Raw genomic sequence first — 72,089 nt, 5'->3', positions numbered from 1 at the left:
AAGTATAATTACATAACTCTGAAACCATTTATATTGATTATGCTGGTTGCAGAGACATTGTTTTGCCAACAAAGGTCCGTCTAGTCAAGGCTATGGTTTTTCCTGTGGTCATGTATGGATGTGAGAGTTGGACTGTAGAGAAGGCTGAGCACCAAAGAATTGATGCTTTTGAACTGTGGTGTTGGAGAAGAATCTTGAGAGTGCCTTGGACTGCAAGGAGATCCAACCAGTCCATTCTGAAGGAGATCAGCCCTGGGATTTCTTTGGAAGGAATGATGCTGAAGCTGAAACTCCAGTACTTTGGCCACCTCATGAGAAGAGTTGACTCATTGGAAATGAGTCTTATGCTGGGAGGGACTGGGGGCAGGAGGAGAAGAGGACAACAGAGGATGAGATGGCTGGATGGCATCACCGACTCGATGGATGTGAGTCTGAGTGAACTCCGGGAGTTGGTGATGGACAGGGAGGCCTGGTGTGCTGCAATCCATGGGGTCGCAAAGAGTCGGACACGACTGAGCAACTGAACTGAACTGGACTGATGCAGGTCCATTATTACTCAACCAATTGCTGTTTATTGGCACCTTATATCTTTGAGAGAGAAAATCTCTGCAACATTAATGAGTTTAAGAAGTTGAATTTTTGGCATTTTGCCTACAGTTGACTAAGTATCAGTGGTTGTGATCATGATCATTTTACACATTTAAGAAAAGTTAATGCAGAACAAATTTTCACATTTTTTTTTTTTTTGCTCAGGGAAATATTTGGCAGACGATGAGAAGAATGTATAAATGAGAAATCAAGTATAAAGCTGAATACTTCCAAAGACTAGGTCATTAGAGCCAAAATAAAATTAAAAGAAGAAAGATGCAGTAACTTAATGTCCTTGGAGAAAATAGCCACCTTCTGCTGTTACTGTGTTCGTGCTTCTAAATATATGTATTAGTTGCACAAACTCATTGAGTGATATTATCCAGGGATTATCTACTTTTCAAGACTGTGGCAAAAATTGGTAATGTGTGTTCATGTGTATCTGTATACTCTTGATGTGAGGGTATCAAAGATATCTTGATATGTATTTGAACTCACTGCACTTATATGAGTTAGATGCTTTTCTACCATTGCAAATGGTAGAAACCATAAATTGCAAATAGAGTCTCACAACCTCGAGTGTCTGTTTGCCTCAAGACTCCCTGAAGAGCCAGCTCCTGTGTCTACTGAGGAAGGCGTCAGGTGGATGCACCAGGTGGGGCCCTCAGAGGGACACTCGGCTTTGGGGAGGCGGCTCTGGAAGCCTAGGTGTGTAGCTCTCGGCCAGGAAGCCTTGAACTTGGGCCTGCTTTATCAAGACACATGCTCTCTCCCCAGGAGAACCTCCTCCTGCAATGCTCTCCAGGTCTGCCCATGGGAGCCATCAGGCTGGTCCCCCGCAGAGCAGGGATTGAGTGCCTGCTCCTGGGTGGCCTTGGAGCCATGTGCAGAGCTGGCTGGCCCAGGTATGTGTCTGCTTCTGTAGCCAAGAGTGTCATGAGCAGGAGTCTGCTTAGGAAAGAGCTCTGTGGTTTCAGAGGACTTCCCAAATGGTGATAGTGGTAAAGAGTCCACCTGCCAATGCAGGAGACATGAGCAACATGCGTTTGATCCCTGGGTCAGGAAGATCCCCTGGAGAAGGAAATGGGGACTTCCCTAGTGGCTGAGATGGTAAAGAATCTGCCTGCAATGCAGGAGACGTGGGTTCAACCCCTGAGTCAGGAAGATCCCCTGGAAAAGAAAATGGCAACCTACTCCAGTATTCTTGCCTGGGAAATCCCATGGAAGAGGAACCTGGTGGGGTATAGTTCATGGGGTCGTAAAGAATTGGACATGACTAAGCAACGAACATACACACACACCCCAAGTGATGTTTTTCTGTTGGTTGTTATACCACCATGTTTGTAAAAACCTGTCAGGGCTCTCCAGAGAAATAGAGACAAGGAGAACTGTGGGAATGTGTGTATGTTTATATGTATGTGTATATACACATGTATGCAGTTGGCTTATATGTTGCGGGGGTTGGCAAGTCCAGAATTTTCAGAGCCAGCTGGTGGGCTAGAGATCCAGGGGAGAGTTGATATTGTAGCTCAGTCTCAAAGGCAGAATTCTTTCTTTCTCAGACAGGTCAGTCTTTTTGTTCTGTTAAAGTCATCAACTGATTGAAGGAGGTCCACCCATATGGAAGATGATCTGCTTTACTCAAAGTACTGATTTAAATGTTAATATCATCTAAAAAGTATCTTCAGAGTGACATTTAGACTGGCCAAGTTGGCACACAGACACACTCACAGGTGCTGAGCAATCTCCTAACTTCTGGTTTTCAAATGCAAAGGCAGGAATGAAAAACCATTTTGATGAAGTGATTTTATTCATCCCATAAATTTTCTTTGACACCGCATTGAATACATTTGCTAGGAGAGAGAATGAGTCACAAGTTTCTTTAGTTAGAATATTTGTAGGAAAATATTTGCAATAATGAAACAAACACAAAAATACACAGTTCATTTTTTCTTCATGGATTTATTACCAACCATTCAGCATTTACTCATAACCCAGAAAGATGCTAGTCAAAATTCCCATTTATAGAATTTCCCAGTCTATTCTGGAAGATGTATTTCCCAGTCTATTCTGGAAAATGCCACATAACCAGGCATAACTTACATGGCTTTGCCTAATTATTAATACTAAAATATCCATTGGGCCTAGAATTGTGTGGCAAATGGTAAGAACTTTTACTTTAAGAACCAAAGTAGGAATTAATCAAAGAATAAGGAAATGAATGCAGCACTGTTCAAGCCTGCATTCTTGTCCTGAGTTCTAACAATGCTATATAATTATGGAAATTCAGTCTGCTGTCCATCACTTTATATTTTCGAGTTTTATATTCATTGCTGTACCATTTCTGTCTACTTAAAGTATATCCTACTTGATTAATTTTCTCCAAATCCTTGTTCCTTTTATTCTATTTTCCCAGGTAAGAAAAATGAACCTTTCCTGATGCTTTTCAAGTAAAACCTACTGCCTCCATTGATTCTAAAATGCACTTTATACAAATGGCAAGTAGAGTAGTTAAGCAAAAACATGGGACTCTTCTTTAAGTATATGGTAGATATTTTAGGAGCTTTCAAATACTCAATTACTGCGTTGTTAACTGTGAATTGTGGCCAGAGAAAACAGGAATGTGAACAAACATCTAGTCTGATGAAAGCTATTTCTATTCATTAAGAAATCCTCTGAAATGTTTTTCCCCAAGACCAGGTACTCCTGACAGTACGGCTAACAAATTGCATATTCCTCACCATTTACTTTCATGAACTTAATTGACCATTTTAGGAAAGAAATGGCCCTTTATGATAACAACAAGATAAAAGCTGGTAATTGACTGAAATACTGGAGAACAGCTAGCTAAAACCACTTTCCACTAATGGAGACCTGAATGAAAGCCCTGAAAGTTTCAGCCAATTGCAGAGAAGGTCACAAGATTTTTTTAATTCTTCTTTTTGAAACTTACAAGAAAAAAAAAAAGTTTTGATGATGCATCAACTTGAAAAAGGTATGAGAGGGAAAAGATTACATCAAAAATTGTTTTGTAGAGCAACTGATTATCTTGCACCATGCATGATGTATTATGGAAAATTGATATTATTTTAAAAGCTTTTTTTCCCAGTATTATTAGGCTGTCAACACAAGGTTATTTCATGTGAATAAGACTAAGAGGGTCTATTAGTATTTTCAGAAATCGGTAACAAAAATAATCCATGAAATACACAGCACTGATAATCTAAGTCAAGTAATCATGGATTTTTTTTTAAACAGAAGGTCTTATAAATTATTAAAGATTATATATTTTTGTCCAAAAATAATTTAAGGTAAATTTTAAAATTATCTATATAAACTAATTTTAAAATACAAAAATTACCATGCATGTCATTACTTTACATTATTTAATTTATATTAATATATTTATATCTAAACATATTATGGCTAACATAGTCCCTCACTAAGCATAATATATATTTAATAATTTATAGCTATTGTTTTATTATCTGTTAGTCATTTAGCAAAGATCTGTTACTATTTTCATAAATTGAGAGAGTATCCAAATAATTAGAGTCCTTCTACAAAATCACTCAAAGTTACACATTAATTCATACTTTTGCTAATTATTTTAAGTGGAATGGATAATAAGAAATTATAACATTTGTTTTGCTATCTTTTATTTTTAACAATTTTTGAATAAGGATATGTTGCTTTATTAACAACAAAACATTTTTTAAATGTATGTAACTGTGGAGAAAATTCTAGAAAAAGGTGCAGCTTTTTAATATGCCTGGTGATTTTATGAATGCTTAAAATTGTAGACAAAACACTGTATTTTGTAGCTAATTGGATGTTCCTTCTCTAAACCCTGAGGGTATAATTCATATCCCAAGAAAAGCAGAAAACTGAATATTTTATCATCTATGAACTTATTTTCCTTTCTACTTTGGCAAATTAGACTAAAAAATCTACATCCAATAAAACATGCCCTTTGCTTTATTCTTTTAAGAATAGATCACTACAATGACACAGACTTTCTGCTTCCTTGAGCTTTGTCATTTTCCTGTTAACTGTACAATCCATTGGAAATTTTACCACCCTAAGACAATTTTACAGCACATTATACTACCGATCATACAATTTTGGTAGTTTATCCTCTTCTGGAAGTTGGAAATAATCATATTGTTACCCAGTTTCAGTGGGCTTTTCTTTATTGTAAACACAATAAAGAATCACAGAAGGTATAGGCTACGCTTTCACTTCTTCCCTGATAGTCACTAATGAATTGATGTTGTTCAGTCACACAGTTGTGTCAGGCCCCTTGTGACCCTATCGACTGCAGCACACCATACTTCCCTGTCCTTCACTATCTCCCGGAGTTTGCTCAAATTCATGTCCATTGAGTTGGTGATGCTATCTAACCATCTCATCCTCTACTGTCCCCTACTCCTTTTGCCTTCAATCTTTCCTAGCATCGGAGTCTTTTCCGATGAGTTGGCTTTTCTCATCAGGTGGCCAAAGTATTGTAGCTTCGACCTCAGCATCAGTACTTCCAATGAATATTCAGGGCTGCTTTCTTTTAAGATGGACTAGTTGGATCTCCTTGCAGTACAAGGGACTCTCAGGAGTCTTCTCCAACACCACAGTTCAAAAGGATCAATTCTTTGACACACAGCCTTCTTTATTGTCCAATTCTCACATCTGTACATGACTACTGAAAAAACCATAACTTTGACACTCTGGACTTTTGTAGGCAAAGTGATGTCTCTGCTTTTTAATACACTGTCTAGGTTGGTCATAGTTTTTCTTCCAAGGAGCAAGTGTATTTTAACTTCATGGCTGCAATTACATCTGCACTGAGTTTGGAGCCCAAGAGAATAAAATCTGTCACTAATGCATGTGTGCCTTTAAGTCCAGATAGTTTTTTGTTTTTTTTTTTTTTTTGTCTTTCCTTTTGGGGAGCTTATTGGCTTTGTGTTTCAACTATTACCTTAAAGCAATGAGTCTCCTTTTACACCACAGGCCTCCTGAGTTCTATTTCAATTGCCTACTGAAAAACCCTAGAAAAAACTCCACAGCATTTTTATTTTCACAAGTAGTCTACAAAAATAACTTCCTATTTTCCCTTTCAAAACAAATCCATGATTCTATTAATCATCCGTGAAATATGATTTATCTCAATTTCTGAGCCCCAATATGTTTTAGTCACTTAAAATAAATCTCATCAGTAAAATGTCACATACCCCCTTTCGAATATTAGTCCTATTTGACAAGTATTAGTTCCACCTCACACCTTCTAGTCTTTTCTTCCACATTTTCTCCAGTGAGGAAACTGAGCTTAAGAAAGATAAAGCTCATTTAAAATTACTATATTTAGTTTCTAATATATTATATATATTATCAGTGATAAATGTCAAATTTGATAAGGTAAGTATTAAGGTGTCTTAAATACATCTGTGTAAATATTATAAAATTATGGGACTATGGAAATAGTAAGATTATGATATAAAAGCATGAACTAGGTGAATAACAACATAAGAAAGAAGAAACGCATTTAAAGAACATTAAGAAGACTGCATTAGGAGAGTTATTTAACTGAATTTATCTAAGTGCCTCATAAGTTAAGTATCTGCAGTTTTCTTACTTTCTGACTAGAATGACCTGATCTTTTGAAATATTTGACTTTTGTGCTCTCATTTACACACTCTCCCCATCAGCTGCCAAAATAATTTTAAAGTTTGATGAGATATATAAAATCCCTGTGGCAAATTCCACAGGAAGATAATTCTTTTTGAGTATTCACTAGAAGACTTACATAGAGAGCTTGTCCAATTACATGACTCACAGGGTGAGGGAAGAGGAAATACTTTCCTCTAACGAAAAACTTATTCTAAGGAAACTTAGAAATTCTATGCTGTGTGAGTAAATGGGTAATGCATTCCTTTTTAACATCTTTGTACACTTCTCAAGCGATGCTTTATTAAGACAGCATTGTTTTCCTCAGCAATGCCCGTCTCACAGGTTAGGGGTATACTGCAGTTAAGCCAATGCCTCTACAATAATGTCCTACACTCTCCCACAGTGAATGCTACTACTCAAGGCTATGACTTTATTTAGCTTGCAATCATTTGTGTAAATGGATGCTTTCTTACATTACTTCAAATTCCTAGAGAGTATAAGCTAATTTTAGAATTTTCTGATTTAAGTATATGAGCATGGTCAGAGATTCAACCAGAAGAATTTTAGTATAATCATGTGTGTAGTTTTAAGTCTTTCTCATTGACTGTTTTCAGCAAGTAAATCCTGATATCAAGACATTTTTGAAAGTTATTAAGTTTATATTGACCATCAGATAATGTTATGGTGATTATTTTAGCTTTCTAGGGTTGCTATCCCAAAACATAACAGACTGGTAGTTTAAAAGACATTATGTACTGTTTCAATGCCTAGAAAAGTCCAAGATTAAGGAGCTGGCAGATCTGGCTTCTGCTAAGGTTCCCCTCCCTGCTCAGCTTGCAGATGACTATGTCCTTGTGGAGTCCTCACACGATCTTTCCTCTTTGGGTTCATATCCCTGGTGCCTCTGTTTATGTATGTCAAAATTTCCTCTTAGAAGAACACCAGATTGAAATAGAGCTCATGTTAGTAGCCTTATTTATTAACCGTTTCTTTAAAGGACAATTCTCCAAAACGGTTACATTCTGAGGTACTGGGGATTAAGGTATCAACTTAATACCTTTGGAGGGGGGTTGTTAGTACTTGGATCTGGGAGGGATATATTTAGCCCACAGTACTCTGGAGTCTTGACCCCCAGAATTTGTAGCCTCCTCACATGCCAGTTATATCTACCCCTACTCTAACAACTCAAAAGTCTTAATTCAGCATCAGCTCCAAGTTCTAAATCTCATCTAAATCAAAGTGTAGTTGAGATTTGAGATGTGATTCACTCTGAGGCTTCCCTCGTAGCTCAGCGGGTAGAGTCTGCCTGCAATACAGGAGACCCTGGTCCAATTCCTGGGTCAGGAAGATCCCCTGGAAAAGTGAACAGCTACCCACTCCCACTGGCCTGGAGATTTCCATGGACGCTATAGTCCATGGGGTCGCAAAGAGTCGGACATGACTGAGCATTCACTGCTTTCACCCTGAGGAAAATGTCTCTCTCATTGTTGTTCCGTCACCTAGTGATGTCCAACCCTTCACAACCCCATGGACTGCAGCACGCCAGGCATCCCCATCCCCCACCATCTCCTGGAGTTTGCCCATGTTCATGTCCATTGCATCGGTAATACCATTGCACCGTCTCGCCCTCTGTCATCCCCATCTTCTGCCTTCAATCTTTTCCAGCATCAGTGTCTTTTCTAGTGAATCGACTCTTCACATCAGGTGGCCAAAGTATTGGAGCTTAGCCTCAGTCCTTCCAAAGAGGATTCAGGGTTGATTTCCTTTAGGATGGACTGGTGTGATCTCTTCACTGTCCAAGGGACTGTAAAGAGTCTTCTCAGCACCACTGTTTGAAAGCATTGATTCTGCACTAATTCCTCTCTCAGTTGTGAACCTGTAAAACCAGGCAAGTTACCTGCTTCCAAAATAAGTGGTAGAAAGGCCTTAAGACAGACATTCCCTTTCCAAAAAGGATAAACTGGAAGGAGTAAAAGGGTCATGGGAACCAAACAAGCGTAAACCCTAGTAAGGCGAGTTCCATACAGTTTTGATGATGGAGAATTATCGGCCACCAGAATGGTGCGCCCACTTCTAGGCCCACTGGAGCAGCAGCCTGCTGAAACAAAGGAGGTGGCCCTGCCCTCAGGAACTCGGGGATTCAGCCTTGAGTTGGGCCTACGCCTTCCGGTTCTGTGGTGGCAACAGCAGGCTTGCTAATGCAAATCACTTTAAGGGTCATTCTTCATTTTCTTGGATAGCTCTATGGTCTCATAACGTAGAATCTCAGAAGTCCAGCAGCCTCCCTTCGTTTTGCCTTATCTTTGTCCCCTTTCATCCGAGCTGGCAGTGTTTCCTCTAGTTCTGGTATAACCCCATATCTGTTCTTGATTTCTGCTAAGATAACTAATTAAATCCATGATTTCTGTATTAAATGATTGTGCAGCCACCCCCTTGGTATTCTTGCCAGAACACAGTTTCTCTTTTTTTTGCAATATGGATAGGTTGAGAATTTCCCAAAGTTTTCAGTTCTGATTCCTTTTCATTTAAGTTTATTTTTTTCCCTTGAATTTATAATTCTCCTCTCACATTTTACTATTAATATAAGTGGTAAGGAGAAATCAGACAGAACTTTCAACACATTCTAAATTCTTCTCATTGTTAAAGTTTCACATTGCTAACTATCCAAGTTCATCTCTTACAAATTCTGCCTTTCACAAAACACTAGAACACGATTCAGTTTTTTGTCAGTTTATAACAAAGCTCACCTTTCATCCAGTGTGAAATAACATATTCCTCCTTTCCATCTGAGACCTTACTACAAGAACTTTTAATATCCACATTTCTACTAACAACTTTTCCAAGTCTAGGCTTTTTTTTTTTCTAATATGCACCTCAAAACATTTCCCGCCTCCTACCCATTCTCCAGTTCGACATATTTTGGTATTCATTATAACAGCGCCCTTCCTTCTCCTCTGTATTAGTCCTAATCTGTCCAGACCTGTATCAGTCAAACAAAATCATTATTATTCTTCCAGAAAACAGAACCAATAGGGTGTGTGTGTGTGTGAAAGACATTTGTTTTGAGGAATTGGCTCATAAGATTGTGTAAGTTTAAGAAATCCAAAATCTGTGGGGTAGGTTGGCAAGCTGGAGACCAAAGGAATAGTCGCAGCTTAAGTCTAAAGATAGTCTCCTGGCAGAATTCCTTCTTTCTCAAGGTAAGTCAGTCTTTGTTCTATTAAGGCCTTCAATTGGTTGGATGAGGCCCACCTACAACATGGAGGGTAATCTACTTTACCTATTTAAAAGGTACTCTCATCCCCCTAAATCACCCTTATAGAAATATCCATCTCCAATGATGTTTGACCACATATTTGGGCAACATTACTCAGTCATGTTGACATATAAAATTATCTATCTCAGTTACGCTGCTTTTTTATCTTGTAATACTCATTTGATGATACCTAGAAATTAATTAACATTTGCTTCAGAAATATATTGAATTGATGTCTTTAAATTTTCTTAATTATTAAAAGCTTGCACATAGAATTGGCTTCCAATATATATGTAGAGCCATAGTTATAAACCATATATTGTGAAATCCAACTGAATTTGTCCCAATTTGATTAGTTAATAGATTCTGCTTTCATTTCATTATTCTCCAGCTTGTGCTATATCAAACCCTGCATGGAGAGATCATTATGTATTGCTATTTTTATGATTAGTCGCTTACTACTTTTATGATTAGTCTGGAATTTTACTTAACTAATTTGGCTGTAGTCCATCTAAATAATAAAATGAACTGGCCACCACAGTTCTGACCAATTCTGATTTCTTCTTTTTGCATTATTAAACATTATATTTATATAGTTTGCATCTACAGGTAGATCATATATAGTTGTTTTTGTTTTTTAATTTCAGCAATTATCTACTACTCTTAAGTATCTAAAAGCACATGCCAACAATGGGAGGTCTCATTTGTATCCAGATGATGCTATGTAGCGTTTATTGATTAGTGTGGAAACAAGCAGTTATTGTATTTGATTGTGTAAAACACCAACAAAAAGCGGATTCAAGTCCAACAGGCCTAACAAAGAGGTCTAAAATTATTCATGGGCTATATAGATAGTGCTATTTCACATAATTCGAATTCTTGCTTACAAGGAAATAAGACAACAAAACAATATCTTGATGATTTCAGATTCCTAAAGTGTCACACCAACAAGATCTGCATGTGTGTGTACTGAATATAAATAGCAGGCCTGTACTTTGTATTGCTTCATAATGTTAAACTGTCAAATGATGCTGATGTACCTCTAGATAAAGCCTGTCAGAATATGTGAGCATATGTAATCAAATCATTCCAGGTAAAAGTGATGCCAATCTCATCTAAACCTTTTCTTTCATTTGTTTTCCCCCTAAAAGACCTCAATTTTGCTTGATTGAGGAAATCATACTTAAATGGAGGACTTTCAAGTTTTCAGGTGTAATGTTTGCAAATAGACAGCAGTCTTTGACATGATGCAGAATTTTTCATGATGTACCCACATCTACATAAAGTTCGACTAATCTGTTGAATTATCTTTTATTGTCTCTGGAACATACTGTCTTTTGTTGCCTGAGATCGTTCATGAATAGATACTAACAAAGGAAAGCAAGCTAAAAGCTTGAAAAATTATATTTGGCATATTTCTCTGATTTTCTGCATTGATAATAGCCTCACATCAGAGATAATGAACATCAAAACATACTATAAGTATTTCTATGTAAATTTCAATAGAAGAGACACATCATTTATTTTCCTATTAGACAAACTAAATATTCCCATAAAGTAGTAAAGGAAACAAGTCCTTAGGGGACAAGATTTGAAGTAAAATTTACACTCATTGAAAAAGCCACTTGTTTAAATGATTGAAAATCATTTTCAAGGCAATATTGTGGGGGGATTGCTGACACTTAGTAAATTTGATGGGTTTAGGAGAAAAAGGAAATAGTGAAGGATATAGAGACCAATGATTCAAAAGGAAGGGGGGATTGCTGTAGTATTTTTTTTTTTTTTGCAAAATGACACAGAAATTATATGGCCCTATCTCTGCTTGTCTTTTATATTGTCTAGAGATAGAAATATTTTAGCCTCAAAGTTTGGATCTTATAACCACGGCTGATAATTTGACAAAGGGAAAATTGAACCCATTGATATCTGTAAAATTGATGTACGACTATGATATTCCTGATCTGCCTATTATGCAACAACCAGGAAATTTACATTGCTTTAATGTAAGCAATTCTTAAGTTTCTCAAGTAATCTGAGTGTGTGTTTTGTGCATGTGTTAATTGCATACATTTAGTATGCTGCTAGCCGTGTGCAAATTAATCAGTATATATCTGCTTATGGATTAACATTTGAATAGATAATCCTAAATCAATGGAGTTTCTGTTTTAAACAAAGGAAAATCACAAATAATATAAAAAGAAATGCAAGTCTGATATTTAACATTTGAAAGGATTTCATTAAATAGTGCTTTCAATAGTGTATTACTGAAGGAGATTAGTTAGCATATTTATTTATGTATAGTTTTATGTCCAATTTATAATAATTATATCATCATGACTAATGAGATGATGATTTTAAATTTTTCTACCCAAAGTGGAAATCTATGCTTTTTTCCTAAAGTAGTAAAACAAAATTCTAGTCAAAAAGAAACATCAGCACTGGTCTTAAATTCTGTTTTACCAAAACATTACATCAACATCACAAATAAGACATCTGTGAGGTACACTTTAATCATTAAAGGCATAGCCACAATGAAAAATGAAACAAATACAAAATCAGCAGAAACAGGGAGGAAATCAGGGACTGAACAAAGGAACTATAAGGTTCCAAGATGATAAGTCATAGGCCTCAGGGAGTTTGGGCTTTCCTGGTGGCTCAAATGGTAAAGAATCTGCCTGCAATGCAGGAGACCCTGGTTCAGTCTCTGGGTCAGGAAGATCCCCTGGAGGAGGGCACAGCAACCCACTCCAGTATTCTTGACTGGAGAATCCCAAGGACAGAGGAGCCTGGTAGACTACAGTCCATGGGATTGAAAAGAGCTGGACACAAGTGAGTGACTTTCACTTTAAGGGAGTTTGAGTCATATCAGTTAATGGAAGCTACATTGGCGTAGACTATGGCATATATGGAGAAGGAAATGGCAACCCACTCCAGTGTTCTTGCCTGGAGAATCCCATGGACGGAGAAGCCTGGTAGGCTGCAGTCCATGGGGTTGCACAGAGTCGGACAGGACTGAAACAACTCAGCAACGCAGCAATGGCATATACTACGGTCGTTGACCATAGTATATATCAGTCAATAAAAGCTAGGAGCTAGAGGATACCTGGATAACAAAAGGTATACTAACAAAGGTGATCCCATTTATAAAGTTGAATACTTAAAATGGTAGAAATCAACAGAGAAATCCATAGGTCTGAGACTGGATTTCCAACATACTAAAGATTGTTAGAGTAGAAACTCCCATTAGCAAAAAACAAACAATGAAAAAACTGATTTTAATTAAATAAAAAGAGAAAACTCATTTTGTGCTTTGGTCCCAATAGTTTAGCCATAGAAATTTGATGAAAAAAGAATAAAAATACAGTAATAATATAATCTTGCACCACAGATACCATTCAGTGGCACTGACTGCCCTTTACTCCAGATAAACCTTTACAGTATGTCTATTTTTAATTTCCTTGGAAGATAATATATGCAGTATGTCATTCTAGAGCAAAGGGCAAGCATGCAAATTGTCTGGATCCGTAAGCTTATGCTTCCTTTTCTGTAATGCTAACTGCTGCAGGTACAAGCATCCATCCATCAGTTCAGTTCAGTCGCTCAGTCGTGTCCAACTCTTTGTGACCCCATGAACTGTAGCATGCCAGGCCTCCTTGTCCATCACCAACTCCTGGGGTTTATCCAAACTCATATCCACTGAGTTGGTGATGCCATCCAACCATCTCATCCTCTGTAGTCCCCTTCTCCTCCTGCCTTCAATCTTTCCCAGCATCAGGGTCTTTTCAAATGAGACAGCTCTTCGCATCAGGTGGCCAAAGTACTGGAGTTTCAGTTTCAATATCAGTCCTTCCAATGAACACTCAGGACTGATCTCCTTTAGGTTGGACTGGTTGGATCTCCTTGCAGTCCAAGGGACTCTCAAAAGAGTCTTCTCCAACAACCACAGTTCAAAAGCATCAATTCTTCTGCACTCAGCTTTCTTTATAGTTCAACTCTCACACCCATACATGACCACTGGAAAAACCATAGCTTTGACTAGATGGACCTTTGTTGGCAAAGTAATGTCTCTGCTTTTCAATATGCTATCTAGTTTGATCATAACTTTCCTTCCAAGGAGTAAGGGTCTTTTAATATCATGGCTTCAGTCTCCATCTGCAGTGATTTTGGAGCACAAAAAAATAAAGTCAGCCACTGTCTCAACTGTTTCCCCATCTATTTGCCATGATGTGATGGGGCTGGATGCCATGATCTTCGTTTTCTGAATGTTGAGCTTTAAGCCAACTTTTTCACTCTCCTCTTTCACTTTCATCAAGAGGCTGTTTAGTTTCTCTTCACTTTCTGCCATAAGGGTGGTGTCATCTGCATATCTGAGATTATTGATATTTCTCCTGGCAATCTTGATTCCAGCTTCTGCTTCATCCAGTCCAGCACTTCTCATGATGTACTCTGCATAGAAGTTAAATAAGCTTGGTGACAATATACAGCCTCTCTAACACCTTGTCTGTGATAATAGAGCAAAAATAAAACCCAGGGAACTCATCACCATATTATTCTTTGGGTCTATATTTGCAATCTTACCAATTAACATGTCATCATTTCATGGATGCTGATAAAATACATAAGACTCCTGAGTCAACCCACTCCAGTATTTTTGCCTGAAAAATCCTACAGGCAGAGGATCCTGGTGGGCTACAGTCCATGGGGTGGCTAAGAGTCGGACATGACTGAAGTGACTTAGCACCTTGGTCAAAGACACAGCAAACTTTACAGTCCATGGAATTCTCCAGGCCAGAATACTGGAGTGGGTAGCCTTTCCATTCTCCAGGGGATCTTCCCAATCCAGAGATCGAACCCAGGTCTCCCGCATTGAAGGTGGGCTCTTTACCAGCTGAGCCACAAAGGAAGTCCAAGAATACTGGAGTGGGTAGCCTATGCCTTCTCCAGTGGATCTTCCTGATCCAAGAATCGAACTGGGGTCTCCTGCCTTGCAGGTGGATTCTTTACCAACTGAGCTATGAGGGAAGCCGATATCATTCATAATGTAAATAATTTTAAAGAATGATACAAGTGAACTTATTTACAAAACAGAAACAGACTTACAGGTATCAAAAATAAACTATGATCACCAAAATGGAAATGTGGGAGGTGAGGGAGAGTAAATCGGGAGCTTCAGATGAAATACACCCATTATTATATATAAGATAGGTAACCAAAAAGGACATACTATGTAACACAGAGAACTCTCGTCAATACTCTGTGCTAACATTTATAAGAAAAGAATCTTAAGAAAGAATGATTATTGTATATGTATAACTTAAACACTTTACAGCACAGCTGTACACCTGAAACTGTACAGCTGAAACTAACACAAGCATGGAAATTAACTACACTCCAATAAAATTAAAACAAAGAAACAATACTGAGAGGTCATACGTAGTTTAGTCGCTAGGTCTTGTCCAGTTCTTGCAACAACATGGACTGTAGCCTGCCAGGCTCCTATGTCCATGAGATTTCCTAGGCAAGAGTACTGGAGTGAGTAGCCATTTCCTTCTCCAGGGGATCTTCCCCACCCAGGGTTAGGGTCCAAACCCTGGGTTTGATTCAGGGATCAAACCTGAGTCTCCTGCATTGCAGGCAGATTCTTTACCATCTGTGCCACCAGGGAAGACCTATAAAACTAAAAGACAGTATCATAACCAGGATATGAATCTTGACAGAGTGAAGATACAGATTTGCATCACTACAAGGATCAATTAGGTTTCACTTTTATAATCACACATACTTCATTCCAGGTCCCAAGCTTCATTTAACCCAACCCAGGTGACCACTAATCCGCCCCCTATTTCCATAATGTTGTCTTATTAAGATGTTATATCAATTAAATCATATAGAAGATAAGCTACTGGGATTTCACTCAGTAGAATTTTCTGACACTTTCCTTAGCTTGGTGCATGTTTCAGTTTGTTTCTTTCATTACTGAATAATATTCCAGGTAAAGATGCACCAGTTTGTGTCACTACTCATTATTGAAAGATAACGGGATTAATCATTGTTTTTAGCTGTCATGAATAAAGCAGATATAAACATTCGTATTTATGTATTTATGTGAACATGCCCTTTCATTTCTCTGAGTGCAATTTCTGATTGTGTAATATGTAATAGTATGCATATGTAATACTAAAAATTCATGTAACACATAAAAATATGTAATACTGGTTACATACTTAGTGTTGTAAGAGACTTCCAAGCTGATTTCTAGGTGGCTATCCAATTTTACATCCTTAATACCCATGTATGAGTGATCCAGTTCCTTCATCAGAAGTTGCTGTTATCACTGCTTGTAGTAAGTTGTTATGATAGGTATATGTCTTATTGTGGTTTTAATTTGATTTCACTAATGGCTAAAGATTTTGAAAATCTTTCAAGTTCATACTTGCCATCTGCACATCTCCTGTGGTAAAATGTTTGTTTGTGTCCTTTGCCTATGTTCTATTTATTTTTGAATGTTATGTTTGAGAAACTCTGGGACTAGATCTAAGAACTTTATGTATTGTAGATCTACTCCTTTGTTAGATACGTGGTTTGCATATGGTTCCTCCAAGCCTGTAGACAGATTTTTCATTCACTTACCAGCTTCTTTTACAACAGAATAAAAGCTTTTAATTTTGATGAAGTCCAATATATAAATTTTCCTTTTATGGACTTTACTTTAGGGGTCAATTCTAATTGCTCTCTGCTTGGTTCTAGGACCCAAGGTTTTTTTTTTTTTTTTTTCAAAATATTAAACTATGTAACATTTAAGCACAAGGCTATTTTAAGTGTTGTATAATGTGTGACTCTTGGGCTTAGGGTCATTTTTTTGCCAGTGGATGTCCAGATGCTCCCAAAACATTGATTGAAAAAGCTGTTTCCTCCATTAAATTGTCTTTTATTCTGTGTCCAAAAAAAGAAATTGGGAATATTGGTGGGTATGTATTTCTGGGTTTTCTATTTTGTACTATTGATCTATGTTTCTATAACCCTAACACCACACATTTTGATTGCTTTAGCTATATTACATATTATAATAATCCTTTAAATTGGTTAGATTGTTTTCTCTTTCATAGTTCTTTTGCAAAATTGATTTAAATATTTCAGTTTGACTTTTCATATAATTTTAGAATAAGTTTGTTTATAGCTCCAAAAAGTCTTGCTGAAATATTTATAGGAATTCTGCTATACATATGAAACAATGGGTAAATTAACTTCTTTACTGTGTTGTTTTCTAATCTATGAACATTGTATACATATCTCTGAATTTAGTTAGATGTACTTTTAATTCTTTTGTCATCATATGTAATTTCCACAAGTCCAGTACCAGTCTTTTTAGATAGCCATCTTACCATTTTACTTTTAAGGGATTACACAGATATTTAATCTTTCATTTCAGTGCCCAAATGTTTGTTTCTAGCATATTGAATTAAATTAATTGTTCTAGGTTTACCTTGCATCCGATAACTTTGCTGAATTCATTCATTAACTGAAAGACTTTGTTCTAATAGATTTTGAGGGCTTTTTCTGTTTAGACAAATATACTATCTACAAATAAGGAAAGTGTTATTTATTTCTTTTCAATTTACATGACTTTTGTTTCTGATTCTTCTCTTCATGCACTGTATTAAGATGTAGCCACTTTTGCCTTGGGACTGAACTTACTACGGAAGCAGTATTTTATCACTAAGTTATGCCAAAGTCTTTGACTGTGTGGATCACAATAAACTGTGGAAAATTCTGAAAGAAATGGGAATACCAGACCACCTGACCTGCCTCTTGAGAAACCTATATGCAGGTCAGGAAGCAACATTTAGAACTGGACATGGAACAGCAGACTGGTTCCAAATAGGAAAAGGAGTTCGTCAAGGCTGTATATTGTCACCCTGCTTATTTAACTTATATACAGAGTACATCATGAGAAACGCTGGGCTGGAAGAAGCACAAGCAGGAATCAAGATTGCCGGGAAAAATATCAATAACCTCAGATAAGCAGATGACACCACACTTATGGAAGAAAGTGAAGAGGATCTGAAAAGCCTCTTGATGAAAGTGAAAGAGAAGAGTGAAAAAGTTGGCTTAAAGCTCAACATTCAGAAAACTAAGATCATGGCATCTGGTCCCATCACTTCATGGGAAATAGATGGAGAAACATTGGAAACAGTGGATGACTTTATTTTGGGGGGCTTCAAAATCACTGCAGATGGTGATTGCAGCCATGAAATTAAAAGACGCTTACTCCTTGGAAGGAAAGTTATGACCAATCTAGATAGCATATTGAAAAGCAGAGACATTACTTTGCCAACAAAGGTCCATCTAGTCAAGGCTATGGTTTTTCCAGTGGTCATGTATGGAGGTGAGAGTTGGACTGTGAAGAAAGCAGAGTGCCGAAGGATTGATGCTTTTGAACTGTGGTGTTGGAGAAGACTCTTGAGAGTCCCTTGGATTGCAAAGAGATCCATCCAGTCCAACCTAAAGGAGATCAGTCCTGGGTGTTCTTTGGAAGGACTGATGCTAAAGCTGAAACTCCAATACTTAGGCCATCTCATGCGAAGAGTTGACTCATTGGAAAAGACTCTGATGCTGGGAGAGATTGGGGGCAGGAGGAAAAGGGGACGACAGAGGATAAGATGGCTGGATGGCATCACCGACTCAATGAACATGAGTTTGAGTAAACTCCAGGAGTTAGTGATGGACAGGGAGGCCTGGAGTGCTGCGATTCATGGGATCGCAAAGAGTCGGACACAACTGAGCGACTGAATTGAATAGGTATTCTGTAGTTGCTATATATCACATTGAGAATGCCACCCATCTTTCCTATTTTTCTAAAGGCTTTTACATGTGTGGGTGGTGAATTTTGTTTTTTCTGCATTGACTGATATGATCACGAGTTTGCTTCTCTCCTGCTAATGTAGTGCGTTACATTAACCGATTCTTGAATATTTAACCAGGCTTACATCACTAAAGTAAACCCTATTCGATTATGATATAAAAATATCAATTATTTCCTGTGAAAGATTTTTGCTTGTGAGATATCAATCTATATTCATGAGAGACAAATCTGTGATTTTCTCTTTATTTTATTTTTCTATTTTTGTCTGGCTTTGGCATCAGAGTAATACTATAAAAAGAAATATATATATATATCTTTCCCCCCTGTTGCATTTTTAGAAGAAATTATGTAGAATTAAAATTATTCTTCTTTAACTATTTTTTATTAATTGATGTCCCTAAGACTTAGTTCTGAAGCCTACTTTACCTGATATGAATAAAACCTCTTCTCGTTGATTTAGTATTTGTAAGATATATTTTTCAGGGAGAAATTTGTGATATATGCCTTGATATCTACTTAATTCAGTTATTCTAGTTGGATTTGCTTAGATTCTTGAATCTGTAGATTTATATATTTTGCAAATGTAAATTTTCATTCATTATTTCATCCAAAATTTCATCAATTTGAGTAGTTTTTCAGCCCTATCTTCTTTTTCCTATCCTCAGTCTCCACTGACACAGGTTAACCTTCTGTTAATATTCCCACACATTCCTGTGCTAATGTATCTGGTATTTTTGTTTGTTTTGTTATTGTGTGTTTACTCTGTTTTTCTACTGAGCAGCTTCTATTATTCCATTTCCGAGTTCACTAATTCTGTTCTCTGTCCTCTGCATACTGTTTTTGAGAGCACCCCATAATTGTTTGTTCTGGTTATTGTACTTTTTGTTTTATAAAATTTATATTTGGCTCTCTTTTATATTTATTTTTCTGACACTTTTGTTTCTTTGCTTAGAATCTCTATTTTTAATTCTCAATGCTTGTTTATAATTGCTTCTTCAAATATTTTTATGATGATTAAAGTATTTAAGGTATTCTTCAGATAATTCTAACATCTTTTTCCCCTCAGTGTTGGCATCTATTCAATATCTTTTCACATTCAATGTGAGATTGTCCTGGTTCTTGATTTGTTGAATGATATTTTCTTAAATGGAAAGGCTGACATTTTGAGTATTATGTTGTAATGCTCTGTGGCTTATTTGAGGCTTCTGTTTTAGTTTGCTTTTCCTGAGATTGCTCTAGCAAGGGAAGTAGACTGCTATGCCTTGTCAGTGACAACTGGGGGTATAAATCCAAGTCTCCACTCAGCCTCCATTAACATCTATAAAAGGGAGACTCCTGTCACTCCTGGGCGAGGATGGGAATTTCAGCTCTGTAGTGACCTCCATTGGGGCTTCCCTTGTGGCTAAGTTGGTAAAGAATCCACCTGCAATGTGGAAGACCTAGTTTCAATCCCTGGGTTGGGAAGATCTCCTTGCAGAAGGGAAAGGCTATCCACTCCAGTATTCTGGCCTGGAGAATTCCATGGACTCTATATTCCATGGGGTCGCAAAGAGTTGGACATGACTGAGCAACTTGCAATTTCACTTATGAACGATATCATGACATTTGTCTTTCTCTGTCGAACTTACTTAACTTATTATGATAATCTCTAGATATATCCATGTTCATGTAAATGGCAAAGTTTCATTTTTTTATGACTAATATTCCATTGTATATATGCACCACATTTCTGTATTATTTCTTATAATTGCATACGAATATACAATTATCTCAAAATTTTTTAAATTCTTAAAAAGCTAAATGAAATTTTATACAACTGAAGAAGTTTTGGGTGTCATATTGATAATTCAAAGATTTCAGGATAATTTCATTGGATGATCAGCTCCGTTCAGTCGCTCAGTCGTGTCCGACACTTTGTGACCCCATGAACCGCAGCACGCCAGGCCTCCCTGTCCATCACCAACTCCTGGAGTCCACCCAAACCCATGTCCATTGAGTCGATGATGCCATCCAACCATCTTATCCTCTGTTGTCCCTTTCTCCTCCTGCCCTCAATCTTTCCCAGCATCAGGGTCTTTTCCAGAGTCCTCTCTTTGCATCAGGTGGCCAAAGTATTGGAGCTTCAGCTTCAATGTCAGTACTTCCAATGAACACCCAGGACTGATCTCCTTTAGGATGGACTGGTTGGATCACCTACTCTTAAATTTCACAGTGAGCAGACTTCTTAGAACATTTTGTTATTTTTGAAGTTTTATTATCTGTGGGGCTGTCTCACGAGATTCTGGATTAGATTTAACCTACTAGGGAAAATATGTAATCATCTTTTGCATTGTACCATCTTTCCATTAGTCAGGGAATTATGATTAAAGTTTTAGTTATTAAAAAACATAATTAACCTCAGGAAAAAACTGTTTCATGGCTATTCATTGATTGTAGTATGGTCCAAATTAAAATTCCATTGTGTGTATTAGATAAACTCAGTATCTCCAAAAATGCCCTTATCTTTCTTTCAAAAATCTTTTCCTTTTATGGTTCTTTACCTCATTTAATGGCATCATCCACCATTTAGTTTAGCTAGATACTTGGGAAAACATCCTTGAGTTTTCTCTCTTTCTTAATCCCCATAATCTAGCAGTCATGATTTGGGAGAATGGCATTAAAACATGTATAATATCATATAAGAAATGAATCACCAGTCCAGGTTCAATGCAGGATACAGGAAGCTTGGGGCTGGTGCACTGGGATGATCCAGAGGGATGGTATGAGGAGGGAGGTGGGAGGGGGGTTCAGGATGGGGAACATGTATACACCCGTGGCAGATGCATGTTGATGTATGGCAAAACCAATACAATATTGTAAAGTAAAAAAAAAAATAATAAAAAACATTTAAAAAATATTAAAAATAAATTCCATCAGTTTCCTTTAAACATATTACCTTTAGCCATTGACTTTTCTCTGACCCTGCCATCTTGGTTCAGATACTCATTCTCTATCATCTGGATTCTTGCAATACTCTGCTATGCTTTCTCTGTGAGCTTCTTCTCAAACCCCTTCTTTAAATGCATAAAAAGCTGCACCCTGACCAAAGTGTAGCATTCTGCATTAGAGAGCATACAGGCTCTCTAGTTTTTATCACTCTACCTGCAACACAAGTTTTCTTCTCAATTGAATTAACACTTACTTTGTAGTTCTGTGGATTCAGAGTTATATCTACCCGCACTCTCTCTCACACCCATGATATAAGACTTCACTATCTGGTGTCCTTGACTATCTCTGTTTATCTTTCAGAATCCATCAGAAGCATTGCTTCCTAAGGCATATCTTTCCTAATACTTGCACATGAAATAGGTCTCCTTCTTCTATGTTGCATTCACATGCTCCCTTACTTATCACAAATGCTTGCACACTATTTAAAATGCTTACTCGGTTGCCTCACATTTTAATCAGTCTGTGGAAAGGATTGTGTTTTCTTCACTATACTTCAAAAGAAGAGACTTTTGGACTCTGTGGGAGAATGCGAGGGTGGAATGATTTGAGAGATTAGTATTGACACATGCGCATTACCATATGTAAAAGAGATGACCAGTGAAAGTGCACAAAGCAGGGCACTCAAAGCCTGTGCTCTGGGGCAACCAAGAGGGATGGGGTGGGGAGGGAGGTGGGAAGGGGGTTCAGGACGGGGGGGACACTTGTGCACCTGTGGCTGATTCATGCTGATGTATGGCAAAAACCATCACAGTATTGTAAAGTAACTATCCTCCAATTAAAATAAATTAAGTTTAAAAAGTTCAATATTTTTTGAATGAATAAATGAATGAATGTACAGATAAATTAATTTGGTTGTAAAAATCTCTAAAATGTCTGCTTATTTATATAGCTTTCTTGATTTTGAAGCACATAAAAAGATACTTTTCCACGTAGATCCCTGAACCAAAACCCACTTCATACCTTTCTTTTTCTTAGCAAAAGGAGTTTAATTCAAAAAGCTTATATGTGAAATCAGTTTTGAGCAGTATCTCTTTCCAGCGAACAGTGCAGTGTACTTCTGTGAAGGGCATTTTCAATCACTTTGCTCTCCCCTTAACCCTCACTGCCATCCTTAACCTGAGTAGCTATGAACTTAGAAAGCCGAGTTTTTCTCTCCTTAAAGAGGATTGACCTGCAAGAATCACATATTTTCCCAAGGTTGGAGGTGAACACTTTATTCATCAGGCAATTTAACAGATTCTTTTTTCAAGTTACTTCCAAGTGCCTATCTGCAACAAACGGTCTCAGAAATGAGGTTCAAGATAAACTTCAGTAGTTCACATCTGATTCATCTTCAGTCCTCCTCCTAGGTAAGGATTTATTGACTCGGTGTGTCAGTTCTGGTGCTCTGCCATGCAGACACAAAATGGGATAGGGCAATATATATATTTGTGAAGAATAAAGGGGCAGGAGTGGCCAGAGAGAACCCGTTGACCATCAGCAGGTCTGACACCTGTAAGAGAAGAGGGCAGGGGAAGGTAGAAGACACAGATGGAGTCAGGCTCCCGTGCAGCACAGTGAAAATTTCAGTCAGTCTGATATGAAGTTCTTAAGCCAAAGGCTCCTATTAGAGTACAATCTCCTCACCATAATCGGAAATTGACGGGTAGAAATATGGTCTCAGTGCAGACATGGTGGTAGACTCTCAAGTGGCAGCTGAACTTGTCAGTCTCGTGTGGGTCAGTTCAATTCAGTTGCTCAGTCGTGTCCTACTCTCTGCGACCCCATGGACTGCAGCACCCCAGGCCTCCCTGTCCATCACCAACTCCCAGAGTTTACTCAAACTCCTCCACTGAGTTGGTGATGCCATCCAACCATCTCATCCTCTGTTGTGCCCTTCTCCTCCCACCTTCAGTCTTTGCCAGCATCAGGGTCTTTTCCAATAAGTCAGTTCTTTGCATCAGGAGGCCAAAGTATTGGAGTTTCAGCTTCAGCATCAGTCCTTCCAATGCATATTCAGATTGATTTCCTTTAGGATGGACTGGTTCTGTCTCCTTGCAGTTCAAGGGACTCTCAAGAGTCTTCTCCAACACCTCAGTTCAAAAGCATCAGTATGGTAACCGAGAACTATATTTTCCTGGCTGTCACACTTAGTTCTGAGCAGGTATACAGAATTATGCTGTATGGATAATTAATTTTGACAATTATTAGATTTTTTATGCACCAGGATATGAAAGCTACTTCCAATCATTTAGAGATTTAAGTCATATTGGGTAATAGAGCATTATGTGGGAGAACATCACACTTAGAAAGATTAGAGCCAGCATGCTCCTGCAGTTTTCACTACCACTTTTAACAAAATATGATCTATAAGTGTTTGTCTGAAATATTCCTGTATATATTTAGAGGATTTGGAATAATCTGTCATCATATCTCAGACATCATTTGCTCTTATATTACCATTTACTGCCTTAAATTAAAACAAAACTAACAATTATTCTTGTAAATGACCCCAAATCTCTTATTTATTAAAATCTTTCAATGATAACAGAACTTTTCAATATTTTGACATAACGAAATCCCATGAAATACTTATAAAACTGAAGTAGTGTACACTGCTGGGAAACACTATAGTAGTAAACAGAGCTTTAAATTTTAGACTCAGAATTGAATTGGACCCCTGGTGCTTCTTTTAAGTAATTGAATATCTCTGAATTTTCTCATTGTATATTAAACAGGAAAAAAAGACAAACTTTATAATATTTTGAAAATCATCTGACATAAATTTGCAAAAAACTTATTGTAGTATTGAGCATATGATCAGTACCCCAAAAAGTGTATGCTTGGTTGTACAAGAATGGTCATCCATCTTATTAAGGAAATTGATTAAAGTTAATTATATAAGATATCTACCTTATAAGATAATGTAGAAGTTAATATATCTAAAAATAGTTAACATTTTAATTTAATAAGCATTTCTAATCTTTTTTCTTAATTGCCTAATGGGGATATTAATAGTGTATAAATTATAGATTGCCATGAGTATTACATATGAAAGTAAATATTAACTAAATTACCCATGTATGTATGTATCTACTAAATGTCTACCAAGTTTATAATCAATAGTATTCAAAAATAATAGCTATGGGCATTTTTATTGTGCTCATTATAATAATTTTCATCTTTTTTTTTCTGTCATTGTCAATGATTTCATCAAATTCCATAAGGGGACACTTTGTATTATGTATTATAGAAAATCTCTATTATGTAGCAAAGGGTCATTAATATTTATATTATGGATGATGCTGGCCCTGAGAAAAAATGAAATTATTAGGAGGAGTTATGAGGGTATATCAGAGAAGGCAATGGCAACCCACTCCAGTACTCTTGCCTGGAAAATCCCATGGACAGAGGAGCCTGGTAGGCTACAGTCCATGGAGTCGCTAGGAGTAGGACACTACTGAGCAACTTCACTTTCACTTTTCACTTTCCTGCATTGGAGAAGGAAATGGCAACCTACTCCAGTGTTCTTGCCTGGAGAATTCCAGGGACGGGGGAGCCTGGCGGGCTTCTGTCTCTGGGGTCGCACAGAATTGGACATGACTGAAGTGACTTAGCAGCAGCAGCAGCATTAGGGTATATAATCATTTTAAACCATGTATTAGAAAGTAACACAGAAGGAAACTGCTTTCCAATTCTTTGGATTATTTTCCCTTTTCATTATTTTTTTTAACATTCTATTAGTTTCAAGTGTATAGCACAGTGATTCAGTTGCCTATATATATATATATATATATATATATATATTCTTTTTTAGATTCTTTTCTCTTATAGGTTACTACACAATATTGAGTATACTACTCTTTGTTCTACAACAAGTCCTTGTTGGTTATCTATTTATATACAGTAGTGTGCGAATTTTAATCCAAACCTCCTAATTTATCACTCCACTCTCTTTCCCCTTTGGTAACAATGCTTATTTTTTCTGTCTGTGAGTCTCTTTATATATATATGTACATATACTGTATCTTCATAATCCATTAATCTGTCATGGAAGTCTATGTGGCTTCCATGTCTTGGTTATTCTAAATAGTGCTGCAATGAACATTGAGGTACACGTATTTTTTCCTAATTATATTTTCCTTCTGATATATATCCAAGAATGGGATTTGCAGGATCATATGGAACTACATTTTTTGGCTTTTAAGTAAGAATGTTCTTTTTTCTCCACAGCCTCTCCAGTATTTATTATCTGTAGACTTTTTGATGATGGCTATTCTTACCAGTGTGAGGTGTTACCTCATTATAATTTTTATTTGCATTTCTGTAATTACTAGTGATGTTGAACGTGTTTCCCAGTGTCTGTTGGTAATCTGTATATCTTCTTTGGAGAAATGTATATTTAGATCTTCTGCCCATTTTTTGATTGGATTGTTTGGTTATATAGTACTAGAAAAGCAGTTTGTATATTTTGGAAATTAATCCCTTGCCATTTGCAAATATTTTCTCCTATACTTTAGATTGCCTTTTTGTTTTGTTTATCGTTTCCTTTCCTGTGCAAAAGCTTTTAAGTTTAATTAGATCCCATTTGTTTATTTTTATTTCCATTTCTGTAGGAGACAGATCCAAAAAGTTGATGCTGTGATTTATGTCAGGGTTCTGCTTATGATTTTCTCTAGGAATATCTGGTCTTACATTTAGGTCTTTAATACATTTTGAGTTTATCTTGTGTATGGTTTTGAGAATGTTTTAATTCTCTCTTTTAATGTTTAATTCACTCCTTCACATGTAGCTGATAAGTTTTCCAGCACCACATTCGAAGAGACTGTCTTCTCTTCATTGTATAGTCTTGCCCCTTTGTCGCAGATTAATTGACCATAAGAGAGTGAGTTTATTTCTGGGTTTTCTATCATGTTCCACTGTTTTGTGTGCCAGTACCATACTGTTTTTAATGACTGTAGCTTTGTTGTACAGTCTGAAGTCAGGGATTCTGATTCCTCCATCTCTGTTTTTCCTTCTCAAAGTAGTCTGGATATTCGGGATCTTGTGTTTCCATAAAAGTTAAAAAAAAATGTTGTATTACTGTGAAAAATACCCTTGGTAAATAGTTTGATAGGGATTGCTTTGAATCTGTAGATTGCCTTGGGTAGTATGTTCATTTTCATAGTATCAATTCTTCCACTCCAAGAACAAGATATGTATTTTTGTTTGTCATGGTATATCTTGTCATCTTCAGTACAGTTTTTGGAGTACATGTCTTTTGCCTTCTTAAGAAGGGTTATTGCTAATTATTTTATTCTTTTTGATGCAATGAAAGATAGGATTATTTCCTGAATTTCTATTTCTGGTCTTTTCTTATCAGTGTATAGGAATGCAAGAGATTTCTGTGTATTATTTGGTATCCTGAAATGTTACTGAAGTTATTAATAAGCTCTAGTAATTTTCTGATAGCATCTTTAGGATTTTCTACATATGTATCATAGCATTTGCAAAAAATGATATCTTTCCTTCTTTTCCAATTTGGATCCCTTTTCATTATATGTAAAGAGAAGTTAAATAAAACAATACAACACAAGTAGAATACAAAAAAAAACATCAAATGGAATTTCAGATGGACCTAAGTGAACTCTTGATATCCTACACTCATTGTTAGTTAGTGTACTGTCATTTTTCCTTTATTTCACAAGAAATAATAGCATGAGGAAAAATATGTTTAAACTGCATTGAGAGAATGAAATAAATTATTAATTTGAGGTAGCTTAAGAGATAGTAATGAAGTCCTAATGAAAAGAATGTAAAAGTCCCTAATGTTCTTTAAAAAGGCACAACCCCCATGCACATTTGATATAATTACTGCTATTTTTTATATATTATAGAAATAGTTCACTTGTAGTACAGCTCATAAGTAAGAAGGCATATAATCTAAAGTTGTATTCAAATGTTCTCTTTCTTGACATCTTGATCTCTTATTTGTGATAGTAATAGAGTGATGAGACAGAGGAAAATCCTGGTATTCTGAAATGCTCTGAGTAAAAACATTTCAGTGCAAAGGAAAAGTCTGTAAGATCTGCTTCACTCACAATTTTTGCCTCTTGAAAGTTAGTTTGCTCTTATCTAATTGTAATGGAAGAGAAACAACAAAGGCATTTTTTTATGAGTTTAGGATCACAGAATGTAGTATAAGGGATGTGCATAGTGTGTGTGGATTCAACATTTTATTTACTGTTACAATTTTTAATAAACTGTTGCATTCATTTCTTTTGACTGTGCTGGGTCTTTATTACTGCATGAGCTTTTCTTGAGTTGTAGCGAGTAGGAGCTACCCTCCTGGGTGGTACACAGCTTTCTCATTGTGGAGGCCTCTCTTTTGTGGAGCACAGATGCCAGGACACTCAGTCCTCAGGAGCCGTGGTGTGTGAGTTCAGTAGCTGTGGCTCCTGGGCTCTAGAGCACAGGCTCAGTCCTTGGGGCACACAGGCTTGGTTGTCCCACACCACGTGGATCTTCCCAGATCAGGGATGGAAACCGTGTCTCCAGCACAGGAAAGTGTATTCTTTACCAGTGAGCCCCCAGGGAAGTCCTGCTATTATAATTAAAGTCAAAATATTTTCTCAAGATCAGTTGTTCTTAACAATGATACTTATGCGTTTTCATGAGATGGCAATAAACTAACTCAGTTCTTCAGGCCAAGTACAAGAATCATTTAGCAGTGAAGATACAGTTTTATCTTATGTTATTGTAAAAACTATACACATCAAGGAATTTGTTTCTTCTATTAACTAAAGACTTGTGTTTTTCTGCTTCCACTAGATAGAATCCTAGAGTTCTCTATTTTCTTTTTGCTTTCTCACCTAGGTTATGGGTGCCATGAGCTTCGTTTTCTGAATGTTGAGCTTTAAGCCAACTTTTTCACTCTCCACTTTCACTTTCATCAAGAGGCTTTTTAGTTCCTCTTCACTTTCTGCCATAAGGGTGGTGTCATCTGCATATCTGAAGTTATTGATATTTCTCCCGGCAATCTTGATTCCAGCTTGTGTTTCTTCCAGTCCAGCATTTCTCATAATGTACTCTGCATATAAGTTAAATAAGCAGGGTGACAATATACAGCCTTGACTGGAAAAGGTCAGTTTTCATTCCAATCCCAAAGAAAGGCAATGCCAAAGAATGTTCAAACTACCGCACAACTGCACTCATCTCACATGCTAGTAAAGTAATGCTCAAAATCCTCCAAGCCAGGCTTCAGCAATACATGAACCATGAACTTCCTGATGTTCAAGTTGGTTTTAGATAAGGCAGAGGAACCAGATATCAAATTGCCAACATCTGCTGGATCATCAAAAAAGCAAGAGAGTTTCAGAAAAACATCTATTTCTACTTTTTGTTTTTTTGACTATGCCAAAGCCTTTGACTGTGTGGATCACAATACACTGTGGAAAATTCTGAAAGAGATGGGAATACCAGACCACCTGACCTGCCTCTTGAGAAATCTGTATGCAGGTCAGGAAGCAACAGTTAGAACTGGACATGGGACAACAGACTGGTTCCATTGTATGTGTATATATATATATACATATATATACATATATATATATATATGTATATATACTCCATATATTTTTTATTCATTCATATGTCAATGAACACTTAGGTGTCTTCCATATCTTGGCTACTGTAAATAATGCTGCTGTGAACACTGGGGTGCACAATCTTATCTTTTAGAATTAGTGTTTTTGGTTTCTTTGGCTATATAACCATAAGGCTAATTGCTAGATTAAATAGCAGTTATATTTTTAGATTTTGAGGAGGCTATATCTTGTATTATACAGTGACTGAAACAATCTGCCATCCCAACAACAGTGTACTAGTGTTCCCTTTTTTTCCCATAGTCTAGGCAACATTTGTTAGTTGTAAACTTTCTCATAGCATTTTGAAAGGTGTGAGGTGCTATCTCATTGTGGTTTTGGTTTGCATTGCTCTAATGATAAGCAATGTTGAGCGTTTGTTCATGTGCCTCCTGACCATCTGCATATCTACTTTGGAAACACGACTATTTAGGTTTCCTGCCCCTTTTTATTAGGTCCTTTATATATATACACACACATACATACAGAGAGAGAGAGAGAGAGTTGAATGATCTGTTTATAAGTTTTAAATATTAACTTTTATCACTCATATCTTTTGCAAATATTTTCTCCCAGTCTGTAGATTGTACTTTGTTTTTGTTGATGGTTCCCTTTGCTTTGAAAAAGTTTTTATGTTTAATTAGGCTGCATTGTTCATTATTTCCTTTTATAATTTTTGTCTTAAGCAGACTAAAACAATATTAGTATGATTTATGTCATAGTGCACATCCCATGTCTTCTAGGAGTTTCATAGTTTCTGGTCTAATGTTTCCATTTCTAATCCACTTTGAATCATTTTTTTTAAATACATTTGTGAAAGTGAAGTCGCTCAGTCATGTCTGACCCTTTGTGACCCTATGGACTGTAGCCTACAGGCTCCTCTGTGCATGGGATTCTCCAGGCAAGAATACTGGAGTGGGTTGCCATTTCCTTCTCCAGGGGATCTTCCCGACCCAGGGATCGAACCCCAGTCTCCCACATTGCAGGCAGACGCTTTACTGTCCGAGCCACCAGGGAAGCCCTGTATTTGTGAGGAAGTATTCTAATCTCACTCTTCTACTCGTACCAGTCCAGCCTTCCAAGCAGCACCACTTATTGAAGAGAATTTTCTGCTTTGCAAATTCTCGCCTCCTTTGTCATAGATTGACCACAGTGTGGTGGATTTATTTCTGGGTTATCTATTCTGTTTCACTGATCTCTACATTTGTTTTTTGTTCTAGTACCATTCTGTTTTGGTTACTGTAGCTTTCTTTACAGACTGAAGTCAGGGAGCTTGATACTTTAAGCTTTGTTCTTCGTTCACAAGATTGCTTTGACCGTTCAAGGTATTTTGTAGCTCCGTATAAAGTTTAGGATTGTTGGCTCTAATTTGTGAAAAAAAAAAAAAATGTCATGGGTATTTTGATAGAGTTTCAACTGAATCTGTGAATCACTTTGGGTAGTATGGACATGTTGACACTATTAATTCTTCCAATCTCAGATCATGGAATATCTTTCCATTTCTTTGCCATATTCTCAGTATCTTTCATCACTGTTTTATAGTTCTCAGATTATAGATCTTCACCTCCTTGATACAGTTTATTCCTGGTATCTTATTCTACTTCATGTGATTGTAAATGAAACAGTTTTCTTTCTGATAGTTCAATATTAATGTATGAAAATGGAAAATATACCTATATATTAATCTTGTATCCTGCAGCCTAATTGATGCATTAATTCTAATATGATAGCTTTTGGCAGACACTGTTGGATTTTTTTTTTTTTTACATATAATACTATGTCATTTGCCAATAGTGACAATTTTACCTGTTCCCTTCCAATTTGAATGGCTTTTGTTTCTTTTCCTTGTCTGATTCCTATGGTTAGTTGTTCCAAGGCTATCTTAAATAGAAGTGGTGAGAGGGTCATCTTTGTCTTGTTCCTGATTTTAGAGGAAAACTTCTCTGTTTATCACCATTAAGCATGATATTAGCTATTAGTTGTGGACTTGTCACACATGGACAAGGAGATGGCAAGAGTGAACATCGACATTTTAGGAATCAGGGAACTAAAATGTACTGGAATGGGAGAACTCAATTCAGATGACAATTATATCTACTATTGTGAGCAAGAATCCCTTAGAAGAAATGGAGCAGCCCTCATAGTCAGCAAAAGAGTTCAAAATGCAGTACTTGGGTGCAATCTCAAAAACAACAGAATGATCTCTGTTCATTTCCAAGGCAAACCATTCAATATCACAGTAATCCAAGTCTATGCCCCAACCAGTAATGCAGAAAAAGCTAATGTTAAACAGTTCTATGAAGACCTACAAGACCTTCTAGAGCTAACACCTAAAAAATATGTCCTTTTCATCATAGGGGACTGGAATGCAAGAGTAGGAAGTCACGAGATACCTAGAATAACAGGCAAATTTGGTGTTGGAGTACAAAATGAAGCAGGGCAAAGGCTAACAGAGTTTTGCCAAGAGAACACATTGGTCATAGCAAACATCCTTTTCCAACAACACAAGAGGAGACTCTACACATGGACATCACTAGATGGTCAATACTGAAATCAGATTGATTATATTCTTTGCAGGAAAATATAGAGAAGCTCTATACAATCAGCAAAAACAAGACCAGGAGCTGACTGTGGCTCACATCATGAACTCCTACTGCCAAATACAGACTTAAATTGAAGAAAGTGGGGAAAACCACTAGACCATTCAGGTATGACCTAAATGAAATCCCTTATGATTATGGCTCAGACGGTAAAGTGTCTGCCTGCAGTGCAGGAGACCCGGGTTTCATCACTGGGTTGGGAAGAAACCCTGGAGAAGGAAATGGCAACCCACTCCAGTACTCTTGCCTGGAAAATTCCATGGACTGAGGAGCCTAGTAGGCTATAGTCCACGGGGTCACAAGGAGTTGGACACGACTAAGCGTCTGCACTTTCACGTTATGATTATACAGTGGAAATGACAAATAGATTTAAGGGATTAGATCTGATAGACAGAATACCTAAAGAAATATGGGCAGAAGTTCATGGCATTGTACAGGACACAGTGATCAAGAACATACCCAAGAAAAAGAAATGCAAAAAGGCAAAATGGCTGTCTGAGGAGGCCTTATGAATAGCTGAGAAAAGAAGAGAAGCTAAAGGCAAAGATGAAAAGGAAGGATATACCAATTTGAATGCAGAGTTCCAAAAGAATAGCAAGGAGAGATAAGAAAGCCTTCCTCAGTGAACAATGCAAATAAACAGAGGAAAACAATAGAATGGGAAAGGCTACATATCTTTTCAAGAAAATTAGAGATAGCAAGGGAACATTTCATGCAAAGATGGGCACAATAAATGACAGAAATTGTATAGACCAAACAGAAGGAGAAGATATTAAAAAGAGGTGACAAGAATACACAGAGAACTATACAAAAACGATCTTCATGACCCAGATAATCACGATGGTGTGGTCAGTAGCCTAGAGCCAGACATCCTGGAAAGAAAAGTTAAGTTGAGCTTAGGAAGCATCACTACAAAAAAAGCTAGTGGAGGATATGGAATTCCAGTTAAGCTATTTCAAATCCTAAGAGATGATGCTGTGAAAATGCTGCACTCAATATGCCAGCAAATTTGGAAAACTCAGCAATAGCTACAGGACTGGAAAAGGTCAATTTTCATTCCAACCCCAAAGAAAGGCAATGCCAAAGAATGCTCAAACTACTGCACAATTGCACTCATTTCAGACGCTAGCAAAGTAATGCTCAAAATTTTCCAAGTCAGGCTTCAACAGTACATGAATTGTGAACTTCCAGATGTTCAAGCTGCATTTAGAAAAGGCAGAGGGACCAGAGATCAAATTGCTAACACCCATTGGGTCATCAAAAAAGTAAGAGAATACCAGAAAAACATCTGCTTTATTGATTACAGCATGACTTTCACTGTGTTCAGTTCAGTTCAGTTCAGTTCAGTCACTCAGTCATGTCTGACTCTTTGTGACCCCATGAATTGCAGCACGCCAGGCCTCCCTGTCCATCATCATCTCCCAAGTTCACTCAAACTCACGTCCATCCAGTAGGTGATGCCATCCAGCCATCTCATCCTCTGTCATCCCCTCTTCCTCCTGCCCCAATCCCTCCCAGTATCAGAGTCTTTTCCAATGAGTCAACTCTTCGCATGAGGTGGCCAAAGTACTGGAGTTTCAGCTTTAGCATCATTCCTTCCAAAGAAATCCCAGGGCTGATCTCCTTCAGAATGGACTGGTTGGATCTCCTTGCAGTCCAAGGAACTCTCAAGAGTCTTCTCCAACACCACAGTTGAAAAGCATCAATTCTTTGGCACTCAGCTTTCTTCACAGTCCAACTTTCACATCCATACATGACCACTGGAAAAACCATAGCCTTGACTAGACGGACCTTTGTTGGCAAAGTAATGTCTCTACTTTTCAATATGCTATCTAGGTTGGTCATAACTTTTCTTCCAAGGAGTAAGTGTCTTTTAATTTCATGGCTGCAGTCACCATCTGCAGTGATTTTGGAGCCCCCAAAAATAAAGTCTGGCACTGTTTCCCCTGTTTCCCCATCTATTTCCCATGAAGTGTTGGGACCAGATGCCATGATCTTAGTTTTCTGAATGTTTAGCTTTAAGCCAGCTTTTTCACTCTCCACTTTCACTTCCATCAAGAGGATTTTTAGTTCCTCTTCACTTTCTGCCATAAGGGTGGTGTCATCTGCATATCTGAGGTTATTGACATTTCTCCCGGAAATCTTGATTCCAGCTTGTGCTTCTTCCAGCCCAGCATTTCTCATGATGTACTCTGCATATAAGTTAAATAAGTAGAGTGACAATATACAGCCTTGACGTACTCCTTTTCCTATTTGGAATCAGTCTGTTGTTCCATGTCCAGTTCTAACTGTTGCTTCCTGACCTGCATATAGGTTTCTTAAGAGGCAGGTCAGGTGTTCTGGTATTTCCATCTCTTTCAGAATTTTCCACAATTTATTGTGATCCACACAGTCAAAGGTTTTGGCATAGTCAATAAAGCAGAAAGAGATGTTTTTCTGGAACTCTCTTGCTTTTTCTATGATCCAGCGGATGTTGGCAATTTGATCTCTGGTTCCTCTGCCTTTTCTAAAACCAGCTTGAACATCTGGAAGTTCACAGTTCACGTATTGCTGAAGCCTGGCTTGGAGAATTTTGAGCATCACTTTACTAGCGTGTGAAATGAGTGCAATTGTGTGGCAGTTTGAGCATTCCTTGGCATTGCTTTTCTTTGGGATTGGAATGAAAATTGACCTTTTCCAGTCCTGTGGCCACTGCTGCATTTTCCAAATCTGCTGGCATGTTGACTGCAGCACTTTCACAGCATCATCTCTTAGGATTTGAAATAGCTCAACTGGAATTCCATCACCTCCACTAGCTTTGTTCGTAGTGATGCTTCCTAAGGCCCATTTGACTTCACATTCCAGGATGTCTGGCTCTAGGTGAGTGATCATACCATCATGATTATCTTGGTTGTGAAGATATTTTTTGTACAGTTCTGTGTATTCTTGCCACCTCTTCTTATTCAATGTTAGATTTTATTAAATCCTTTTTGTTTATCTATTAAGATGATAATTTTTAAAAATAAATTGTTATTTCTTATCATTTAGTGTGTGTGTGTGTGTGTTTTTTTTTTTTTTTTTTAATTTTCTCTCTTTTCTCCTTAATGAACCTAGCTTAAGTCTAGCAATTTTGTTCATCTTTTCATAAAATCAGCTTTGGGTTTCATTGACCTTTTCTATTTTTTTGGCCTGTATCATTTATTTACACTCTGATTATTATTTCTCCTGCTGACTTTTGTCTTTCATTTGCTTTTTGTAATTCCTTTAGATGAAAGGTTAGGTAATTTGTTTGAGAGTTTTATTTTCGAGTTATGCTTGTATTACATCAGCTCCCTCTTGGAACTGCTTTTTCTACATCTCACAGACATTGGAAAGTTTGTATTTTCATTAGTCCTGAAGTATTTTGTTAATTCCTCTTTGAATTCTTTTATTTACCCAGTGATTTTCTTCTTGGTAGCATGTTTTTTGGTGTCCATGCATTTGTGTTTTACCCATTTTTCTTCCCATAATTGATTTGTAGTGACATATTATTGTGGCCTCATAAGTGTTTTATAAAATTTCTATCTTCTTAAATTATATTAGATTTGTTTTCTGGCCTAGAATGTGATCTTTCCTGGAGAATGTGCCATGTGAACTTGAAAAGAATGTTTATTTTGCTGTTTTTCAAAAGAAATTCCATGGACAGAATAGCCTAGCAGACTGCAATCCATGGTGTTGCAATGAGCTGATAAACTGAGCTACTGAGCACACACACACTTGTTGTCCAGACATCTATTAAGTCCAACAAGTTCATTGTGTCCTTTAAGAGCACTACAGCTTTACTGATACTCTGTTTGTATATTCTGGCCATTGAAGTAAGTGGGGTGGTCAAGTCATCTGCTGTTACTGTATAGCTGTCAGTCTCTCCATTTATATTGTTAGTATTTTCTTTATATATTTTGGTTCAGTTTAGTTCAGTCACTCAGTTGTGTCTGACTATTTGTGACCCCATGGACTGCAGCATTCCAGGCTTCCCTGTCCATCCCCAATTCCTGGAGCTTGCTCAAACTCATGTCCATAAGTCAATCATGCCATCCAACCATCTCATCCTCTGTCATCCCCCTCTCCTCCTGCCTTCAATCTTTCTCAGCATCAGAGTCTTTTCCAGTGAGTCAGTTCTTCACATCAGGTGGCCAAAGTATTGGAGTTGCTTCAGCATCAGTCCTTCCAATGAATATTCAGGACTGATTTCCTTCAGGATGGACTGGTTTGATCTCCTTGCAGTCCAGGGGACTCTCAAGAGTCTTCTCCAACACCCCAGTTCAAAACATCAAGTCTTCAGTGCTCAGCTTTCTTTATGGTCCAAATCAACATTCGTACGTAACTACTGGAAAAACTAAAGCTCTGACTAGATGGACCTTTGTCAGTTTATATGTTTAGGTGCTCCTTTATTGGATATATGTATGTTAACAGATATGTTTTCTGATATGAGTTCTGCTACAGCCATCTTGCTTCCATTTGCCTGAAATATCTTTTTCCATCCCCTCACTTTCAGTCTGAGTGTGTCTAGCTTATGAGTCTCTTGTGGGCAGAATATTTGAGTCATATTTTTATGTAATCAGCCACCAATGTATTTTTATTGGAACATTTCACCTATTGACATTTAAAGTAATTATTGATTGGTTTGTACTTAATGCCATTTTATTTCTTTTTGTCCAATTTTTTTCTTGTTCTTTCCTGTTCTTCCCCCACACATGCACACTACCCCTTTTAGTTTCTTTGCTGTAGTTTGATAATTTTATTTAGTACCATACATTTGCTCTTTCTCTATTTTGTAGTTTTTATTCTTTCTCTGTTTGTGGTTTTTGACTTGTGTTTAGCATGGGGATTGTATCATTTTATCTATAGCTATATCTATTTATTTTAAATTAATTGTGCTTTAAGTTCAGACATGTTCTAAAAGAGTATAGTTTTGCTCCCTTTCTCCACACTTTGTGTTTTTGATGTCATATTTTTTTTTTTGATGTCATATTTTAATCTTCATGTTTATCCCTTTCTTGATTACAATTTTTTTTCTTTTAATATAAATCTTACCTTATTCAAGTTGTTGATCTCCAGTCTTTACTACATACTTGTCATTAGTAGTGGTATTTACCTTTTCTATGGATGCTTAAATTTTGCTCTAGCCTTTTATTTTCTACTTTGAGAAGACCCTTTAACATTTTGGGTGGATCTGTTTAGCATTGATGAATGTTTTTAGCTTTTCCTAGTTTGAAATGCTCTTTGTCTCTCTTTTGATTCTAAATAATGATCTTGCTGGGTAGAAAACCCTAATTTGCAGGTTTTTTTCTCTTTTAGCACTCTAAATATATCATGTCACTCTCTTATCATCTGTAAAGTGTTTATAAGAAAATCAGATGATAACCTTATGGGGATTCCTTTGTATATGGATTTTTTTATCTCTGCTTTTAGAATTCTCTTTCACATTTCCCATTTTCAGTACAATATGTCTTGATATCGATCTATTTGGTTCATCTTGTTTGGGATACTGTACTTATATCTCTTTCTACTTCAAGACTGAGATATTTCAACTGAAATTTCATTAAATATATTTTCAATCCCTTCCCTCTATCTTATCTCCTTCGGAGACCCCTGCAATGGCAATATTGATATGCTTGACATTATCCCAAATATCCTTTATAGTATTATTATTTTTAAAAAATTTTCTTTTATTTTTGCTATTCTGATTGAGTGATTTCCATTATTCTATCTTCCATGTCATTTATGCAGTCCTCTGTATGACCTGGTCTGTTGTTCATTTCTCCAATTTGTTTTTTATTTCAAAGACCAGTTCTGACTGGTCTTTTTAAATTTTTTATATTTTCTAGCTTCTCATTAAAATTTTCATTGTGTTCATCTATTCTTTCCCCTAATTCAGTTAGCATTCTTACTAATAATGCTTTGACTTCTTTACCTAGTAAAATGCTTTTTCTATTTAGTGAAATAAATAGTGAAATTTCTATTTCACTATTTGTTCTTTAAAGGGTTTTCTCTTGCTCTTCAATTGAGACACATTCTTCTGTCTTCTCATGTTGCTCATCTTTTTTTCCTATCTTTATAAAATTAGGTGAAACAGTTACCTATGACAGTCTAGAAGAAGCACCCTTAAATTGGAGCATCCCACATTGTCTGTGTGCCCAGAGGCTCTAGTGAGAGAGCTGGATTTAATATGAACACAAGTCCTGTCTTCTCTCAGTGTTTTTTGGCATCTATCACCTTGGTAGGAGGTGGTGCTAGAGGTGGAGGGAATAGGTTTGGAGCCAGGTTGGAGGCAGGGCTTCCCCCACGCCCAGTGGCCATAATTACCCTGTCAGGAGCAGTGTCTTCTCAAACTGCTCAAGCAAAAGCCTTAAGGGTAAGATCTCAGCTGACTCAGTTCTCTTTAAATGTGTGCTCCTCATTATTCTGCTCCTAGGATCCTCAGCCTCAGAGGGGAGCAACGCTGGAGTAACAGTGGCTGGCTTGGGTATTCAGTGAAGGTCTGCACATAGGGTATGGTGGTCTGATCATGGTCAGAGACCTGGTCTGCCTCTGAGATACAAAGCAATCACTAGGAATGGCTTCTCTATTCCTGCTCAGATACCCCTTGGGTATGAGCTGCTACAGCATCTCACGGTCAAGCTTTGTCCTGGGTCATGGTAGTCCTGACTACTGTGTGGAGCTGAGATGAGAAGTAAGTGGTTCAGGACTGTTTGCTTGACTCAAGCTGAGGTGTGCATGGAGATAATTTGTGGGTTCTGTCTGGACAGCAAGCAGTCAGACAACCATATGATTTCATTCCACCCTTTTACCCTGATTCAGGATCAAGCAAACATTTGTGTGTTCCTCATAAGCCTAGTCCACATTTTCTACAGCCTTTCTATTAGCCCCAGTAGCCCTCCACCCAGCCAAAGGGGCTCATCTTCCCATTAGACCCCAGAGCTGAGCTACCTAATCTTTGGCTTGAACAGCTCACTCCCCAAGGTGGTTCTCCCCTCATGTAATCCCCCCTTTCCTCTGAGACCTCTCCCAGGGCACATGTCCTGACCTGATCACTTATTTTCCCTTCCACCTCAATTTCCATGTATCTGACTTACAGCCTTGGTGGTACTGAGTCTTTCTGCTTGTCTCCACTTAGTTTTTAGTGAAAATTGACCCACAGGTGGATATATATTTTGGCATCTTTGTTGGGGGATATGAGTTTGTGTCCTACTCTGCCATCTTGATTTGAGTCTGTCATGTAAGTCTTAATATTTACCCACAGTAATCTTGTTTGCGACTTACTGTCATAACTTCTAGTTAAGGTTATCTAAGAAAAATGGAGTCATTTTTATCTTCCAGCTCCAGTTATTAATTTAAGGTAATTGCCTTTGAACTAAATTTCATAATTTATGTGGAAATTGACAAAAAAAAAAAAAACCAAAACACATTAGGCACATTGTAACTCAGCTCATTCCTCTGCAACATATTCCAGAAGACTGAAATAAAAATATAAACAGCCTACTTTTCTTTTTTTCTATTTTTTTTTTTAACTGGAAATTCTAGGGAAGAATCCAGTCCCAAACCCTTTAAGGATGCTGGGATAATTTAAATCCATTGTAGAACTGAAGTGCCTGCTTCCTACCCACCTTGGTAAAAGTAAAAGGTAAAGTGAAATCGCTCAGTTGTGTCCGACTCTTTGTGATCCCATGGACCGTAGCCTTGTAGCCTATCAGGCTCCTCTGTCCATGGGATTTTCCAGGCAAGAGTGCTGGAGTGGATTGCCATTGCCTTCTCCGGGGGATCTTCTCAACCCAGGGATAGAACCCGGATCTCCCACATTGCAGGCAGGCGCTTTACCGTCTGAGCCACCAGGGAAGCCCAATCTTAACTCCTAGAGTCTTGTCTCTGGTTCCTCCATGTAACATTTCAGAGTCAGCAGCAATACGTTGCATCTGCTTATATTTGGAATTTATGTGACTTTACCTTCTGCCACATCTCAGTTTTTTTCTGGAGAAAGTTCTGTGCTTTTAAGGACTCATGTGACTACATTGGGCCAAATTGTATAATACATGGTAATCTCCTATTTTAAGATCCATAAATTTAATTATTCTGGTAAGTCCCTTTTACCATGTTAGTAACCTATCACAGGCTTCAGAGACTTTAAAGTAGCTATCTTTAGGCAGACATAATTCAGTTTACCACCCTCTGGAATAAAAATTATTTAAAATATTTGGTTTACTGTATTTCCATACATTTGCATTTGTTGTTAAAACTATCGGAGTCCAACTTGCATCAACTTGTTCAGCATTTTTTAACACTCGATATTGTATTGTTTTGTTTTGTTTGCAATTTTTAACTTCAGCAATGGAGATTATTGTACTTTTGGGTTTATTCTGTCCAGGGTCTAGAAGAGCATAAAACTGTTTTCAATCATGGTAGTGCAGTGTTTTCTCAAATTACTGTCTCTTCCTCTCAAAATCATATTTACAAATGAGAATCTTAAGCTTCGGTTGTTTTCAGAGTTGTCATATTTCCTTCTGGTTGTAATAGCAGTCAGATCCCATTTCCTTCTTCCTTCTATTTAGGTGAATAGGAAACAAAAATATTTTGCCTAATTCTGAACGTCCCTTCTCACTGCTAATTATATATATATATATATAAATGGCACTTAGTATAGCCCAGCACCGCGTCTGACATTAGAGACGCATAGTTCCAAAGATACAATGGCCACATTTATGTTGCCTAAACAGTGAGAAGTTAAGATCCGTATATTCCTTTTGTTACTTTAAGAGCTAGACATTACTGTGAATATATCAGAAAGTAATGTGTGAAAATTCATTTCTGTTACTAACTTCTTGCACAATTTTGCTACTTGCAAGCTGTCTCAGATGATAACTTTGCTTCCATCTAATCATGAACAAATTTTGAGAGGGAATAAACTATGCTGTCTGTAAATTCTTCTAGCACCCTTGGATGGAATCTTTTGTGAATTAAATATTGCTTCATACTTTATGAATATTTAATTGAAATAGTTATTTTCAGTTTAACTTTGGAAGAACTTTGAATTCATTGGCATATGTGTGTTTGAAAAATGTGAGGTTATTACTAGTGAAATTTTTACAAGGGCATTCTTTAATTCCAAATTTTGAATTAAAATCACTCTTAGAATTAAATTAAATTTTAATTAAAAGCACTCCTAGAACCACCATTAAGAAAAATTATGTCATGAAGAGTTGACATGACTTGGAGACTGAACAACAACATGTTGCATTCATTGAGCATGGACTGTTTTACATGTATCAGATCATCTTGCCCCATGTCAACCATGGAGTGAGAAGACAGCATATTGTAAAGTGTTGCTTTTCCAAGTCTAATGTGCAGAGGAATTACCTGGGGATCTGTTTAAAATGTAGATTATGGATCAATAGGTCTGGAGTCTAGACAGCTTGCATGTCCAACAAGCTCCCCAGTCATGTTAATTTTGTTTCTCCAGAGACCCTACCTTGAAGAGCAAAGCTGTGAATAAACCCATGAAACACAGAGTCTGGACATGTGAACTTTAGCCTCACCACTGATGATTTGGCTGACGACCTAAAGCAACTTGCTTTGCCTCTGGGCTGAGTCTTTCCATATATAAAGAAAAAACAAAAAAACAAAAAACTTGTTATATTACTTTTAATAATCAACACACTACTGATCACCGAGGTTGAGATATTTCTCAAATTCACATGAGTAGTGACAAATCCTATTTTCTGATTTTAGGTTTTCTGATGCCAAGTTGAGTTTTCACTTTATCATGCAAGCAATAAAACCTGAACCCATTTATACGGAGCATCATAGCTGAAAATAAGAGAAGTCACGCAGAGCTATTTTACAAGATACTTTGAGAAATTTTAGTAAATTGGACTGTTATTACTTTAATGGATTTTATATTTTTCATGCTATACCAATAGCTTTCTCTCTATTTTATTCATTTCCACTATTCATTACTTTTATACCACAGCCCTTTTTTCTGCTTTTAAACAACCCTTGACCAAGTGATAGCAGCACCTTTAAGAAAAGCTATTCTTCACAGCAGTCTTACATCAATGCCAGCTGTGATTTCATTTATATTGAATCACTGTAATTCCTGAAACAATTTATGGAGTTGTTTTTGCAATCCTGATTTAAACGTATATTTTCATGAAATCAAGGTATGTGGAGACCATATTCATCTGTGTTTTTCTACATTTCATTTTTGTAACTAAAGTTTGGCTGGCAGGTGTAAACTTATTGGTATGCCTTCATTGACTGGGAGAAGCGTTCTTCTGAAGCAAGTGTGGAGAAAATCTAACACACTTCTTTGCAGGTGTATTGTGCAGCTCAGTGGCAATGTGGCGCTTACAGCCTCTTCCAGTCTACACGATAAGGTTTGCAAATGGGCTAACAGGTGCATGCAGGCACAGGACCAAATCCCCCCTCAAACACAAGTGACCAGTGTGCTTCATATATTTAGGCCAACTGATAGTGTTTTATTGACTGCAGATGGCTACTGACTACACAATAAAAAGCTGCCAGTTGACTGATCACATCCTTAAATTACCCTAAAGATTTTTGTTCCTCATGGCTGGGAGCTCTAATTTGTACTTAAATGGAGCAGGATAAATTTGAGCCCACATGAAGGCCTTATAACCCAGATGTGTCCTTGAAGCCAACAGAGATTTTAAGTCTCACTTATAGCCTCATGCTCATCTTGATATTTTAAGAACCCAAAGAAAGGAGCCAATTTTAACTATACTCATCTTTCCTAATGTCTTCCCAGGTTTGTAAATAAGCGCTTCCTGGGGCCCAGTTGGAAACATTGAAGCAGACCCAGAGTCATAATATATATGTAAGTTGTTTTATGTTTGGAACATTTCTTACAATAATCCTGGTTGAGCAAGTACCTCACAAAACATGGCAAGTGTGTTCTTGGTGTCAACTATGCTGAAAAAGACTGATGGCAAGAGAAGGAAGAGACAGGATGAGATGGTTGGATGACGTCAATGATTCAATGGATGTAAGTTTGATAAACTCAGGGAGATAGTGGACAGGGAAGCCTGGCATGCTGCAGTTCATGGGTCACAAAGAGTCGGATTTGACTTAGCGACTGAATAAAAAGAACAATCCTTATTAAGCAACTTTATTTGGGGGGCCACATATATATATACACATATACACACATTCACACCTGCACACACATTAAGTAAGGTTTTACCCTCCATTGTTCTATAATCATGATGAGAGTCCATATGAATTAATATAGAGTATACTTTCTCAACAAAGGTCCATGTAGTCAAGGCTATGGTTTTCCTAGTGGTCATGTATGGATGTGAGAGTTGGACTGTGAAGAAGGCTGAGCACCAAAGCATTGATGCTTTTGAACTGTGGTGGTGGAGAAGACTCTTGAGAATCCCTTGGACTGCAAGGACATCCAACCAGTCCATCCTAAAGGAAATAAGTCCTGAATATTTATTGGAAGGACTGATGCTGAAGCTGAAACTCCAATGCTTTGACCACCTGATGTGAAGAACTCACTGGACTCATTGGAAAAGACCCTGATGCTGGGAAAGATTGAAGGTGGAAAGAGAAGGGGACGACAGAGGATGAGATATTTGGATGGCATCACCAACTCAATGGACATGAGTTTGGGTAAACCCCGGGAGTTGTGATGGACAGGGAGGCCTGGTGTACTGCAGTTCATGGGGTTGCAAAGAGTTGGACATGACTGAGCGACTGAACTGAATTGAACTGAAAGAAGAATGTGATTGAAACTACAAAAATGATATGAAAAAAAAATGCTATTAAAAAGTCTGAAAATGAGTAGACAATACTCTTCCTGATGTAGGGAGAGAGAGTACGGGAAAGAGGTCCTGGCCTTTCATCTGGCATAATTTTTGGTATCAAACTTGACATTCTGGAACAAGTTAGCAATGTAATGTGGACACTATATTTGGGGACACATGATTTAGTTTCCAGGTCAAATTTATCAACATATGATCAAATTAGATGTGGATCACCCCCCTACCCACTTTGGGCATCTTCAGTGTGAAATGAAGAGCTTGGGTTTCATGATCTCTGAATGCCCCTGTATCACCTAAAATTCCATATCAATTTTCAAAGCAGTTGAGAAGAATTTTAAGTATTGTTACTCCCTTTCCTCCCAAACTTACACATTTTGTGAACAATTCTTCTTTTATCTTTGAAGAATTATGCCATTAATTGACAGGTATATATTTATTTTACATATTCCCCAGACAGTAGAATGAAATTTGGATAAGAGAAGGGTTTTCTCTGATTACTGTTATATCCTCAATGTCTGGCATGGAATACACATTCAATAATAATTCTTTAATGAATGATTGACTAAATCAGCATATATCTTCCAATGCAATGACTTGAAAAAAATAATATATATGTGAAAGCTAACAGCCTCATTCTGCTTTATCCTGAAACACTTTTTTGAAAGTAAAAATATCTGCTATTATATAATTTTAATTGTATCTAGTTAAAAGGAATAAATGCTTCAGAGTCCAAAAAGTCAAAGAGTAATTCAGTCTGCAGAAAACAATACACCACGTTTTTTCAGTGCATTAACTTCCATTTTCCTGATATGTTGACACAACAAGGTTGATAGGAAGCAAAATGCTTATTCATACTAAAATATGTCCATGAATTTCCTGGTGGTCTAGTGGTTAGGATTTGGCACTTACACTGCCATGGCCTATATTCAGTTCCTGGTTGGGGAACTGAGATCCTGTAAGCTGTGTGGTGTGGCCAAAAATAAAATAAAATGAAATCTTGTTTTCAATAATACAGTCGAATAGATTTTTTTTTCTCAGCTTGCCAGAGATAGACAATCTAGTTAAAACAATAAATATCTTGTAATGATAAAGTCATAATTTTATAAGATAAAATATTTGGTAGTTAAAAAAAAAAAAAAAAAAAACCCTAAAATGCTATAAAGCATTAGACAATTTTTTAACTGGAGAAAAAAGTTTTATAGTATCATATAAAATATGGTCTTTTCTATTATAAAGACTATAAATAAATTTTGCAGAAAAAATTCTAGGTTAAGAAACAGTGGTCAGGAATGTTTAAAGACCTAGAAATATAAATACCTATAAATAAGTGGCAAAGAATGTAAAAATAAAGATCTGATATCAAAAGAGTAATGTTAGAACATTAAATGTAAAATATTACATATAAAATAAAAAGCTGAATAGGAAATAAATTTTAAAATACATGAAGATATACTCTGATAGGGATTTAGAAATTCATATATTTTTAGTTGTATCTTTTAGAAAGCTGCTGCTGCTGCTAAGTTGCCTCAGTCGTGTCTGACTCTGTGCGACCCCACAGACGGCAGCCCACCAGGCTCCCCTGTCCCTGAGATTCTCCAGGCAAGAACACTGGAGTGGGTTGCTCCAATGCATGAAAATGAAAAGTGAAAGTGAAGTTGTGCCAGACTGGTAGTGACCCCATGGACTGCAGCCTATCAGGCGCCTCTGTCCATAGGATTTTCTAGGCAAGAGTACTGGAGTGGGGTGCCATTGCCTTCTCCGTCTTTTAGAAAGAGTAATCAAAATAAAATACCATTAAAAAGTAATTTAAAAAATTTTAGCTAAGGTCTTTACAGCATACGTTATAAAATTTTTGGACCAGTTTTAAATTAGTGTTTTATAGTCAGCTTAATTTGTTATTATATGTATTGAGATTAGCTAATGAAATTAGCTAGTAAAATTCTTGACAATTTGCTTGATCATATACTAATTAAAATTATATGCTAAATTACTAATGACAAAAAAGCATATAAATATAATGATATATATTGTTGGTTTCAAGGATACAGTTTTATAAGATATAAAATCTTTTAGATATATATTAATAATACATAACAAAAGGGGAAAGTAAGATGAATTAGCTATACCACATGCCTGAGTCAGAGCAGAATTATGTTAAATATTCAGAAGTAGAGCCATATATTTGTTTAAAGAAAATTAATATCTCAGTGACTAATGGAATGCATAGGGAAAGTATTGATTTCCTAGCATTTATTTTTGACAAAATATGGAACAAAATATTAATATATGGAATAGTTTTCATTTATTTTTTATCTAACACTCCAATCATCTTCATGTTCCTTAGGCATCAAATTTCTAAACGTTATGCATACACATATGTTAACTGCATTTGTGTTAACTTGGTGTGGCAGTTTCTAATGTAGACCCCTCTGCTCCCCACTGCCTTCTGCTGACAGTCTTGGGGAGTGGGATCTGTGACTTGCTTCTGGCTAGTATTTTACTGCAAAGGTGATGGAGTGTCACTCTGTCATTACTTTACATAAGCAGGTCCCCTTAGTGGGGAGGCCCATAAGACAAGGTCACCTTAGTCGGGAGGTCCACATGGCCAACAGACAGGAGGGAACCCTAACCCTGACTCTAACAGCCAAGGAGGAATTGCATTCTGATAACCACATAAAGGTGGAAATGGATCCTCCCCTAGCTGTTGGCCCTGAATTCTTCAGGACATCGTTGTCAGAGAGTCTGAAGCAGAGGACCCAGCTGAAGTTGTGTTCAGACAGAAGCGGAACCACAAAAATTGTGAACTAACAAGGGTGTTGTCTTAAGCTGCTGGCTTTGTGGCAACTTGTTAGGCAACAATGGAAAACTAATACATATAGACTATTAATGATGATTTAATTATAATGAAATATCAATAATGACATTAATTTCACAAATGTTAGAATAAGATAGCACTAGAAATATACAATAATATTTTTTACATTTTTATTTCATTTACTTAATTTAGGTTTACTGACATTACTTAACAGTAAAATTCACCTTTTTTGGATGAGTTTTGACTGGTATAAACAGTGGTATAACAACACCACATTTGAGATACAAAATAATTTCATCATCCCTAACATGTTTTTGGAATGCATAGTTATTTTCATTAGTAGAGATAATGATGTAATTTCTTTATCCTGAGTAAAATCAGAACCACTGTTTTGCTTCTGTCTTCCTATTCAATCATTACGAAAATATATAAAAACAAACTGGTTCAATTTAGTAAAAATTTGTTTAATAAAGGACATTGTAAGCTTTCATACATTTGATAAATTTGCTTAAAATTAGCTTGAAATCTTGCGTTTTTGGACACGATACATTTCAAGATACCACCTAGAAAGCAAAACACCACCCAAAGAAGGCCAGTGTTCAAAAATGAAGCTGAACTAAAACCATTTATATAGAAAAGCTATATCCTTTCCCATAATGCACACACACACACACACACACACAAAACCATGCCTTTTTCTATAAAATAATAAAGCTTATATTTATTTTTAGGACCTGTTATTACTATATGATCCATAAAGACTATGGCACTGAGAAGGCAGAATGCTTTAGCTATACTAAAACAGATCTATCTGCTGTGTAGTGCTGAAAATAAAAGGATCTATTAGAAATTTGCTGTGATTACTATCTGCATTTCCCTAACACATTTGTGTGCACCATTATAAGGATACGCTTTGTTTTAGTTTGCTTTGACTTTTTCCCTCTAGGTAAAAAAGAAATACCAACTTATTCATGTGCTGTGAGTATGAATTTTTCCCTTCAGATGTTTGAGCTTGATCTTGTTGAATTATATCTGTAAGCAGTAATGTGCTTTTGTAATAATGAATTTGCTGCTCCTAGGGCAAGTTTAGGCTCTGAACCTTTTTATCCAATATCGGGGATCCATGTAATAGTATACTTGGTCAGTCAAGAAAATGTGTGTATAGATTCCATAATTTCAGTTACCAATATATGAAATTTAATGCATTGCTCTAATAAAAGAATTTACAATAAATTGGAAAAAAGTGTTTTTAAAATAGGGGCAAGTATTTGAATAATTATGGAGAGAACCAATATAGAAATAACCTCTTAAATATTTTGCCATACAGTTGACTGAATTGAGCAAAAAGATGCAGAGAGATGCTTTTATTTTCCCCTCAGTTCAGTCAAATGCATAGCTCTCAAACTACAGGAATCTCATACTTAATGCAGCTCAATCTTTTTTCCCTTGAAAGAATGTGAGCTTGAATTACCCGCTCTGTGATTGCATTCTATGATTTCTGAGAGTACAGGAGATGCCAAAATCACTGAGTAGACTTCTGTAACTTTCAACTTTATCAGAAGGAAGCAGAATAGAGTTTACAGAAAATATACAGAAGCAAGAACGAGGGAAGTGATGGTATTAAAAATTGTAGAGAAGAATTTCATAGCTATGCGAAGAGTTGACTCATTGGAAAAGACTCTGATGCTGGGAGGGATTGGGGGCAGGAGGAGAAGGGGACGACAGAGGATGAGATGGCTGGATGGCATCACTGACTCGATGGACGTGAGTCTGGGTGAACTCCAGGAGTTGGTGATAGACAGGGAGGCCTGGCGTGCTGCGATTCATGGGGTCGCAGAGATTCGGACACGACTGAGCGACTGAACTGAACCGAAGTGCTGTTTTAGTTTCAGTTTATTCTTGCACTGTGCATGTCATCAGCTTCTACAACTAGTTTATCTTAGCTATGGAAGTCTGAAAGATATTTCTAAGCATCCATTTATGTGAAAACATTTTTTTTTTAAACACGTCTCTTATTCACCCATCAATGCTTAGTGAGCTTTATCATTGAAAATGAGTATGTATTTAGCATGTGTTGTCTAGGAAGTAGTGAATTAGAACAGAGAAGAGTGACTGTCAACTGAATATCTCTACCTAAGGAAAATATTCTCTTTCTTTTCTTAAATAGTGTGTCTTTCCTTTGAAGAAAGGGAGTCTTGACAGTGAGCAAACGAATTATCAATACCATTTAAGCATGTGAAAAGGCTGCTTAAAACAATTCATGATGGAAAATGTTTTATGACCATAGTTTCTTTTAATTTTCCTGAATAAGAATCGTCAATAGTAATCATAATGATATACTAACATTTATTGTTCAAGCTGTTGTGTGAAGTAATTTTTGACGCTTATTAGGTGCATCTCATCCCAATTTTATGGATAAGGAATCTGAAGCACAGAGAGATTATACAACTTGCCAGTGGTCTACCAGCAGTAATGACAGTCAGCATGATCAGTGGGATTCAGGAACGAGCAGACTAGCCCTAGAGCCAATAATTCTACACTATAAAATCTGAATGATTACACAAATAACTACTCCAGAATAGCACAATGAGCCTACTCACTTATTTTACAAAGTATTTTGATATAGAAAAACATACCTATACCTAGTAAACATTTTACAATTAATAATTCAATCTTCATGAGTAAACTAAATTGATTAAAATGTTGCTGTTACACTTGACTAAATGCACTCCTCTAAATTTATCCTCTGCTGCTGCTAAGTCACTTCAGTCGTGTCCGACTCTGTGCGACCCCATAGACGGCAGCCCACCAGGCTTCCCCGTCCCTGGGATTCTCCAGGCAAGAACACTGGAGTGGGTTGCCATTTCCTTCTCCAATGCATGAAAGTGAAAAGTGAAAGTGAAATCGCTCAGTCAATTTATCCTCTAACTTTTATCAAAGAGCATTCACATTTCCTTAATAAGGCATATCACTTTTTAACAATTACTTCTACCTTAAAGCCATAAAATTATTATTAATTTTATTAAAAACTAATGATTAGGAGAGCCAAACTAATTTGAAACATCCCATTTGTATTCTTGGGCTTCAAAGGTGGCACTGGTAGTAAAGAACCTGCCTGCCAGTGCAGGAGACATGAGAGGTTGGTTCCATCCCACACGGTTGGGAAGATCCCCCAAAGAAGGGAATGGCAACCTACTCCAGTACTCTTGCCTGGAGAATCCCATGGACAGAGGAGCATGGCGGGCTACAGTCCATGGGGTCGCAAAGAGTCAGACTTGACTGAATCGACTTAGCATGCACACAGGCATTTGTATTATCAGCAAAACTCACTAAAACAAAGGATGGCACTTATGTCTGGTGAAGAAATTGAAAATTAAATTATGGAATATTGACCGGCGCCCTTCTCCAAAGTCCCTACCATGCTTCTGCTGGGCGCCTGTGTTGAGAGTGTAAGAGCCAAAATGTTAAACCAAACAATTTAAAATTAAATGCTGATTCCCTCTGTGAATATTTGCAGCTTCAACTGCCAATTTTAATTTACTACATTGAGCAATTCTCCCATTAAAAACTCAATAATTGTTAGGCCACTGTAGTAAAATCTTCAGACATTTTACCTCCAAAAACAATATATGCTTCAAATATAAATTTTGGTATGAAGCCATATTTTTTATGTGCTATAAAATGTTAGGCAGGTAATTAGAATCATTTATTAAGTCCTTGTGAGCCTCCGATAGCATAAACAAAAAGGAAAAACATGTAATTAAATAAATAGATGTAAGACGAGATCACCATATATTTAACATATATAAAACATGCATATTTATGTATTTAATTTGCCAAAGAACAGGCATTTTGTTGACCTTGACTTCATTAACTTGTGTATGTATATAAACATGTATATATACATACATACATACATATGTTAGTACTTTCATATAGATACAAGTTTATGTAGTTTGGGTCAACAAAATGCCTTTTATTTGATAAATTTATTTTTAAAAGGATAGAATATGATAAAAATAATCAAAAGATGTATATAATAATACTTCCAAGTCATGTGATTTTTATTTCATTGCAAGAAATTTACAGCAATATATCACAGTCTGAAAGGAAAGAATAGTAACACAGCCCATTTTCCATACTCCCATTTTCAGCCGACTCCTATGTGGAAAGAGGTGAATGTTAACTATAACTAGCATTCAACTTTTCTAATTATTTTTATTGGCTTTCAGACAGATTTTAGAAAATGTTCTTAGTGAATAAGTTACTAAATGGTATGTTTACAAAAGCACTGTTAATTACATATTGAATTGAAACATAATGATACATGATAGAGATAAAAAAAGATGTTACATTTCTCTAGGTTTTTTTTTTCAGTTTCCAATTATATCTTTGCTCACTGGTTGGTTTGTCTAGTTTTCTATTTTATACTAGTTTTATTTTTTAATGTCCTCTATATTTCTATCTTTTTCCCCTACAAGATTATGTTGAATTATTTCTATGTTCATTTTGTATTTCCTTTTTTCACTTGCATTTATATCAGTGATGGAAATATTTGAAGAAATTCTGACACACCCTTTTCATTTGAATATGTTAGATAATGAGAAAAAATGTAACAAAAAGTCAAATAACTCATATACTCAGTATTTTCCACTTTTAGAATTTCAGTGTGTTGTGAGTCACTTCCACAGGTTTTCCCATTGACCCTTTCATTCTTCTTTGGGAGTTTTCTTAATCTTGATGCTTCCTTTCTATAGAGTGGGAGGAAAATCTCAGCCTATATAGAGTCACTAAACATAAAGATTGTTGATTTGAGCTGTCTTCTTTAATACTCACGGATGATCCTTTCCTTTTTTCCATAGCGACCCATTTGCCTACTCTCCCTGCCCACTGTTTATTTTTTATGATGCTATTCTAGAAGGACCTTAAAGATTCTTCAGGATGATTGAAGAGTATCAGCTTATTATGAAGTTTTATATATCACATTGAGTATTATATTATTCTCACCCCTCATCTTTGCCGTCAGTGGCAAATAGATCCTAGAGCTTTTTGCAAGTCTTCTGAACTATTTAATCAAAATTTCTTATATCAGTACCCCATAGGGCAGGAGTTCAGAACAAGTATAAGCTCCTCTTTATGATATACATTTTTACCATTTCCTAGTAATATTTGCTAAGGAATATTTTTCTGCCTGTCACTAATCCAGCTGCATTTATTACCATTGAAATACTATCACCAAAAAATTCACACAAAAGGAAACTCTTCTAGATCAACAGAGACAAGTTTCTTTTTCCTTGACAGATTAAGTGTGAGGCCTTCATGTGTGTGAAAAGAATAAGCACCACTTAATTAGATGAACAATTATAAAGCACAGGGACATATGAAGTGAAGTGGAGGAAAACAAAAGTAATCTATTAATGTCTCAAAAACCAGTGGTGTAAGGTAAATTGCAGACTTGAAAATACTTGCATGCCTCATGCATGTTATGCTGTGCTCCATGCATGGATTATTTAAAAGATTTATAATATACTTCATGAATTTTGAAGGCCAAAGTTCAATTAAATTCAATGTGATATCAGCAGAAGTTATCATCTATAGATAATAAGTTTTGTAGTCTGCCGAGAAGGCAAAATTTATGAATACATATATGGAGAAAGCTTTACATTTTTAATCAACTGAAATTAAAATAGTTCTAGTAAATACTTCGGAGAAGGCAATGGCACCCCACTCCAGTACTTTTGCCTGGAAAATCCCATGGACAGAGAAGCCTGGTAGGCTGCAGTCCATGGGATTGCTAGAGTCGGACATGACTGAGCGACTTCACTTTCACTTTTCACTTTCATGCATTGGAGAAGGAAATGGCAACCCACTCCAGTGTTCTTGCCTGGAGAATCCCAGGGACGGGGAGGCCTGGTGGGCTGCTGTCTATGGGGTCGCACAGAGTCGGACACGACTGAAGCGACTTAGCAGCAGCAGCAGCAAATACTTATACTTTGATTATTGTCTCCAAAAGCACCAACTGATCTTGCTTTTTTGCCAAGGACTTCATTTTTCATTGCACATCAGCTGATACTCTCATCTGCAGACAAGTGAAACAGATTACTTCTGAAACACAGATAAGATATAGGGTGGTGTTTCAGCTTGAGATAACCCACAAACAACACATCTCTCTTCTTCAACTGTTAGACTCAACACTCCATAAATTAACTTACGTGCAGTTCTGTTGCAGCAGTCACTTCCTAAATGTAGTCTACAAACTCTTCCATGCCTTCATAATCCTGCAGCCACCAATTTACATTTGCTCCCAACCACAGCCAGCATAACCTTTTCGAAATAAAAACAATATCCATCTCGTGCTTCAGTATCTTCCCACTGTTGCTGCTGCTGCTGCTGCTAAGTCACTTCAGTCATGTCCGACTCCTAGCGACCCCATGGACTACAGCCCACCAGGCTCCTCCATCCATGGGATTTTCCAGGCAAGAGTACTGGAGTGGGGTGCCATTGCCTTCTCTGATTCCCATTGTTACTACTTAAGATTCATGATACCTGTCTGTTTTCTTTTTGTTTATCGATATTTTGGTAAGATCTTCTTACTTAAATGGTTACTTCATTACCTAAAGATAAAATCTGCCTTACTAGACTGTAGTTAGTATAAACCTGGGTGAATGAATTCAGGGCTTCCCTGATCTCTCAGAGGGTAAAGAATCTTTCTGTAATGCCAGAGTCCTGGCTTTGATCCCTGGGTTGAGAAGTTCTCCTGGAGAAGGGAATGGCTACCCACTCCAGTATTCCTTGGTTGTAGAAGTCCACGGACAGAGGAGACTTGCGTGCTACAGCCCATGCAGTCTCAAAGAGTCAGAAATGACTGAGTGAGTAACACTTTTAAGCACTGGGTGGATTCAAAGCTCCATGTAGACAAAAATTGCTATATCCCATACAGTTGATTTCTTATTTCCAGTTCTTCAGTTTCCATGGCCACATATGAATATTAGCTTCACTGGCAACTATTTGAGCCTGATATCTTAAACTTAAGCATATTATCTAAATATAGCATTATAACTTCATTAAGAGGCAAGTTGAAGTCACTTCAGTTCAAATCAGTACAGTTCAGTACTGATGTCACTCAGTCCTGTCTGACTCTTTGCAACCCCACGGACTGCAACACCCCAGGCATCCCTGCCCATCACCAACTCCCAGAGTTTACTCAAACTCATGTCCATTGAGTCAGTGATGCCATCCAGACATCTCAACCTCTGTAGTCCCCTTCTCCTCCTGCCTTCAAATTTTACCAGCGTCAGGATCTTTTCAAATGAATCAGTTCTTCACAACAGGTGGCCAAAGTATTGGAGTTTCAGCTTCAGCATCAGTCCTTCCAACGAATATTCAGGATGGATTTCCTTTAGCATGGACTGGTTGTGTCTCCTTGCAGTTCAAGGGACTCTTAAGAGTCTTCTCCAATGCCACAGTTCAAAAGCATCAATTCTTTGGCACTCAGCTTTCTTTATAGTCCAACTCTCACATCCATACGTGACTACTGGAAAAACCATAGCTTTGACTAGATGGACCTTTGTTGGCAAGGTAATATCTCTGCTTTTTAATACGCTGTCTAGATTGGTCACAACTTTCCTTCCAAGGCGCAAGCATCATTTAATTTCATAGCTGCAGTCACCATCTGCAGTGATTTTGCAGCCCAAGAAAATAAAGTCTGTCACTGTTTCCACTGTTTCTCCATCTATTTGCCATGATGTTATGGGACAAGATGCCATGATCCCAGTTTTCTGAATGTTGAGTTTTAAGCCAGCTTTTTCACTCTCCTCTTTCACATTCATCAAGAGGTTTTTTAGTTCCTCTTCACTTCCTGCCATAAGGGTGGTGTCATCTGCATATTGGAGATATTGGATATTTCTCCCGGCAATCTTGATTCCAGCTTGTGTTTCACCCAACCCAACGTTTCTCATGATGTACTCTGCATAGAAGGTAAATAAGCAGGGTGACAATATACGGTCTGGAGGTACTCCATTCCATATTTGGAAACTGTCTGTTGTTCCATGTCCAATTTTAACTGTTACTTCCTGACCTGTACACAGATTTCTCAAGAGGCAGGTCAGGTGGTCTGGTATTCCTAACTCTTTCAGAATTTTCCACAGTTTGTTGTGGTCTACACAGTCAAAGGCTTTGGCATAGTCAATAAAGCGGTTTTTTGTTTGTTTGTTTGTTTGTTTTTCTGGAACTGTCTTGCTTTTTTAATATTCAACGGATGTTGGCAATTTGTTCTCTGGTTCCTCTGCCTTTTCTAAATCCAGCTTGAACATCTGGAAGTTCACTGTTCACGAACTGTTGAAGCCTGGCTTGGAGAATTTTGAGCATTACTTTGCTAGCATATGAGATGAGTGCAATTGTGTGGTAGTCTGAGCATTCTTTGGCATTGCCTTTCTTAGGGATTGCAATGAAAATTGACCTTTTCCAGTCCTGTGGCCACTGCTGAGTTTTCCAAATTTGCTGGCATATTGAGTGCAGCACTTTCACAGCATCACCTTTTAAGATTTGAAATAGCTCATCTGGAGTTCCATCATATCCACTAGCTTTGTTTGTAGTGATGCTTTCTAAGGCCCACTTGACTTCACACTGCAGGATATCTAGCTCTGGGCTGGTGATCACAGCATCATGATTATCTGGGTCGTGAAGATCTTTTCTGTACAATTCTTCTGTGTATTCTTGCCACCTCTTCTTAATATATTATGCTTCTTTTAGGTCCATAGCATTTCTGTCCTCTATTGTGCCCATCTTTGCATTAAATGTTCCCTTGCTATCTCTAATTTTCTTGAAGAGATCTCTAGACTTTCCCAGTCTATTGTTTTCCTCTATTTATTTGCATCAATCTGTGAGGAAGGCTTTCTTATCTCTCCTTACTATTCTTTGAAACTCACCATTCATGTGGGTATATATTTCCTTTTCTTCTTTGCTTTTTGCTTCTCTTCTATTCACAGCTATTTGTAAGGCCCCCTCAGACAACCATCTTGCTTTTTTGCATTTCTTTTCCCTGGGGGTGGTCTTGATCCCTGCCTTATGTACAATGTCACGAACCTTGTCCATAGTTCTTCAGGCACTTTGTCTCTCAGATCTAATCCCTTGAATCTATTTGTTGCTTCCACTGTATAATTGTAAGGGATTTGATTTAGGTCATACCTGAATGGTCTAGTGGTTTTCCCTACTTTTTTCAATTTAAATCTGAGTTTGGCAATAAGGAGTTCATGGTCTGTGCCACAGTCAGCTCCCAGTCTTACTTTTGCTGACTGTATAGAGCTTCTCCATCTTTGGCTGCAAAGAATATAATCAACCTGATTTTGATATTGACCATCTGGTGATGTCCATGTGTAGAGTCTTCTCTTGTGTTGTTGCAAGAGGGTGTTTGCTATGACCAGTGCATTTTCTTGGCAAAATTCTATTAGCTTTTGGCCTACATTCTGTCCTCCAAGGCCAAATTTGCCTGTTACTCCAGGTATTTCTTGACTTCCTGTTTTGCATTCCAGTCTCCTATAATGAAAAGGATATTTTTGGGGGTGTTAGTTCTAGAAGGTCTTATAGGTCTTCCTAGAATCATTCAACTTCAGCTTCTTCAGTGTTACTGGTCAGGGCATAGACTTGGATTGCTGTGATAGTGAATGGTTTGCCTTGGAAATGAATGGAGATCATTCTGTCATTTTTGAGATTGTATCCAAGTACTGCTTTTCAGACTCTTTTGTGACTATGATGGCTACTCCATTTCTTCTAAAGGATTCTTGACCTCAAGATAGATATAATAGTCATCTGTGTTAAATTCACCCATTCCAGTCCATTTTAGTTTGCTGATTCCTAAAATGTCAATGTTTACTCTTGCCACCTCCTGTTTGATCAGTTCCAATTTGCCTTGATTTATTGACTTAACATTCCAGGTTCCTATGCAATATTGCCCTTTATAGCATCGGACTTTACTTCCTTCACCAGTCACATCCACAACTGGGTATTGTTTTTGTTTTGTCTTCATCCCTTCATTCTTTCTGGAGTTATTTTTCTCCACTGATCTCCAGTAGCATATTGGGCACCTACTGACCTGGGCAGTTCATCTTTCCGTATCCTATCTTTTTGCCTTACATACTGTTCATGGGGTTCTCAAGGCAAGAATACTGAAGTGGTTTTCCATTCCCTTCTCCAGTGGACCGCGTTTTGGCAGAACTCTCCACTATCACCCTTCTGTCTTGGGTAGCCCTACACGGCATAGCTCATAGTTTCATTGAGCTAGACAAGGCTGTGGTCTATGTGATCAGATTGGTTAGTTTCCTGTGATTGTGGCTTTTATTCTGTCTGCCCTGTGTTGGAGAAGATAAGGGGCTTATGGAATCTTCCTGATGGGAGAGACTGACCAAGAGGGAAATTGGGTCATCCAATGTTCTGTTGATGGATGGGGCTGTGTTCCCTACCTGTTATTTACCTGGAGCCAAACTATAGTGGAGGTAATGAAGATTATCACAACCTCCTTCAAATGTTCCCATGCATGAACTGCTGCATTCAGTGCCCCCAGCCCTACGGCAGTCCACTGCTGACCCACACTTCTGCTGGAGACTCCTGGACTCTTATGGGCAAGTCTAGGTCAGTCTCTTGTGGGGTCACTGCTCCTTTCTCCTGGGTCCTGGTGCACACAAAGTTCTGTTTGTGCCCTCCAGGAATGTGTAAGTGTTGTGGCTCGGCCACCTGATGCAAAGAACTAACTCATTTGAAAAGACCCTGATGTTGGGAACGATTGAAGGTGGGAGGAGAAGGGGACAACAGAGGATGAGATGGCTGGATGGCATCACCAAATCAATGGCCATGAGTTTGAGTAAACTCCAGGAATTGGTGATGGGCAGGGAGGCCTGGCGTGCTGCAGTCCGTGGGGTCGCAGAGAGTCGGACACGACTGAGACTGAACTGGACTGATGGTGGGGTAATCACGACCTCCTTCAAGAGGGCTTATGTCACACCCAGCTCGGCTGCACCCAGGGCCCCTGCTCCTGTGGCAGTGCACTGGTGACCTGTGCCTCCACGTGAGACACCCAAGCACAGTTCTGGCTCAGTCTCTGTGGGGTCTCTGGGTCTTGGTGTGCACAAGGTTTGTCTGAGCCCTCTGAGCGTCTCTGGCGGGAATGGCATTTGATTCTTAATGTGATTTCGCCCCTCCTACCGTCTTGCTGCGACTTCTCTTTTGTTCTTGGATGTGGCGTATCTCCTCACAGTCACTGGAACCCCGTGAAGCCACTGCTCCAGTGCCTACCAGGAATACTGGAGTAGGTAGCCTTTCCCTTCTCCTGGGGATCTTCCCAACCCAGGGATCCAACTCAGGTCTCCCACATTGCAGGCAGATTCTTTACCAGCTGAACCACAAGAGAAGCACTTAAGTCTGATGAACGTTGAAGGTTTAGTTGCTCAGTCATGTCCAACTCTTTGCAACCCCATAGACCGTAGCCTACCAGGCTCCTCTGGCCATGGGATTTTCCAGGCAAGAATACTGGAGTGGGTTGCCATTTCCTTCTCCAGAGGATCTTTCTGACCCAGGGATCAAATCTGTGTCTCCCACATTGTAGGCAGATGCTTTACCACCTGAGCCACAAGGGAAGTCTGAATACTGGAGTGAGTAGCCCTTCCCTTCTCCAGGGGATCTTCCCAACCCAGGGACTGAATCCAGGTCTCCCTCATTGCAGGCAGTTTCTTTACCAGCTAAGCCACAAGGGAAGCCCTCAGGCCATGTACATGTTGTTATTTCTGATATATTTGGACATTTCCTATGTTATTTTGTTTCTTTGCATACCATTTTAGTTTATTTTTTCCAATCTTGCTTTCCCTCTGGATGCATCGTGTTTTCTTCATTACTCTTCTTTTTAAAGACACTGTAGTTTGAATTTTATTTGTCTTTATAAATTATTAATATGCATACTTGACTATGACAAAATGGAAGTTAGTCAGCACACAGTACAGGAACCATAAAATGTTTTATCTCAGATCTTCTCCTTTGGTAATTCATATTATTTTTACATATTATTATTATTTCTGACCTGTTTTAAATTATCTGAAATGTTTCAGCAAATGAGTAATAAGTTAGTTAATATATTTACTGATTCCTTGATTTACTGTTTCTTTCCCTTGTATGTAGTTTCTTCCTTTTTTATTCCTGGAAATTCATTGTTAGTATTTTTTTTTATGAAATTCTGAATGTAATCTAAAAGCTATTTATTTTCTTCTTATTATTGTATGATAATCTAAATGGACATAGAAATCTAGTGACAGCTAGATGTTCCCTCAGCTATTTGAACATGTTAATCATTTGTCTTCAGGCGTCTATTGTTATTAATGAGAAGTATTCTGTCAGTCTATTGAAGTGCTTTTGATTTTCTCTAAATGTAATGTTTTGCATTCTCTCTATGATGTATATAGGGTAAGTATTAGATTTTTATGTTTGAAATTGATGTACAGTCAGTGTAAGGATTCAGTAATCTCTCTGCACCTAGAAAACACTGAATATTATCTTGTGGTATTGCTTGCATTTCTTTTTTTTCCTTCATCTGGATTTTCTCAGTGTATCCTTAGCACTTTTAACACATCTTCTGTATTTTCCACCTTTCAAAATTCCTATATTACATTACCTGAGTTATTACTGTGAATCTATTATATAATACTATCTTTTAAATGCTATTTAAAATTTAATTACTATATTTTTAATTTTAGAAGTTATATTGAGTTATTTTTCAAATATTTTGTACTACCTATGAATGAATAAGGAGCATTTATCATTCTATGTCTTTAAATATTTTTCATAATTTTTATAATGTTTTTATAATCTCTTTAGATTTTTGCTATTTCCCGGGACTGCTAAATCTCCTGTTTATAGAATTGACTCTCCTTCATGATAGTTTATTGGCTTAAGAGATGGCTTTGTCAATTTTTGGTTCATCTTTGAGGAGTGATACCTTTTTGCTCCCCACTGTAGAGAGTTCCATATGAGTTCGTTCTAAGAACATTTCCTTCGAAATCATTTTGTCACTCTGGCGTATATTATTCTAAGGTAACAACTGAATTTGAACATGTTGTTGGCCATCATCTAACTTTGGAGTTGGTTTCTATTCCCAGGTTGCAATGAGACTCCAGATCTCATATCCATGAGTGACAGAGACTCTGTTTCCAATTTCTCATGACTAACTCTCCTCCCTTGACTTCATGTGTGGATCAGATGGTCTCAGTCTTCTAATCTGTGAGCAAAGCCAGCCCTTTTTCTAGCTGCCTGTTTCTACTAAACCTAATGCTATATCTTCTATTCCAGGTAGCACTTAAAACCCTGACCTGTAGGTTTCTAATCATGCCTCCATAGACCGCAAAATGTAAACACATCTATATAATTCAACTTTTTTGTTTCACTTGGTTTCCAGAATCAATAAGTTCTTTTATCTCTTTAAAGTGTGATTTTATTTGCTTTTATGTTTTTTTGTCATGTTAACTGGTATTTTTCTTATTATACTGAAATTGGGTACTAGAACTTACAACTGGAGATAGTAATAATATACAATCTTCATTGTTTGTTTTAAAAAAGGACTGAAGCAATTGTGTTGACTGGCATCTTTCCCTGATTAGATGTCTACTTATGCACTCGCTGATGGATCTATCCCCTGGGCTTATTATTTGAACCTGGAAAAGAGAGTATCATTGAAAAGGAGAATGTAGAGATGAGAAAGCCATGGGAACAGCCAGCACTGCACTTTCTTAGATGCTGAAGATAAAGGAAATGTGCAAGAGGTCAAGTGGACCCTGTGAAGAGTGTCCACTTTGAAGCCACTTAAGGTTCACCACTTAGAAGGCTGGCAGCTGGACACAGATGCTGTCCTGTAGATCCTGTGGACCATGCTTTATTATGTTTCTTACCTTGGGAACGTGTGTGGAAGGTTCTTCCCCTGCAGGGCTCCCTCACGTATTCACTCAAACATGTCATCCTCTTGAAAAACAACTTTTTGTTCCCTCTCTCACAGAGAACACACATGCTCTGTCTTAACCAGAAAGGAAACAGGAGCAAACAAGGGTCTGCCGTTGTGGGCAACAACATACGCACGAGGCGCTTGCATCTCAGACCTGTCGCTCCTTCCGCATGAACTTGACAGGGAAGTGGAAACCCGGAAAAACAAAGGTGGGGAGTGGGACAAGGAAGAGTGAGAGAGGGAGCCGTTTCAGGAAAAGAATACAGTCCGCTTTTTCTCCCCAAGTCCCTCCTTCTAAAACCTAAGCAGCACTGGTGGGACAGGGAACAGCTCACAGTAAGTGAACGTGGAGGAGATTCTTTCAATTTGACTAGGCGTCTTACCTACTTGAATGTGAACACACAGTAATGGAGGCTGTACAAAATGTAATTAAGGGAAAGAAAAAGGTGCAGAGAAGCATAAGAGAAGGCAATGGTTGGAGACAAAAATTAAAATCAATTCATTTTGATGAATTGTGCAATAAAGAAGTTGCATATATATCTATCTATATATATATATATATATATATATATAATTTATAGAGAGTAAGGCTTGTCTTTGTCAGCTCAACCCTCCTTATTGATGGCATGTCATTTATTTTATAAATGAAATCATCTTCAGCATGGTGAGAAAAGCATTTTACAGATTTTTCCAGTCAAAATGTTGATTTATGTTAAGGGTTACATTTTTGAAACTCATTCGAAGTTAAAAATATTGAACTTTTAAAGTAAAGCAAATGTATAATTAAGCATTTATTACCTGGAGTAAATTAATGCTTTTAAGCTATAAGAACTGCCCACACATGGATATTCTGCCAGCTAGACCAGCAGGCTCACATATTCACACTGAGCTGGTTCCTACCACCTTTTCCCCTTTTCCTTTTTTTTCCAGTAGAACTTAGCATTGGACCATTTGTCTTTCTAACTGCCTCATGCAAATGTTCAGCCTGTATTCTATCCGCAAATCCCTATTTTTTTCTTTTCAGCTTTATCCAGATCCAAACACATGGATTAATTTAAAAAATAAAATAAAAAAAACCTTTAGTGTGGAATGTAATAGTAGGACCTATGTAGAATGGCTAAAATAAATAAAAGTGTCAATAAAAAAATTATAGATACTGCTAAACATATGAGCTCCAGTCCACGAGGTCCCAAAGAGTCTGACATGACTGAGCACTTGAGCACACATAAATACACAAACATACGAGAAGCACAGCTTATTAAAAAGAAAGTAATGTGTTAGATTAAGAACACACAATTTGTATTCTAATTTCCTATTATGAATGTGCTGTGAAGAATCTAAATTTAAATCTTAGCTCCATATTTCCTAGTTAGAAGCAGCATTAGACAAATCACCATACTTCTGAATTATGCATTGATTTGCAGTGAAGAGTAAAGTAAATGTATGCAAGGGGAGGAAGAGTAGGTTAGGGAGGGGAGTATGCCTGTGTATTTAGATATATTGTTGTTTGTTGTTGTTGACTAAGTCATGTCCAACTCTTTGCAACCCCATTGACTAGAGAATGCCAGACTTCCCTGTCCTTCACAGTCTCCCAGGGTTTGCACAAACTTATGTCCATTTAGTTGGTGATGCCATCCAATCATCTCATCCTTTGAAGCCCCCTTGTCCTGATGCCCCAACTTTTCCCCAGAATCAGGGTCTTTTCCAATAAGTTGGATCTTTGCATCTGATGGCCAAAATATTGGTGCTTCAGCATCAGTCCTTCCGATGAGTATTCAGGGTTGATTTCTTTTAGGATTGACTGGTTTGATCTCGTTACAATCCAAAATATTTACGTAGGTATTTAAATGGTGCTTTTCCTGTGAGGCATGTGATAGGCAGATAAGAAACAAAGGATATGTTGTTTTCTACCAACACATCTTGAGTGTTGACTCCTTTCTTTCAGTCAAAAAGCAAGAAACTCAGATAAGCAGCACAAAAGATAGGCTGGTTTTTGGGAACAAGGTGAACTCTTTGGGAAGCACATATCCTCTAGCAGATAAAATAAACAGGCAAGCACGAGAACTCAGTCATTTTCTTGGAATAACAGACTGTGAAAGTTCCCCTCTTCAAGGAAGAGATAGACCAGTGTTGGCACTGACAATCCCAAGTGATAAATATTCAAGCCAGATATGAAAATAGGTTTTCTCAATATACTACTCTAGATTACACCATGATGGGGCCACAAGGATTATCACTTGCATGTTACAGGTCCCCATGATGTTTCTCAACCTATTCAACCAATGTTTATTAAGTACTTAGTGTATACAATGATTCAAATGGTTCCTGAACTGTCTAGACATCATATTCTGAGCATTCACTATTAACTATTATTACCAGTTTATTCTCTTGAGTATTTTTGCATGTGTACTTTCTCTGTCACTCAGTCGTGTCTAATTGCAACCCCGTGGATTGTACCTGCCAGAATCCTCTGTTCATGGGACTCTCCAGTCAAGAATACTAGAGAGGGTTATGATTCCCTCCTCCAGGGTATCTTCCCAGCCCAGAGGTAGAACCCATGTCTCCTGTGGCTCCTACATTGTCAGGCAGATTCTTTACCACTGAGCTGCCTGGGAATTTTTACTGAAATGTATTTTTTAACCTGATTTCACATGTCTTCCTTAGTTACATAACTTTCAGCTTTATCATCATTTTTTCACACGAAGAATTATTCTCCATGATACTGAATCATGATACTGAGGGGGCAGAGATTCTCAAGGACAGATGTGATATTAAAGGAGCAGATTTAAAGGATGACAGGATAATCTGCATAGAATTTAATAAGGCCATGGTAACTAGAGAATATTTGCTTTTATCAAATAGGGGAGGATTTATCCAGGATACACACCCAGTGTGGACACACACCCAGGACTTTGTACCCTAGATCATTTCCATTTTGATTATAGAACTCTGCCCCCTCAATCATTCCAGTTAATTCATACTGAAGATCTGATATTTTCATCATCCATGAGTTTAGGCCTATAGAAAATTGTTATTGAAGTGTAACCATATTAATTGGGGTGTTTAAATTATTGATATCGTAGACACTAAGCATGCTAGCACAAGATAATTTTAGCTCCAGGTCAAACTGCCATAATATGTTCTTAAACTTGGAAATAAAAGTGAAAAATTTGTGATATTGACATATACTGGTGAGATGAGACAAATAACTTAACTTGGGAAAGTATGGGATGCTGAGAATAGGATTTACCCAGCTTGCTTTTTGGAATGGGAACCCCTCATGTGGCAAGTCCTGTATTCCTGGAGGTAGAGGGAAGTGAGGGGAATGGGATCCGGTCTGAAGGATGTATACCAAAAAAGGAAACAGAGGCAGGAATCAAAAATTAGTATCATTAAATTAACCTATTTTTCTAGGTCCTCTACCTGGTCTGTGCATCTTTATTTATTTTTACAATTTTAAATTAGTTCAGGAGCCTCTGGATTTGATCAGACTTTCTTCCTTTCTTGGTCTATATTGTATATATTATTTTATGTGCATTATCAAAAGTCATGAAACTTAGAGCTTTGATTTCTGAAATCTTTCTATATCCCTTTGTCTCTCTATCTTTAATTCCTCTTGTATGTTATGTCTCTGTCTTGTCTCACTCCCTCTCTCTCTCTCTCTATTTTTCTGTCTCTCTCTCTCTCCCTACCCATACACACACATACACGAAGCACAAAGTATAGTTCAGTTCAGTTCAGTTCATTCGCTCAGTCGTGTCCAACTCTTCACGACCCCATGAATCACAGCACTCCAGGCCTCCCTGTCCATCACCAACTCCCGGAGTTCACTCAGACTCACGTCCATCGAGTCAGTGATGCCATCCAGCCATCTCATCCTCTGTCATCCCCTTCTCCTCCTGCCCCCAATCCCTCCCAGCATCAGAGTCTTTTCCAATGAGTCGACTCTTTGCATGAAGTGGCCAAAGTACTGGAGTTTCAGCTTTAGCATCACTCCTTCCAAAGAAATCCAAGGGCTGATGTCCTTCAGAATGGACTGGTTGGATCTCCTCTCAGTCCAAGGGACTCTCAAGAGTATAGGTGAATCTCAAAGAACAGAGCAGAGCCACAGGGTTACTAGGAATGGGCAGCTTTGACATCTCAAGCCCGAACAGAAGTAGGAGACAGCAGTGCTGGTTACTTGCAGCTGGAGAGAGAGAGCTGAGTCAGGGCCACCCTTTAGATAAAGGGAGCTGGTTTGTAGTGCTCCTTCACAGAAGAAGTCAAAGGAATGATTCCTTTGATCATACTTTCCTATCTAACTCTCATTTCCTGCCTGCATTCCCCATTGACTAGTTCCCAGCCCCTAGAAATGATAGAGCGACAGATCCCAGTGACCTAACCCATAGAGTCACAAAGTAGGAGGAGAATCTAAGAAGGAGGTCTAGAAGAGCAAATGGAAGGTAACAGGTAACAATGTAGTGACTCAAATGAATGAATATTGTCAACAGCTTTTCCACGGCACTCAGGCAATGTATGGACAAAATTTAAAATGAAATTATGATGAGTTTAACTTTTATTATAATTATTCAGCATGGTCATCATATTTGTTTACAACTATGCATTACTGGGTGAGAAGATTCAGAGTATATGTTTACTGATAAACTGATAAACTTCACACAGTGAAGGAAAATGATCCCACGCAAATTAAGTCTTTTCATTGCTTCAAAGGCTTTGATAGTGGTCACTCACCTTTGGGAATTCTTCAGAAAAATGATACAAATGTGTCTAATCCAAGAGAATCAGGTGATAAAAAAGAGCAGAACACTTAAATTATCTCCTTGTCCAAATTATGTTAAATATTTTAATAGCATCTTAAATGAAGACAATGTGAAATAATTTTTCTTAATTTTGCATAAAAAGATAAATTCATATCTTCATCCTCATTCTGTTTCCCATAAGGTATTGTGCTCTAAATAAATTAGGCAAAAGCCAAAGATTAAAAGAAAAGCAACCAAATAAACAACTTGATTTAAACTTCATTATTTTTCTGTTGTATCTAAGAAGTTTCCAAGGTTCATATTCACTTAAAGTTTAGAGTGGCTTTATATTTCTCTAGTATCAAGAGAAACAAATGCACAGATTTTAATTATTTTATTGTGGCTATGTAAGTTATTAACATTCGAAGATGGGTGAAATTGTATGATGTAAACTCTATGAGCAATTCTTTCAATAAAAAATTATTTTTAAATAGAAAACTAAAAGTCAACAACTATCAGAGCTGACTGTCTTAATACTGAATCATCTTTGTTAATATAGAAGTTAAAAGCACTATTTTCAAAAGTACAAGTCTTCTGACTAAAATACCTTCATTTGGGGAAAGAGCAAATATAAAAGTAGCAGTTATGAATTCATTTTAAAAAATAGCCTTGCAGGAATATTTACTCTAAAAGCCTTAAAAAAAAAAAAAAAAAAGAGAACAGAAAGTATTCACCAACCACTTACAAATTTCAAAAATCATACTTCATACTTGATATTAGGTTCTAGGCTTTGATTTTCTGGTCTTTTGAAAAGAGAAATGTTGAGATGGAAATTTTGTTGCATGAAATAAAAAAATGGAATTATATTAAAAACCTTGTTTTCAGAAACAATTTTAATAATAAGTGACCATGAAATATAATAAAGCAAAAATATCAACCTGGTTGTCAGTAACTTAAATGATTCCCATCAAAGAGTTATTTTTGACAGCAGTAAATTGTGTATTTACATCCACTATATTTTTTAGAAGTAAAAAATCCTTCAAGTCTTCCCTTTCTTAATCCAGAACAATGAATCACTTAGAGAGTTGTAATAAAAAGAACACGCTAATTCCGGTTCTTCTACTCTTAACATTTTTAACCTGAAGCAGGCAGTTTAACACCCCACTCCAGTACTCTTGCCTGGAGGATCCCATGGATGGAGGAGCCTGGTAGGCTGCAGTCCATAGGGTAGCGAATAGTCGGATATGACTGAGCGACTTCACTTTCACTTTTCACGTTCATGCATTGGAGAAGGAAATGGCAATCCACTGCAGTGTTCTTACCTGGAGAATCCCAGGGATGGGGGCACCTGGTGGGCTGCCGTCTATGGGGTTGCACAGAGTCAGACACGACTGAAGTGACCTAGCAGTAGCAGTAGCAGGCAGTTTAACAATTAAAACACCGTGTAATTCCTTTAAAAATAAAGTAATGAGGTTAAACTTTATTATAGAATTATTAAGTAACTTAAAGGAAAAATATATGAAATGTAGTCATAAGCTATCAATATCAGTGTTCAAGTTACTACTGATGCTTCTATAATGATTTAAAAGAACAACAGCAGCAACATTTATGCCAACTAACACGATGCGGGTGGAAAAATAGTTATTGTTGCTTGATCTTGTGCCCTTCTGACAGCTTTCAGGATTAGCTTGGAAATGTGTAGCCAAGACATTTGTAAAAACATTCACCTCAAAAGTTCAGGTAAAACTGATCTCAAATGTTATTTTTTTTTAAATATATTTGTATATAAGATAAATGTTTTATTTTTTATGTTTTATTTATTTATTTAAATTTATTTATTTTAATTGGAAGCTAATTTCTTTACAATATTGTGTTGGTTTCTGGTAAAGTCCAAAGCATTCTCAAGTATTTGAAAATTGCCAAGGCATATTTTCAAACTATTGTTTGCTCACGGCATCTGTGTTCTCACAAGCTAACTCTTTTTTGCCTACATTGTCCAGCAAGCAAAGTTTCCTTCTGCTGTTCTTTGGCATATACAACACACACAGACTCCAATCACATCAAGTATTCTGGTATAAAATAAGATGAATCTTTATAGATGACACTTATGATTCATACTACACACAGCTGGGCACTTCCTCTCTTTATTTTCCCTCATTGTAATTTTTCCCCCTGGATTCCATTCTCTTATGGACCAACATATTTTCGATTATGGTCAGAGTTTTCATCTTCCATATTACATATGTTGAATGGATAAACATTTATATATTATATTAGTGAATAACAATTATATGAAGCAGTATATGTGTACATACATAATAATTTATGTGTGCATATATTTATGTATTTTAATACATATTTATGTATGCATATATATATTCATACACATATGCAGTTATTTTCTTTAGACAAATTATGGTGCCAGTGGTTGAGGTGAAATACCTTCTTAATATAATCACCTATGTTTTGGTGGTGAGTTGGCCACCTGATGAGTGTTTAGTGCCAATAAAGAAGCCCAGATAGCATCTTAAATTTAATTCAGATATGAATTCTTTCAAAAATATGCTATAAATTAACATTGGCTATAGTAGAATATCTTTTCTGATCTCATTTTAGGTATCAATTTTCTAATTATCACAAAATGTTGAATAACTAGAAATGTCACACAAATTTCTCTTTTATGAATAGTGGAAGGTGCTGTTTAGAATTTTATTTGACTATGAAATGTCATTTTTGTCATTCAAGTTTCAGATGTCTCGAACACATTATAGTATTTTACATCCATATATTTTTGTCCATATTCTTGGCATTGTACATTATGACTTTCAAGTGGAATTCAGTTAGGAAAACAAAAGCATTGTAGGTATTTCAAAGAGGAAGTACTTTTTAAAATTTCAAGAATAGTGACTTAAAATGCATGGACAGGGTTAAGAAAGTAATCTGTCAGGAAATGCACCATTGAGTGTTCAATAAATCAGGAAATCAGTATGTAGGTTCATCAATAAATTTAAAATAAAACTACCATATGATCCAATAATCTTTCTTCTAGAAGTATATCCAAAGCAAACTAAACCATTATCTTGAAGAGCTATCTGAACTCCCATATTCATTGCAGCATTATTCACAGGAGCCAAATCATGGAAACTGTCAGTGGACACACACACGCACACACACACACACACACACACACACAGTAATATTATTCTGCCTTAGAGGGAAAGGAAACCATGTTATTTGTGATACCATAAATGAAGATGGAGGGTATTGTGACAGATGACATAAGTCAGACAGAGAATGACAAATATCCCCTGTATTATCATTTGTATTTGAAATCTGGGGGAGAGGAGGAAAGATGAACTCATAGAAAGGAGTAGACTGGTGCTTGCCAGGGCGTGGCAGGTGATGGAAAGAGAAGTTGGTAAAAGGGTTCAGACTATGGCTATACTATGAGTAAGGTCTGAGGGTCTAACGGACATCACTGGACATATGGTTGATAACAATGTATTGTATAACTGAAATTTGTTGAAAGAGAGTGGAACTTAAATGCACTCACTAGAAGGAAAAGAAAGAACTGAGGTGATGAATGTTATTAATATTTAACTGGATGAGGGAAATCCTTTCACAGTATATACATATATCAAATCATCACATTGAATGCTTCTAATATATTACATTTTTTTTTCCAATTACACAGTAATAAAGCTGAATAAAAAAGACATTTTGCAAAGCTAATAAAAGCTGGAGCTGGGTTTCAAATCTAGAAAGCCTGGATCCAGAATCTATACTCTAATAAACCACTAATTCTTTCTGACAGAAACTGTTCTCTCAAAGTACATGTTAATGGTCTTACAGCATATTATGCTTATAGGGTAAAGTAAGGACATTAATTAAATTCCAGGCTGCCATAGAAATGTCCAGTTTAGGGACATCCCTTCTTCCGTAGGTTACAAAGCAGTGAAAGGATTGTCTGAGCTGCATCTGTTTGTAAATATCGCATCATGAGGAACTTATCTCAGTCAACTCCCAATATGCTGCCATAAGCCGCCATAAATGAGCAATTTAAGAAATCCTTTCAATGGAGCAAACTTCATGAACAATGCAGAGACATTAAGCTCTTCCTGAGATCAAAAAGAGTAGAGACAGTTCTCAAAATCCCTAATGTCTACAAGACATTTTGACCTCCATTCTGACACAAGGTCCTCCCTAAAGTGATAATATACTCTTTTCTTAAAGCATTAATCTATTCTTTAACATTTAAAGCTATGCAACACATTTTGGAAAAAAAAAAGATCAATATTTGAATTGTCCAACAGATAAAATACAACAAAGGCAGAGGAGCCACCCGCGTATTTCAAGAAGAGGAAAACAGTGGGGAAGCCCACTGCACACTGAAACTAGAGATATTTCAAAAGCTGATTTTTGATTGTATATAATTCATTGATTGCTAGTTGGCATAGAGTTTCAAATTATCAGACTCTGGAGAAAATAATTATGAAAAGATTTTCCATTATAAACAAATTTCACAATTGTGTTATTCTTCCTTCCTCTGTTTTATTTTGGTCATGTTCCCAATTCACATAAGGAGTTATTTTCTCTTAAAAGTGAAATCAATGTTCTGGTAAAGACATGCCAAATGCATATTTTAGAATGTTATAATGGGTAGAGAAATAACCCTATGATCTTTTGTTTCATTGTTTTTAATCTTTTTTTATTATTATTCACACATTTGGCAAGTTTAAAGTCTGCCTTTTTACAGTTCCCCTAGTTTAAACTTCCAGACGTTAATGGAAATACTAAAACAAAATATGATGATAAAAATAGTTCTTAAATAATTCCCGAGAGAGCTCCTAAGACTGACTTTATCTATTCCTTGCAGGCACAGCCTTAACATATCATAAGATGTGAACTCTATTTAGCTGACACTTTGGTGGTGTAAGTGTTTTTCACAAGTAATCAGCACCTGAATAATCAAAGGTGTGTACCATCCATCAGCTTTAATGAAGTATTAAAATACTTTAATGGAACTTAGGGTAATTAGAAAGTCTCTTATGCAGTTCATCTACTAACGAGAACATTTTCAGGATTAATAATAGTGGAGTGAATTTTCCAGCAAGGAATGGGTCCTTACTTTACTTCAGCAGTCTCATTTGTAAAACTAGAATTGTTTTATGTGTTTCAAGGGGATGTTGGGTATAATTCATGATTAAACTGTTATAAAGTATTAATAGTTCCTTAGCTGAAATTATAAGTCTGTTTGCCTTAAGGATCGATCATAACAGAGAAAAGGAAAAATAATACAGTTTTTCAAAGATTCAAAACTATATTCCAAAGAGTATATTACCTCAGAAAAGATATTTTACCCCAGAGATTGATATTTATCTAATCATGCCCTAAAGACTATTGCAACATGGTAAAATTTATTATGAATTAACAAATAGGTTATGTATAATAATTTAACACAATTGTTATATGACTGACATTCAACATTATTTTTGTAACTATATGAAATCAAACACTTCTGCAATAGTGAATATTAACTCAGCTGAAAAGCAGGAGAATAATTAAATTAACTTATTCTTGATCCAGATGTATTGACAGTATCTCAGCAATTTCTTTTTCATTTCTACTGACTTGCTGTTCAAGTGACTCTCAAGAGTCTTCTCCAGCACCACAGTTTAAAAGCATCAATTCTTCAGTACTCAGTCTTCCTTATGGTCCAACTCTTACATCTATACATGACTTCTGGAAGAACCATAGCTTTGACTATAATGACTTTTGTCAGGAAAGTGATTTCTCTGCTTTTTAATATGCTGTCTATGGTTGTCATAGATTTTCTTCCAAGGAGCAGGTGTCTTTTAATTTCATGGCTACAGTCACCTGCAGTGGTATTGGAGCCCAAGAAAATGCAGTCTGTCACTGTTTCCCCATCTATTTGCCATGAAATGATGGGACCAGATGCCATGATCTTAGTTTTCTGAATGTTGAGTTTTAAGCCAGCTTTTCACTCTCCTCTTTCACATTCATCAGGAGGCTCTTTAGCTCTTCTTTGCTTTCTGCCATAAGGGTGGTGTCATCTGCACATCTGAGATTATTGTTATTTCTCCTGGCAATCATGATTCCAGCTTGTCCTTCATCCAGTCTGGCATTTCACATGATGTACTCTGCATATAAGCTAAATAAGCAGGTGTCGGGGACGTTCAACTTTAAGAGATCCAATATGTTCTTTTGTGTGCTGTTTCTCAAGGGCTCTCTATTCCTTATCAGTTCCTGGAAAACAGGAACCAGCAGAGCTGCGCGCAGTTCTTAGGACTGAGATCATGAGAAAGAGCACCTGCTTGGATTCCTTTCAGTGACTCCCTTCAGTGACCTTCTCAGTTATGCCCCTCTTACTCAATATATTGAATGCCTTCTGCCCCTTCGAAGATTGTTATTTGCTTGGCTTTGTTTTTGCTCAATTCTTTTACTGCCTAAAGCTGCCTTGTATGAAGATATATAAACATGTGTTTCTGCAAATAGAGCACCCTTGTTTCACTTGAGACTTGGGTCCCCTGCATCCCTCTTCTCGTCGACTCCAGTCCCCAGGTCCCGGTCTACAAAGACCGTGACAAGCAGGGTGACAGTTTACATCCTGCCCCTTTGCCCTTCTATCCCCTCACCTGAGGTTTGGAACTGGAGATCTGATAGTTACTCTCCAAGCTGAGTTGACCTCTGTGCTCCGAGATGATGGAGCAGAATTTGGGAAGAAATCTAGGTCTCTGAATAGGCATGCAGCTTCTTTCAAACTCAGGACGTCTTACCTCAGCTTATTTTATGTGAGAGAGTAATAAACATCTGTCTTGTGTTTTATTAAAATATTAAACAATTTTAATATTTCTCCTGAATAAATTATAAAATAATATGACTTAAGAAAGCTAAATATGTGGTAAATGATGTTTAAAAGACATGTTTAAATGATGAAATATGTAAAAAATTTTAATAATATATTAAAAATAAAATTGCAAATATAATATAATCTTACAATCAATATAGCATATTGAAAAAAAAATTAAGTGTGTGTCCTGGATTAAAAAATCCTGGTTTTCAAATTTAATTCCACCACTTACTAGTTGTTCACATGTGGGCAGTTTATTTTACCCTGTACTTCAATTTCTTAACTTGTAAAATAAGGATGAACACTCAACAGTTTTAATAGCATTGTTGTGAAG

The sequence above is a fragment of the Bos indicus genome, chromosome 7 (assembly GCF_029378745.1).
Source record: "Bos indicus isolate NIAB-ARS_2022 breed Sahiwal x Tharparkar chromosome 7, NIAB-ARS_B.indTharparkar_mat_pri_1.0, whole genome shotgun sequence".
In the NCBI taxonomy this organism is placed as follows: Eukaryota; Metazoa; Chordata; class Mammalia; order Artiodactyla; family Bovidae; genus Bos; species Bos indicus.
The sequence above is the reverse complement of the archived record's forward strand: the minus strand, read 5'-3'. Positions refer to the sequence as shown.